This window comes from Erigeron canadensis, chromosome 7 (genome assembly GCF_010389155.1).
Source record: "Erigeron canadensis isolate Cc75 chromosome 7, C_canadensis_v1, whole genome shotgun sequence".
NCBI lineage: Eukaryota > Viridiplantae > Streptophyta > Magnoliopsida > Asterales > Asteraceae > Erigeron > Erigeron canadensis.
In genome coordinates this window covers 29,223,562-29,295,650 of record NC_057767.1, presented here as the reverse complement: position 1 = coordinate 29,295,650, position 72,089 = coordinate 29,223,562, and the positions used below count along the sequence as shown (strand labels likewise).

The following is a 72,089-nucleotide window of genomic DNA, read 5'->3' as shown; positions in this document are numbered from 1 at the left end:
ATCCTTTCAAGAATATATATACGCATATATATCTAATGAATATATTGGGCGAATCGACATTTAGTGGTAGAATATTTCCGGTTAACTTTTATTATGTACATGAATTGAATTAATATAAAGCAAGCAAAAAAGGAATAATTACAAAATTGCTAGCTTAATTACTTGTATCCACCAATACGAAATATTAGAAAAATAACATTAACTTTCATATTAAAAATTTCAAGAAACATATATATATGGATCATGAATAAGTCTTGCAAGTTATGAATTGATGAAAATTTCTCATTATCATCTTACATAAAAGGTCATATTACTACTATAGAAATAGAAATAGATATATAATCATACGAAAAGAATCGAACCTATTCCCCCATTTAGAGTGAAGCTCAACAATTCGGCATTCTTCTTGAGGAGTCATCTTGCCTCTTTTCAAACCAGGGTGTAGATAGTTTACCCATCTTAATCTACAACTCTTTCCACTTCTTTTTAAACCTGAATAATCAAAATTTCAAGAAAAATAATCCCCAAACATTTATATTTGGGTTGATTAGACTGAAGAAAATATACAAAAAAAAAAAAAAGGTAATATAATTGAACTATTTTAAAAAATTAATTTTTGGTGTTCCTTTAGTTATCATGTTAATTTGCTCAAAATTACCAAGGCCAAAAAATAGATCTTTAACCCTAGCTAGCTAATTAATATAGTAACCAATTTACTACCTAGATTTTCAATTTTGTATCTCCCGCCACCTTCAAACCTGAAACTTTTGCTATGAAATCCCATCGTCGGTCTCCAAACGTGTTAACGAAAGAAACCAAATGAACATCTTCTTGTTCTGTCCATGGTCCTTTCCTCATCATAATCATCATCTCATCTTCTTGCCCCATCTTAATTTCTTTTTTTCTTTTAGGAGTCTCAAGCTAGGATTTGATCTTTCTTTTTTGATATATATATTTTATATTCTTTGAGTAGTCACAATGAAACAATATTGGTGGACATTAGGGTTGATATATATACTAATGTTGTTATCATGTTTGTTATAGTAAGTGGAGAGTGAAATGTTGTGATAGGGTTTTGAATATGATTGAAGACTTAATCGTGACCGTACGCATGTTGGTGGAGTTATGATAAAAATTCTGATGATAAGGGAATGAACCCTACAAAAGTCACAATTTTATAACTTTGGTGATGTCAGGCCATTTATAAAGGTTATATTTTTTTCATGTAGGGTTGGGGGTGGTGGTATTTGATTTAATCCGTCCCTCATTCTCTTTCACCAAATGGTTTGATAAGTGGATGTAGTTTTCATCATGCTTCTACAATATTACAAAAGCACTAACCATTTGTCCCTTTAGTGCCTATAAACTTAGCTATCGTTGGGTTATTTGAAATCTATCTTGTAATAATACTAGCTAGTTTTAGATTTTAGTGAATAGATTTATTTATATGTGATCAAGATGATGATGAGATGTGAGAGTTAATTAAGTTATATATATAATAATTATTATTATATATGTAAATTCGATTAATGGCCCTTAACAAATGGATCAAATAATTCCTAAACATGAATCTTATCACTTCAATTCGAATGCGGAATGAAGCCAATCAATTGACAAGTTGGCCACAATGATATATTATCCTCCATTTTAGCCCTCGAACTCCATTACATTTGATAATGAAATAATATATTCTCCTAAAAAATCAATATAAGAATGTTCTTAATAACTTGATACATTGATAATATCAAATGATATATATGAAACTAAATACAATAAATAAATAAGTCAATAGGATTTGATAAAATGATATATTCCTAGTAGTACCACATATAGATGGTGTTGGTTATTGCAAGAAACTCCTAAGTAGTATTATATATATTTGATTTACTAATTTACAAAATGCTATAATTTTATTCACATAAATTTATATATGTAATTAAGCATGTACGTATAAATATTTATACATACACATAAAAAAAATCCCGGCGATTTAACCTTTAAAATAGATCGATTGCAACCCAAAAATAGATAATCTATGGATTCATTAATTAAGGCGTTAATATTTTACAATCAGTAGCCAAGTTAGAGTTTAAATGGTAGCCAAAGTTACATTTTCTTCATTAGTTTGATTTGTTTTTGTTGCTTCCACTCAAGATAGATTAAAAACAAATGTATGCGAAGAGTTTCATGGCCTACATTTTGTAAGATCTTAATTTCATGTATAGGATCCGAAATAAAAAAGAACTAAAAAACACCTAAAAAATTGCAAGCCATAAAAGAAATTCTAATTATGCATCAAGATGGGTTGAGACCAATGTTTTAAATACCGGTAAATACCGATTGGTATTACCAGTACTCGAGACAACGTCGGTATTTTAAGTCCGGTATTTTCACTATTTAATACCGGGCGGTATTCCCGGTACTTTCCGGTATTTCCAGTATTTTCAAAAAATAAATTTTGATTTTTTAAAAAAATTATTTTTATGATACTTTAATGTTATTTTTTTTTTTGTTTATGAACTTTAAAACTTATATTTTGTTATGAAATACATATTTAGTATTATTTTTTAGTGAAATATAATTGCATTTTAATTATTTTTGTTAAATTGTAACAATTTTTTTATGATTTTTACACAAAAAATATAATAAATTAAAAATGGTCGTTCGGCCGGAATTTCCGGTAATACCGATAATACCGGAAAATTTTTCCACATCAGTATGACTAAAATACCGGTTTTTAAATCATTGATTGAGCCACCCCGAGAGATGGAACTGCGGAAGGGTGTGTTTTAGAATGACTAGTTTATAAGACACGAGTAGGGGTGTTCATTCGGTCGGGTTTTGGGAGAATAGAGTTATTCACTTTTTGTTATTCGCTTTTTAAAAAATTAGTAAACCACCCAATATCCAATCCATATATATGACCACCCAATCCAAACCACCCAAATAAAGTTCGGATTATCTGGTCGGGTTTTAGATTACCCAAATAAAAAATGTAAACCAAAATTTTAATTTAATATATTTGAATAATTATGCAATCCAAATGTATATGTATACCATTTTATTTATTCATATGATGTTATTCAAAATAACTATGTACATTTTGATATTTAGGATTAACTTATTTTAATAAGTAGAGTTGTATTTATGTCATTTAAATAAAGTTATAGTTTTTATTACACATTAAATGCTCAATCGGGTTTTGGTTGGGGACCAATTGAAATTTTTTAAAACCAAAACCAAACCATTTACCGACTTCCTTATTCGGTTTTACCCAAACATCAAACCAAATCCGAATAACCCAATCCAAATAATACAAATGTCAAATGGATTGGGTGGATTATTCGGTGTATCCAAATAATGAACATCCCTAGACACGAGGATAAAGAACAGGTGTTTATGAAAAGAGAAGTTTTATTTATCTGGGCTTTTATAAATCAAATGTTTTACCCATGGGCCAGAACCAAATTGGGCCTTTCAGCTTGGGCTGAAAATTTGAGTTTTCGATAAGAATCAAGAATGTAAAAAAAAAAAAAAAAACAAATATTGCATATATAAGTATAAGTATACAAGTATATGTATCACGTATTTATGTTTACATGAGGCTAAACCACCGGGCTTAAATTCCTCACAGAGACGAAGTTTCAATTCATTATAACGGGATAGTTTAGTATCGGAGAAATTTCATTAGATTACCCTATGGTTTACTGTATTATCACTTTTACCTTGTCGTTTTTTTTATTATTACTTCACCTTGTGGTGACTTTTTGTATCACTAGAAACCCCTCACTTTAACAGCTGCTATATTGGATCCGTCAAGCCCCTCATTACATGAGGTTATTTTCGTCTTTTTACTATCTTTTTCCCCAAAACCATTTTTCCCTTCCATTTTCCATATCCAATTCATACAAGGTGAAGTAATGAAATATAAAATCCAACACACGACCATAAACAATAAGTATAAAAAAACCCAGGCAAGCATTTAAAAATTGTTAACATATTAAAACATCACTTTGAAGAATAATTAAAAGAATCAGATTAATTACAAAATTAATATAAAAAGAAATTGTTCATCATCCTCATCATCAAGAATTTAAACTTCACGACAAACAATACCACCGATTAGATCTTTATTGGAGTAAGAAAATAAAAGGCTTAGAGAAAGTGGTCGGTGTGATGGTGACCAGATCTGACTTTGTTGGTGTTATTGTTTCTGTTTGAAACCAAAGTATATCTTTCTTCATGACTGAGATTACGATGATGATGAAAACGATGTATATACGTGTGTCGAAAGAGATGTATATATGTATATGGGTTTCCAGATTTTTATTCAGATCTGTATATATACATATGGATATATACGCATATATTGATGTGGATTTGAGGTTTGATTTAAGCACCTAGAGCGCTTACACGGATCATGAATCGGGTGTGGTGTACGTATTTCTTATCTTAAGTTTTCCATTGTGTGTCAATATGGGTAATCGTTACTTTGACTAGTTCAATCTGAAATAGTATAGTGATTGGTTGTAGGAAATTAAATTAACAGTATTTATAAATAGTAGTGTGGTTTTTTGCTAGCAAAGAGAAATTTCGAACCCATAAACCTGATTATATATAGGACCACCCTTGTTGAATTGGATCTGGAAAATGGAAGGGAAAAAGGGTTTTGAGAAAGAAGATAGTAAAAAGACGAAAATACCTACATGAGGGGCTTAACGGATCCAATTTAGCGGCTGTTAAAGTGAGGGGTTTCTAATGATACAAAAACTCACCACAAGGTGAAGTAATAATAATAAAAAGGAAAAATTACACTTTTGGTCCCTGAACTTGGCGTGTTTTTCACTTTTAGTCACTAAACTTCAAAAATTACAAATTATACACTGAACTTGTCACTTATTTTCACTTTTGGTCATTGCGCCCAGTTTCATTAGTTTTGCTCCGTTAAGTTGCCCAGATTCGTTAATTTTTTTTTCCACTTTTCGTCCTTCCCATTATTCCATAACTAAAATTGATAAGCGACAAACTTCAGTGATGAAAAGTGTAATTTACCTAATTTTTTTTATATATACCTCATTCGTCCAATTTTAAATGTTATTATTTTGATTTTTTTTTAGTATTTTTACTTTTAATTTTGACTCTAAACATTTTTATTTGTAATATAGTAGTTGGTGTAAATTAAATCAATGAAAAGTATATTTAAAAGTTAGTTCATTATTATATGATTTATAACAAATTTATATAACACACACACAAATATTTATGATTAAATCATAAGGCGTTATAGATTATCAGAAAGATCTACAACACGTTACTTCAGATAAACATTACAATATCTTATTTTTATTTTCGTTTATTAATAGTTAATAAAATGAATTAAGAAAAACTATATAAGTTTATTTAACACAAAAAAAAAATTACGGTTAAAATAGACATAAGAATACTCAAAATTCAAACATAGTCACTAAATAAATCCATCTTTATAAATAAAAATTTCAATAACAATTATTTCAGTTGTTAAAAAAAACAATTATTTCATCTAATTTAACTACTGTATAACCGATAGATAGTAAACTGTAAACATAAAAAATTTGTTTCAAAACATAATAAATGAATATGTATTTTCACTAATCGGCCAAAACAATATATAAGACCTGAAGTTTGACCGATTATCGATTTTAGTTATAGAATAATGGGAAGGATGAAAAGTGGAAAAAAAATTAACGAATCTGGGCAAGTTAACGGAGAAAACTAACAAAGTTGACGCAGTGACCAAAAGTGAAAAAATGTGACAAGTTGAGTGTATAATTTGCAATTTTTGAAGTTTAGTGACTAAAAGTGAAAACAGTGTCAAGTTCAAGGACCAAAATTGTAACTTTCCCTAATAAAAAACAGCAGGGTAAAAAAATGATAATACAACAAACCACAGGGTGATCTAATGAAATTTTCTCTAAGGATTATTTAGTGTAATTTAGTGGTATAGTATTCTTGTCGTCAAAAAAAATCCCCTTATAGTTCACAAAAAAGATGTGCCAAAATTTATATATAAGCTTTAAATTTTATATACATATTGTGATAATAATTACTCCCTCCGTCCCACTAAAGTTGTTCACTTTTAAATTTTCAAAGTCAAACTCTACGAACTTTGACCATATATCTTTTTAGTTGTGTTATATAATAGTTGATGAAAGCTATACCAATGAAACACACATCTAAAACACAATCAATCCATATAATTTTCATCAAATATTACATAACACAAACAAAAATATTTATAGTCAAAGTTCGTAAAGTTTGACCTTGAAAATAATAAATTGGACAAGTTTAGTGGGATGGAGGGAGTAATATAAAATTCACTTTTACTAGAATAATAATTGCCACAAACCAATGGTAAACATCATCTTTTTTTGACTGTTGATTAGAAATTAGTACCCGAAACGTCAATTTGGAATAGGATAGGTTTCAGTTCGAAACCTAGGAAAGATATTTGAAAGAATTTCACAATAAAGTCCTCTAATAAAGCAGGTTTCAAACCTGTAAAGGGGGCAGAGTTTTATCTCAAATAAATGTCATGCCTTCGGGCGATTTAGTTGGGAGTTTCTCCTCCTACTAGGTATTGAGGGTGAGGGGCTCTCTAACACGGACCCGGTTAAGACAACGTAAGCTAGATCCACTGCTGCGAGTAAATGATCCACACCTTTTAAAAAAAAAATCCATCTATACTCCTTTATATGCCCCTCATCTTTTCTCAAATAATGTTATTTTTATCTTTTATTCACTAAGTAACTAGATTTAGACCCGTATCACATACACGGATTGTTTATGATAAAGTTAAATATATGTCATCCAAGAAAAGTTGTGAAACAACAAACCAGCGAATTTAATAATAAAACTAAAATCATGAATGAACAAACCGGCAATTTCAAATATAAATAATGTAAGAAAATACAAGTAGTGGAATATACTACGGAAACATTGACGAAAGGTTTAAGTTGTTCGTCTATCAATATCATGTAAAGGCTTGCTGTTGTAACGATTTTTTTAACAATACAAACCAAAAGATTTCTTGTAGTTTTTGTTGTGGTATTTGTTTTTTATGAAAGTTTTGGATTACATAATTATTATCGGTTAGATTTATATAGTCATTGATTATTTAATAAGTTATAATTATAAATAACTTGAATAAATTATAATTATAGTTGTATGAAGACTAATTGTAAACAAAGTTGGTTTTTTTATTTATCAAAAATATATTTTTTACTATTTAATTAATTGGATATTTGGGATTAACATGAGTTTTATATTTGATGTATTTTATTTTAAGAAAATTATTATTTTAAGAAAAAAGATTAAAAGTGTAAATTGATGATGGAAAACAAAAAAGTTTAAATTATATTTTGACATGTGTTAATTTAGTTAAATTATAGAAATTGAGAGTTATGATTGGTCAATTAGAGTTAGATCAGTTGTCTTTTATTATATATTAAGATAAGATTAAGATATCTCACATAATATATCTATAATATCCTTAATGAAATTATTTATAAAGTACACCTTCAATCCTTAAAATAACTACAAACCTCATTTTGAATCAACTACTTTTACATTAATAACAACACATCTACTTCCACTATCATCACTGCTACCACCGTCACAGCCACCATGCGTTGTGTGGTAGCCCTTTAGTAACTACACATGTATATAGACTTCATAAAAACACATACTTATATCTCACTAACACATATAACATATCTCATGATGTTTTCTCTATATAAGGCACGAAAACGGAACCATATATCTTTAAAATAAAAAATATTAATCACTTAATTCAATTTTATTAGTTAAAAAATGTTAATTTAAGATATGTGTAATTAAAAGATAACCGAATCAAAAAATAGTTTTTTTTGCCTTTAATTAATTTAAAACACACTTAACTCAAAAGTCAAAATAAAAGTAATAATAGATAACTTGAACTAACAAGTCACACTCAATACATAGGGTGATACGTTATTACCCATCAAGTAAAAAATAATTTTTAAAAATTAGTCACGTGGATAAACAAAACGAAACAAATGAAGTGCTGTTCTTTGATGAGTTTATAAACAAAGTTGTTTTTTAAGAGAATGTTGAGAATTGTTTTCTAGGAAGATTATTAAATTATTTTCTTAAATAATGTAAATAATCAATAAAATTTGTTTAACAATTTAATTGTATATATTTTGTGTGAAAAAAACACAGTTTGAAAAGAGAGAGTCATACACTCATACATATCCAAATTATCATTTCAATAATGCAAAATGTATATAACACTAAATTTTATACATTCCTAAAAAAACAACATCAAAAGTCTTATGGAATACTTTTCTTTGAATTGACAAGCACAAAAATGAATTACGGAGGCAAAGAGCACTACCAACGTTTAAGATAAGATATACATGAAGTGGAATTCGCTCCCTCCCTCTCTACAGAGAGGGTTATTACATCTCCCCTCAAACACACGTAATTAATTCATATCACATTCACTAAACATATGCATTTGATATACTAAACATTTATTTTTTAGAAAACTAAATTTGAGCTTAGCAGCATTTCTTTTTATATACTAATTTTATATCTAAAAGAATTTTCAATTTTTTGGAAAACTTCATCTCCATTTTTTTGAGCATTTTTGTTCACACCAAAATTTAAATACAATACTTTAATACCTTAAGATTTTAAATTCTCTCATATACCAATCTATCTATCTATTGCTTAGTGATAAGTTAAACAATTATATCCGTATCAATTTTTATCGGTTCTTATCCAACAAATAAAAATGATGATAAAAAGGCTTATCTTCAACAAAGATGTTTACATGTATGTTACTCTTTTTAAACTAACTAGCGCCCATGACACTTGTTCCGTTATGTATTTAAATAAATTATAATTTTCCCAAAATATAAAAATATACACTTTATGACCCGTTTAAAAAAAACTGTTATTAAATTAATGACCATTAAAATTATTATTTTCATATTGGAAATAAAACTTTCATTAAATGCATGGTAACTAGTAAACACACTAATTAAAAAACGTGTGTAATAGGAAACGAGTGAATTGCTCTCTCCCTATCTAGGAAACGAGCGGGTACTCAATTGATCTTTTTATTCACCTGAACAGAAAATTTTCAAGAAATTCGGTTGTATCTATCTCGCTGAAGTGGTCGTTTCATGACCCATAATCAGTATACAATAACAAGAATCTAATAGGCAATAGGCGCCAAAATAAAATACAAAAAGACACTCAAATATCTAAAGGATGACTTGACATATTCTTTACTGTTATAGAAAACACTTGATGGATGTGCAACATCATACATTAAATGTTCTTTTCAGGTTCTCACATAACATTAAATGTCAAAATATACAAACTAAGCAATGATTAACACATGGATTTCACTCAAGGATTAATGAGAACATTTGCCAATATTGAAAAGGCCATCCTCTAAAAGAAAATTGTGAAAGAGAGGGGAAAAACACAAAATCGAACTCAAATATATAAGTGCATATTTCTTTCCCAAGAGTTCACTTCAGCTGAAATGGTGGTAGTCATGAAGTTCGATTTCGCGAGAGCAGTTTGGCAAGAAATTGGACAGTTTAAAAAATACATATAGTTATAATTAATTATGAAAAGTAATAATAAGTTATTTTACTTAGGGTACTATACTATCATTTCCTTAAATACATGTTTGATTTAAAATTAATATCCTCACGAAACCTCAACGGCATATCGCGCAAGTACCTATAATTAATGTCCTCGAACGATACACATTTATATGTACACTATAACTAAAATTATACTAATTTGTATAAATTAAAAGTATCTTAAAAAAAACCCTTTATCATCCAAACCAAAACATATACACAAATGCTAATTACATTGTCAGAAAACAACTTTTCTATCCGTGTAGTTAAGTAGGTGACGTGGGTAAAACATAAGGCATGTGGGTAAAAGTCGGGGAAGTTTCATCACAGTCCCTAGATGTTGTTAGTTGATCTGTGTCTCATTAACAAATTATTTTAATCATAAACGATCCATAAATGTTAAGCAAACTACCTTTAACAATAATCTTTCTAATTTACTATGTATTCCAAATGATAATGAGAAAAGTAAATAAATAACTGCTTAGTGCCGTCTTCCACGGGTTTTGAGCTCCAATACCTTGACGGTGTATGGGGGAGGTTAAGATGTAGGCAGACCTTACTTCTACCTAAGTAGAGAGGCTGCTTCCAGTTTCTACCTAGATGGTAGAAAAGGCCCTCCAACCTTTGCATGGGATGAGGATCGAACCCATGACCTCTGTTTCCAAAGGCAATGGTGTTTACCACTGATCCAACCATGCTGCATGATAATGAGTTTATGATATTGTGATAAGATTAAGATATTTTTCAACATTGTTTACTTTCCTTCCTTTAATTAATAGCAGCTTGACAAGGATAGGCACAAGATAATCATAAAAATAAAGAATAAGTATCCTGTAATGTAATAAACTTTGGACGAATGTTTATAGTGGGAAATAACTAAAGTCGTGTGTATTTTATGTAAATCACTCGATATTGTTTATTGTATGTAAAAAGAATGTATCCGACCAATCAAAAACTAATAACGACAGCTATATATGGTGACCACGTATGTTTTCTTACATACAATAAACATAATTTCAAGTTGTTTACATATAATACACATGACTTTAGTTTTTTATTTATTTATTTATTTATCAAATTCCATTCAAATCTTTGAACCAAACAACCCTTAAAGGAAATTTTGTTTCACAATATGCGGCCAGAACATCTCATTACGATCTTAGGCAAGCCGAAAGGACGCCTAAGAATGATAGTCAACTCCTATGTATGGAAAGAGCAAGTACATTAGTCACTACAGAATATGTGTTCATCAAAATTATTGATGTAATGATGTGCTTATACAATCATTGAACAAAGGTCAAGAAAATAGCGCAAGTCTTTGACACAACAACGTCGAATAAAATCATTGAACAAAGAACAAAAAGCCAGTGCGCTCAGCAAAAGCTCCCATTGTTATCATTTTACTCGTATTTAATACCAAAATAGGTCATCGTTGAGATATTCCAGAAATTCTTGCGAACTATCTATACTATATTAAAAAAAAAAAAACAAAGCCTTAAGCAAATTATGCATTTTTTAAAATATTTTCAAAAATACCCCTGCTCATTCATAATACATCAAAGTGATCAAACACATATCGAACAAACAATCATGTCTTTTTCTCACACCTATCACATGTATATCAACGCCACCATCGACCACTGACCACCGCCACCATCATTGCATCGGCACCGCCACCATCATTTTGAGAACTCATAAAAAAACAACTCAAGAATCATTTTGGACCACACATTCTTTCTCTTTTTCTCTCTCTTCAATTAAATAATAAAATCCACCCAAAGCATTCAAAATGCTTTATCTTACAAACCGTAAATCGTTAGACGAAACAAAAAATATGGGTAGTCTTTCGTCCTCTTTTATTAGAGATCCAATTCGATATACCTTTGACGACTTTTTAATTTTCATTTTCTTTTTGGTACTTACACATAACTTACACATGTTTAGGTTGAACTTACACATGTGTAGGTTGAACAAAAATTATGATTCAGAACGGGCTTCGTCATTAAGGATATTCATAAACCAAAGCTAGTTGGGGTGATAGGTCATTGAGGGTAATAGATGATAGGGTGATAGGTTATAGAGGGTGATAGGTCATAGGGGGTGACCAGTGATGGGTGATCAACCTAAGGGGCTCCGCCCTTAGCTGCTATGGCTCCTCCAAGGACTGACGGGCTCCGCCCTTAGCTGCTATGGCTCCGCCCTTAACTGCTATGGATGCTAAGAAAAATACTTGGAGTTTGTGTTGATTATATATTGATAAAACACTATTATTGTAAATATTCTTATAAGACTACACCATTTTAGTAAACATTTTTTAAAATATACCATTTTGGTAATTAAGTTTTTCAAAACCTCATAATTTTTATAAAACTTGATTTTTTCTAGTATAATTTTGATATATTTATTTATCTTAAAGGTAATTAGTAACCCTAGATTAATATAAATTATTTTTGTAATTTAATTTTACGTTTATCTAGTATCATAAAAACTGTTCGACGATTCTAGACAGAAAATCCCGACTCGGCCTCTATTTATAGTCATGCATGTTAATAACTGAGCATGTAATCTAATTATGCATCTCATATTAACATGACGATAAGATGTCACTAAAATTGACTCCCAGACAAACCACAATATGATGACATGAGCGATATAAACATTGGCGGAGTGAGTGATGAAATATATTATCCATTTATCCTGCTTTTTTAAGAAGCAAAAATATATTATAACTACAACTTGTTAAATTAAATATTAATTAAATTAACTATATAGTGAAACTTATACTCGTATTTTTTATTATACTAAAGCACAGTTGGTTTAATAACTTATCGATAAATCATAACTTTTGATTTTTTAATGTTGACTTTTGTTTTCAATTTTGACTTTAATTTACACTTTTTACCAAATAATTTCAATATAATAAATAAATAATAACTAGAACAATACCCGTGCGTAGCCCGAGTTATGCTTTGATCGTATTGTAGCCGAGTGTAGCCACCGATAATAAACTAAGACTAAATCTTAATTAACTTAGGCGTATCAATCACCCATCACTACTATAATTCTACAAAGACCTTACATTGTACCGGTTAAAACGTGAAATGAACCCGCTTCATAGTCGTGTCCTATACCGTATTGACTTCATATAGTGACCGATATCAACGGGACAGGATCGGCTTCCAAGGATGCTTAATAATTCTAGTAATAACTTTAATTTTGTATTTATATGTTTATTCTGGTACGAGTCCTATTTGAGTTATAATAGAATCCGCTTTATCAACCGGATCCTTTTAAACAACAATCGGCTCATTTTAAACATAATAGAGCTTGTATTTTTCATTGGAGTCGAGTTTGTAATAGAACCCACCTCCTCTATACAACCCGTTTTTCTCCAAATAGAGCCTACCTACCCTACTTTTATCACAAACGGTTTGTATTATATATATATATCATCAACAACGAAAAATAAAGACAACAATAATAGTAATAATAATGCTTTGTTGCTCACTTATACTACCCAATCAATTAATCAGGTCACTAACTTAATAATTCAACTTGATTCAACTTCATAGATGAAATTGGACAATTTTGAACGGATTAAGATCTTCTAAAGTTGAATCAACTTCATAGATGAAGTTAGACAATTTTGAACCTTTGGATTGAAATAAAGGGTTAAGATTCAAATATATGTCATATATGAATCTTAACCCTTGATTTAAATTCAAAGATTGAGATCATACTAACTTCACCTATAAAGTTGTTCCAACTTTAGAGGATCTTGATCCCAAATCAACCCGGTAAAATCTATTATAATTGCATTACAATAACCTAATAATATAATACTTAAAAACACTTTTACCATCAAGTATATTTTGGCAAAAAATTATTATTCACTTGCAAAAATGAATTGTAACATGCATACGCCTAAAAAAGCAAACACAAACCTACCCAAAAATAAAACTAAAATAAAACCTTTAACCCAACAAAAAAAACAAAAATTTATGTATATCTTCTTCCTCAAATCCATATACATATATACACACGCTTTCTTTGTAGTCTATATCAACACACACATATGTATATCAACACACAGTATACATATATACTACATGTAAATCGAAATGCCAAATAATTAAGAAAAAAATAAGAAGAAAACATTAAAGTAAATCGAAGTGCCAAATATATACTACACAGTATAAATATATACATGTCAAATGGGTGTTATTTATTGCTTTCAAACGGTAATATTCGCTAGGTACGTGGGGAGCAACTTCACAGACCGAGTGAGTCGACCTGTGTCTGAACCGTGTTGGAGGCGGTGGTGTAGCTGCTAAATGATCAGATGCCCGGAACCACCTTGTCCCTCTTATGATATAGGAAACTAAGTAAGACAAATAAATGTGACATGTATGTATTTATATAGTGATTTTGTTAGTGAAATAGGTATAGTAAAAGTCTATACATACAAATTTAAATTTCCAAATTTTTCTGAATTAGTTTGTTGAAATATTCAAAACAAATATACATTCTGTAGGAACTTTATATTTCCAAACGGTCAATACATGGTTTTAAATAGCTTAACAAACTTTCAAAAAATTTGGTATTTAGAGGCCTAGTTAATTTGTACGTAAATGATAAGATATATTAGATTGGGGATAAAAACACATGGTTATAAATAAATTAACGAATTTTCAAAAAAATCCTAAATAAAAGGAATGATTAATACGGTAAGATTAAAAGCTCTAACATCCAATGGTATTTTTTTTTATCGTAAAATGCTTTGACGTGAAACTAATAGTAAATGCTTGAAAACCTTAAATGCCCAAATACGCTCACAAAGGAACGGGGCTTGAAAACCTTTTAATCTATCCTGTCAAACAAATAACTTAACGACATACAACTTTAAAGCGCGTAATAACGATGTTATAAATGTGAGTATTATAATCTCTTTAACTTTTTATTCCAAATTGTAAATATTTAACTTCTTTTATGGTTAATGGCTTTAAGTTTTGGGATTGGTCTTAATTTATGGTTTTCGTTTGAACTAATTCTTTATTTAACTTTTTTTGGAACTTAAGATTGTTGTAAATGATATACTTTGAATAAGTATTATGTTTCCACATTTCACGTCCTTTTTAGTTTAATTGGATAAGTTTAATTAATTGGTTTATCAACACATGGAGTAATGAAGAGAAACAACTTTTCAAAATGTTTGTGAATTAAAAGGAAGAATTAAGACGGTCAGGATTAATTATCATGAGGATCTTATGGCTGAAATTTGGAATCAAAAATTTTTTTTACTACTCATTAGTGGCAATATATATATATAATAGCTAATATATATCCAATAGAATAATAGCTAATATTTATCCAATAAGATAATAACTAATATATATCCAATAATATGTTCTATCATATATATATATAATTAATTAATTAACAATAAATTAAATTTAATGTAAGTATAACAAAATTTTAATAGTAATTGTACTATTTTAATATTAATTAATAGAGACAGTTGAACTTATGATTTATTAACCAATTGTATCGCTCGATTTCATCAAATTGACTCTCGATAATGTCACCATTTAATTTAACATAATTTTATTTAATTAATAGAAAGCAAATAACTAAAATAATTATTTTTACAATGTTATTAAAATTGGTTTCTATCTACAAAGTCCGACTTTCACACAAGAACAATTGTACATCGCAGTATCTCGAGTTAAGTCGAGAAGGGCTTTAAGGTGTTAATATGTGACAAAGATAAGAAAACAAAAGACATTACAACAAATTTCGTCTATAAAAAAGTCTTTCAACTGATGAAGGGGGGTATATACTTCCAATGTTTTTTTATTACATTAGTTTTCTTTCTATTAGCTTAACATTCTTGGCATTTAAATTAAACACATAATATCTACATATATCTTCAACTTTGAACTTATAAACGTTTATGAGTTACATGTATTAATATCCAATATTAATAATGTCGCGAGTCTCGTGTCCAGTGTTGGACGCGGGTCTAAAATCTAGTTTAACATACGAAAATTTAAAAAAGAAAAAAAAGAAAGAAAAAAGTTATTTTAAAATTTTTGGAAAACTAAAAAGTTATCAAAAGAAAATTAAAATAAAAACATCACCATCCAAATTACACGTGTACTATGCACATGTGTCTTCGATCGACGTTAAGAGCTCAACTTTCAGCCGACTAACATTGTCGATTTCGAACTTTTTTTTAACTCCGGTTTCCAGTATTTATTTTATTCATATGAGGGGATATTATATAAACCTCGATAAAATCTTTAGCCGGACAACTGAGGGGGTCACATCCCCAGCCCTCCTTATATCCGACCCAGATAATCAAGATTTGGTCTTTAAAACTGAAAATATTGATAGGTCTACTAAATAAAATTCTACAAATAATTATTTATGTTCTCTTTATGGGAATGAAGGTCAACCACCAACGACTCCAAGCTACCCATAAGACAAGTGGCCGCCCTGAAATTATTTGACTCGCAGAACAAGTAAACTTCATGAATTAGAAAATTTTGACTCCCCAGCCATTGATGATAGAAAGTCAAGTAACAATAAACAGAAACTAACACTTATAATAAAAGTAAAAAATACATCATGTAATCTACCAATATGAAACGTATGTTATACATCTCGTATGTTATACATCTCGATATTCGCAAGTAGTTTACACAAAAATCTACAATATGAAACGATATCGAATATATAGTGTTTGTACATCGAACCAGGGTCCTAGAACAAAGAGGATGGGAGGTTTATGATTGTATGTTGGCGATTCCCTTGCGGTAAGGCAGAGCCTCTTGTACGCCAACTATGTGTTGTATGTGTGTTGTGAGTGTAGAGAGAATGATCTCAATGTTGTAGGTTATGTCCCTTTTTATAGGGTGAATATGTCGTGTTTTCTAAGTAGGGTTTTCCCTTATTAGAGTAGATTTGTTGCCTACCTTTAAGGAGATTCGTAGCTATCCTGCTTCTAAGAGATAAGTATAAATCTCGCTATTGATAGAATGTGTATCCTTTCCTTAATAGTCGGATCTAGAGTAGTCTGCGTGTAGGCTCCGTAGTGAGGCTGAATGAGTAACACCAACATATAGTTTTATAATTAAGAATCAGATATCTATTTATCTATCTTTCTATGTATATTAATGAAGGTCAGAGTTCTTCTCAAATATCTTTAACTTAGACTAATCTATATATAAGGGTAATTGAGGGAACCTTAATCTCGAAATTACAATTGAATCCCCATCGACTTACCCCGTATGAGCTATATGATGCCAGTACAATACCTCCATCTTAATCTCCACATGATCTGAGCACCCCAAAGGACCAAACCCGCATATTTAAACTTTACATGTGGACCTAGGCTTCATTGGTAATGGAGATCGAACCTGAGACCTTAAGGTCACCAAGTGTTTTTCTTACCACTAGCTAATGTTTTGTTTGTTACTAATCTATATCTATACTATTTGATAAATCAAATATTGTTTTTTTATATAAACTTTTAAGCATTTAAAAAACTCATACTAATACCCATAGTTGTCGACTCGGTATTTTTGACTAGACTCGAAATCAGATTTTTCGACTCGTGAATTGATATGTGACTCGAATCGTAAGAGTCAGGATATTTGATAATATATAATTTTATAATTATTAATAAGTTTTTATTATTGAAATATAGGATTGTAAATATATAATTTTATAATTATTAATAAGTTTTTATTATTGAAATATAGGATTGTATTGATATATTATGCTAAAAATAATAAACATTATTAAAATAAAATCAATTTAAAAGCATATAAAAAAGTTATTTTTCTAAAAAAATAAAAATAAAAATAAATTAAAAATAAAAATATTATTTTGTAACTCGTGACTCGGAGCATGACTCGTACCGACTCGCAAAACAAAACGTGAGTCATGTTACGAGTCTGGAGCAAAACGAGTCCTCCACCGAGTCGGCTCGTTTTCACTTGATTTGACTCGACTCGTGACTCGTACGAGTTTGACAACTATGCTAATACCCTTACCTTTTAAAAAAAATTTCTTTTACAATTAACCTGTATACCTAAAATACTCGTAATTAAATAATTTACTAAATTTAACCTTCAACTCTTTTTTTTTAACAGCAGTGGTGATTGGACTCAGCGGCATTCCTTTTCATCGTCCGGTAGAGATCGACCATGTCACCAGCACAGTCAATCCGAGGGCATGACAGGCGGTGGAAGTCTCACTACCGTTCTGAAGAAAACTAGCTAATGCTAAAGAAAACCCCCAAGCTCCACCTCATTGGCAAAGACTTCTCAATGTGTCTTTCAAAGGTTTTGAACTCGTGACAAACATTTGGCTGAAAGACATAAGGGACACTAAATGTCCAGTTGGGCTAAATCCCAAAGACATTTATCTTTCAACTAACTGCACAGTCGTTTTTATATCAAATACATTTATATCAATAACCACACCGCCACCACCACCACCATCTGTCGCTAATACCACACCGCTATCACCACCATTGTTATCACCGTTCCTGCCACATCATGCGGACTTTCGTATAGTTTAGTTAAAAGAAAATGCTCAACGAATTTCAAAATTAAATATGTAATTGACATATCATTGAATTCAATTAAGTAGTACAAAGCATCATCTTTCCACATCATTGTCTTGCAGTATATTATTCCACATCTTGATTCTGCTTAATATAGATATAATTTTCACACCAACAATTATTATATAATAAAATTGGGATTTTTTAATATATGCTCTAATGGTACATGTAAAAAATATTTATTATGCTGAATATTCTTAATTTATCCTTTTATTATTCCCTTTTCTTTCGACTTTTTTCATCTACTCATGACTACTAATTGATTTTATTTTAATTCCCTCTAATTACTCTTAAACTCACTGCTAATTTCCCCCATTTGACAATAATATAGGTTAACAATTTAACAAATATATTATCATGTGTAAACTGTAAAAGTTTTGTTTGATTACTCAGTATGTTCAAAATGTCGAATAACATCAATAGAACGTTATGGCCACTGATATATGTATTTAGAAATGAGAAATTACTTGTAGTAAAGGTTGACGGAATGATACCGGGCAAAGAATTCAAATTAAAAAGATCGAATGTGGTTATAATAACGTGAATTAATGGTACATACAAAGACCATATGGAACGGGGTGTCGGCCACTCTTGCATATATATTGTAGTCAAATTGAGAGGCTTAATAACAATCAAGAACTAATAGATAATATCATCAATGGTTGTGGTAACCTTCTCCCACCACCCCACGAAGTCGATTTAAGATCGAGCATTCGATCCCATTCTAATGCTCGAATTAAAAGACACAATTGCCCCTTGAACATTGGAATTACTGTATTTCACGCTGTGTATTTTTTGTTATGATATATATATATAAAAGAGATCAAATAAGAAGGTGTCTTAAGGAGAGAAGGGAGATAAGGTCTTATGAACCAATCAGAACGCGACATCTGGATTTTAAATAAAAGAACGCGGTGGCATTTTTGTAAATAAATCAAACTTTTGTCAGTCTGGTTTTGGGTCAGCTTGGGTCTGGGTCAGCTTGAGTTATGATCATCTTGGTCTGTCAGCTTGGTTGGTCAGCTTGGTTGGGTCAGATTGGTCAGCCTGGGTTATGGGTCAGCTTGGTCAGTCTGGAATCTGGGTCAGCTTGGGATCTACATTTGTGTAGATTATGTGTAGTTTTGTGTCAAGCTGACCCAACCCACGCTAACCAAGTTGACCCAACCTAACCCAGACCCCAAGCTAACCCAACCCAACCCCAAGTTGACCCAACCTGACTCGAAGCTGACCCAAAACTTATAATCTACATTTGTGTAGATTGTGTCAAGCTAACCCAACCCAAGCTAACCAACCTGACCCAGACCCCAAGCTGACCCAACCCAACCCCAAGCTGACCCAACATTGCCCCAAGCTGACCCAAAATCCATAATCTACATCTGTGTAGATTGTGTCAAGCTGACCCAACCAAGCTGACCCAAGCTGACCCAGACCCCAAGCTGAACCAACCTGACCCAGACCCCAAGCTGACCCAACCCAACCCAAGCTGACCCAACCTGACCTAGACCCCAAGCTGACCCAACCCAGACCCCAAGCTGACCCAACCCAACCCCAACCTGACCCCAAGCTGACCCAACCCCAAGCTGACCCAATCTGACCCCAGGTTGACCCAATCAGACCGTGACCCAAATCTGACCAAACTGATCATGCCGATCAACCAAGCTGGTCAGAACCCAAGCTGACCACCCAACCTGACCCAGAACCCAAGCTGACCAAACCAAGCTGACATACCAAGCTAATCATAACCCAAGCTGACTCAAAATCAGGCTGACAAAAGTTTGATTTATTTACAAAAATGCCACAACATATTTTTTTTCATTTTGACACATGTCGCGTTCTAATTGGCCTATATGACCTTCTCTCCCTTCTCTCCTTAAGACACCTTCTTTCAAGATCTCTATCCTATATATATATATATACATATATATATATATGGGGGAAAGGAATATGAGGCTGTTAGGCACCTAAGTTGGGTGAAAAAACCTCACATACCTTTTTTTAAACCATAAAAATCATGGGAGGCAAACATTTATTCAAAATATTAAAATATTGGTATGTGAAGGGTTTTTCACCCAAATTGAGCGCATAATAGCCTTATGCTCACTTTTCCATAATTTAGTGATATGGTGAATCAATCGACATATAGCATTGTTTGGTGTCCTTTAATCAGCGTAAGACAATCGTGCATTATTAATTGGTCATCGCAATTTGTTTGACAAATTGTTAACACAATAACAAGTAATTAAATAGACACACAAAAGAGAATGTAACTGTATCATGTAAAAGTGATTAAGCTTTTGGATGAAATGAAAAAAAATTTAAAAAATAAAAATAAGTCGTATATGACAATATTATGCAACGACAGATTAGCATAATTGTGTCTCTAGAGTTTAAAATAGTCAATAACGAGTTACATTCTTCAAGAACTAGCATATATAGTTTATTTTAAATTTTCTAAATATATACATATTCCATCAATAGTTTATCTTAAAAAGGTGGATATATATTGTAATATTGATTGGTATTAATGTAATAAATTCGTTTGGAAAAATAAATAAAAATTGAAGTAAAATGGTGATACACATCCTACTATCGATTCCTACGTATAAACGATAAGGTGATTTGGGGATGTCTATTGTTTCTTCTTTTATCGCCGTTTTCCTTTTATCAAAGTTAAGCAAATATCCTTAAGTAACTGACGCAGGTAGAAAATATGGAAGGGATATTATCGGATCCCTCATGTACAAGAGATTTGGACGAATCCGAAGTAATTTGGGAGGGATTAACTTGATCAAGATATGAGATATCATGTCCACGATCGAAAAAATCTTAAAGGCCCGACTTCATGTACTAGTTGGCTAAATTTCACCAAGTGTTCATGGATAAAGACATGAAGGCTTTACACTTAAAAAGGTAAGGGTGTAGTGTCAATATTTTGGCAAATTGATAAGTTTTGAACTAATAGGAGTGTGTCATGTGTAATTGTAAACTTTTTGCCAATTCTTGCCAAATCTTGCCAAATTTGATAGTGTAGTTGCCAAAACAAACCAAATCTAGCCAAAAAATAGACAAACAATAAAAAACAAAAAAAGGAATCTTTGCTTTGTAATTTTCTTGCCAATACTTGCAACAATCGGCCAATTCTAGCCGATCCTACTTACCAAAACTTGTCAAAGTACTTTGCCAATGCACATGCAATAGCTTGCCAAATTGCCAAAACTTCCCAAAAGAACTTGCCGATGAAATTAGCTGATTACACCCTTGCTCCTAAGAGGTTTTATGCGAACGAAAGTAAGTCTTTGGTGTTCGGGGACGAAGGTCAAAACTTCATCTCAAAAGATAGGTATATCAACAAAAAAGATCACTAATTCTACTCCAATCTATGTTATATAGTTGAATACATTGTTAAGTACTCGTATATATTAATCTCACATTCTACTCCAAGCGTGGATAATGATTGATGAGATTTCATTATTTTGAGTGATTATTGATCAATATGAAAGGAAGTTTTATCCAGCAGTCTTCAGGCCCAGTTCATCTGGGCTCATCTGTATACAGGATAATAGACTCAACCTAGATTAGGTTCAAGTTGGGCTATATTAGAAAGGAAGCTGGGCTAGCAGGTTCAAGTTGGGTTACAGTGTCAGAATTTGAAGGTTGAAGAGTGAGAAGCTTGTTTTGTAAGTTTGTTTCCAAACCGAGTCTTTAAATTGATGACTCGGTTTGTATTTATTTTATCAACCTTAACAATGTTGGGCTAGCCTTCATGGTCTGTTATTGGGTGTCAAAGTGCATTGTGCATATATATATATAAATGTGATTATAATATACCTAAAGGAAAAATTCTTAAAAAGGTAATTTTTTTACACAAATTTTTTATTAGAGGAAACCTATTTAGTTTTTACCAATTTAAATAATTTTATTTCTAAAAAGTTTGCAATGAAGGGAACGTTGTTAGTTTTTAACGCCAGTCATCTGTTAAGTGTCACCTCACCACTTCCACGTCATCAAAATTGCTTACTTGGCCTTTGACTGACTGAATATATATATATATGGTAGCCTTATTTTGAGAACTAATTTTTTTGCAAGAACCTAGAGAACTCTTAAATTATGTATTAGATAACATGTTTTTTTGTTCATTCACATGTGAAACGTTATAAAAATACATGCTGTAGAAAAAAGTTTTTTTCAAAACCTTATATATACCCATTTGTTAATATGTGAACGAAAACGTGAACATATTCATTCACAAGTTCACAAAATGCTATTTTGAAGTTTTTTTAAATTTTTTTTCTACAACATACTTTTTTTATATCATTTCACATGTGAATGAACAAAAAAAAACATGTGAACAAATAAATTATTTAAGAGTTCTCATAGTTTTTATAAAAAAAATAGTTCTTAAAATAAGAAAATTATATATATGTATGTGTGTGTGCTTTTATACACAAATACACATTCAAATCCTGAAACTTTTAGTAAAAACTCCTTTTCTACACAAAACACATATATATGTATTTCAAAAAACACAAACACATTCAATAATTTTTTTACACACATACATATATATATATATGTAATTTAGTTAAAGTCAAAGGCTACATAAGCAATTTTGATGCCGTGACAATGATAACGTGACACTTAATGAATGGGTGACATTAAAAACCTAATGACGTTCTCGATCTTTATATCAATTTTAGACATCTTTTTTCTCTTGAACTGGACTACTGATTTATTAAACTTCCATGATAATGGTGACATATTGAGAATAAATAATAAAATATATTAGCCATAGTGTTATTCGGTTAGTATTTACCAACATCCAGAAAAGAGTTATGAAAGTACTGCGTTTAATAAAAATTATTTCCCATAATTATGCTCATATTTTTATATTAATAAATCTATATCTATCTACCAATGTATACGATCTTAAATCCTTTTTAGATAAAGTAGAACATTTGGATGAAGTTTTAGTATTAACTTTGGATTAGATGGATTATGTTATAGATTAAAATACAAAAATTATAAGATTTAGAAAGTACCCTTAGGGTATCTTATAACCTGTAAACAATTTAATTAAATCGTATCCAACGATCAGCAAAGCCGCATGTCGTCACTTTTTGTGGAGTGTCCTAACTAAAAGTTTCAAATATTTTAAAAATTAATTATTAATTTATAAACGCGAGTTATGCATGTACCATTTCTCGTAGAAACTAATTTGCTTTGAAGCTACTTTTTTTATAAAAAAAAAAGGAAAAAAAACAATCATAAGTTCTAGTTTATTTAAATCAAGTGTTTGTTTTAACAATAAATCAAACAGAACAAACTAGTTACAATATATGCCATTGAGATACCAAAAATCAAACTTCGGGCACGTTTGATAATATTAAAAAAAACACGGGTGTAACTCAAACATGACATTTTTTTACATTATACTCCGTATATCATAACACCAACCACACGCATAAATTTGCAAAAATTGATTTCACGAGGTATGAATGCAATACAACTATACGGACCGGTTGACTATTGGGTCAAATATATCCTTGAACTTTATACCAAGGAATAATTAATAACTCAATTAACTCCTTATAATAATGTTGTTGGTTTCACAAAACAAATAAGTTTCATCAAAATGTTTGGCATCCGTTTGAACTCATTTAATTATTGTACTTTTAATATCACAATCATTTTGTGTAACACAACAATTTGTAGCTATATTTCTTAAGATATTTCTTAAGATGGCCTAATAGTAAATTAAAGCATTATGAAAATCATAAAAACCTTTTTTAAAATCTCAGTAGACAGTAGGTATGTATTTTGCGAGACTACGAAAATAATAATGAACTAGTCACTTGAATTCCGTCCAAAATAATTTAGTCACTAACAAAATAGGTATGACTACCTGTAAGATTAAAACTGTAGTCAGGAATATTTTAACGGCACCGTCCTAGGTCAAAGTATTAGTTGGAGTGTGGAGACCCCAATATAATTGAAGTCAACTCGGTTTGACTACTGTGCATTGTGCACACTTGTTTTCCTAATCTTTTGGCATCGAGTAGCGTAATACCACCAGGTCAAAAGGGGTAACACTACCAGGAAGTATTAGCGGCGACGTCGCTGCTAATAGTGCGGGTCCCCATGCCTGTAATGATAAATCTGACAAAGAAATTAGCGGGCTCCCTGTCAGTGTCAGAGTATTAGCGACGACGTCGCCGCTAATACCCTGGTGAAGTTGACTTTTGTCTGGTGGTGTTACCCTGTGCCTTTGGCATACACCTTCACACGTTGTCACGATATTTGGACCTTAAATATTCTAAAAAAGGTTTATTCAACAATGATTCATAGGTTTAGTTGAGAATTTTTTAGGAACCCATAATCTGCTTATAAGACCCATAACATAATTTGTGATTAAGAAACCGATACAGAAATTAATATTTAATATAATGGAATATTTTATATGGTTCTATAAGCACCTACCTTAAATATTATTAAAACTACCATGATGTTTGTGCAATACGGTAGAGGTAGCAACAATGTAGTGGTGGCGGCAACACGATGATAACGATGACGAGTGATATAGGTTATTGATGTAAATATAATGGTTAGTGTAGTTATTTTAAGAGTTGAGAACCGATAGATTAACTATTTCATTAAGGGTATTTTAGATATTTATAAGTGAAGATAATCAAATTAGTGAATAAAAAATAAGGTGATTTAAAAATAGGGGGGTATTTCAGTCATATTGCATATAGTAACTTTTAACATTTTCAAAATCAAATAAGGCCATTTTTTATAATTAGGTATAGTTATAGATAACGTTTACGAATAAATTTATATTTTCGGTATTCACTTATTTTAAACACGTATACAATAATTCATTTATCTTTGGAGGGGGGGGGGGGTTTATAAATCTTAGCGACTAATTTTGTTGCACAAAGTCATTTGTTTAAGGGAAAATGATCCGTACTGCAAACTTTACCTAAGCTTAGATATTGCCACATTAAAAAAAGTTACATATTAAACCTTTGAATTTAATAAACATATATACATACCCCCCCCCTGAATTTTACATAAACTCCCCCTAAATTTTACATAATCACCCCCTGTTTTACCTAAGATAGGTACTGCATGCTTTACCTAACATTTTTCCCTTTTTTTAAAGGCAAAAAGATAACTAGTTAAAATCCTTAACTTTGGTACGCTCACTTTAGGATTGAATCTTGGCTACGTGTTAAAAGGTTTGTTTTCCCGGGCTAAATGAGTATAACATAGTTAAGGCTCCATCATCAAGTTTGTTTTGGCAAGATCCGAATTTTCACCAATTAATCTAAGAAAAAACCATGAGTGAAGAACCCCTTGACGACTAGACTAAGACCAAATTCTAGTAAATGATCTTGTTATATAACACCCATAATCCCTATCAAATTTATCATCTTTAATCTTTAACTATTAACTTCAAGGAGTAGCTAAAACTTAGTATGCTTAAAGAGGTGTATTAAATTTTTTCTAATTAAGGTCCAATCGAAATATACAATCATTGATTGTGATTAAGATATTTATGTATGCTTTTCCAACAACTTAGAAACAGTATTTTAGGTTTTTTCAAGCATCAGAATCTTCTTATTCAATAAAATGTCGAATGTTCAAAAAAAAAAACATATATTACATGAAGATAATCAACAATGTACAAGATGGAGAACAATATACATGATTGACGTAATTCTGTATGATTCCAAATCAAGTGTCTATGTAATCTGCGTATTCATTCGAATAAAAAGGCTAAGATCGAAAGGCTAATCAGATTTTCATTTCTATTCGGTAACCTTAACAATTATTTAATTAACTTAACAAGTTTTCATTTATATTTTTACAAGTGTCATCATGTTTTTGCTTTTGTCTTTGCTTTCTATGTTTAGAGCTGGATAGATATTAAAAGGTTAACTTTTCATTTTAGTATCAGAGGATCAGTGTATGTCTGTATGACTTCTTGTATTCTTTTTTCCTTTTTCTTAATTTATCTTTTTGGTCAAGTAGATGAAAGTTAGATTTCAAAGTTCGAAGCTAATAATTGAAGTAGTCAAAGATTTCAGGAACCTTTTCTTGTATTCGAAATGTCGAAATTGAAAGACTGAAAAAGAAATGATATATTTAAAAATTTAATAAATTGTAAGTGTTATGAAATTGAATATAAGTTATCTTTAATAATAAAAAAAAAATTAATAGAAGAAAATATTATGAGAAAAAATTACAGAATACTAAAAAACTATAAAAACCGAACTGAAAAAACCGAAAAATGTGTCAAACCAAAAGCTGAAAGAGGAACTTCATGAAAACTTTATATATAGTCTATTGTATCCGTTTATTATTGTTGAATCTGTTTATTATAGTATATGTTTTTTATTTGTTGGACTTTTAGTCGTGAGTTGAAAACTAGTTTTTTATGGGGGAAGTGATAATTGTACCATATAAGTTGATTAATCTACCACAACTGTGCATTAACTGTTTGTGCAATATGTTATAATACTTGTATAGTATAGACGTATGGTAGATTAATCAACCTATGTCATACGATTATCAGTTACCTTTTTATGGTCTTTGTGGAAAAATGAGTCCTTGTTACCCATTATAAGTATATCTTCATTTGCATTAATGTCTTGCCGTAGCAAAGTGATAACCAAAACATCGTTGTTTAAAATATCACACATGCATGAACGCAGTTACACGTCATTATTGTGTCCATACCGGAGAACTGCGCACTCACTACGTTGGTCGGTATTCTTTAACACCCAACGACTGACATGGTTGGCTTACCATAGGCTCCTGGTGCTTATGCCCACTCTAACTGTTTTTTTTCTTTTATGACAACTTCAGGGGTCGTTTTGTTATCGTAACGTATGTGATTTTAGTGGAATGAAATAACCGGGAGAATGACCCCTTCTTCTATGTTATCTACTCTGTTGCTTCTCGGTTCCTACATGGTCCAGCCGTTCACTGTAATAGCTTGCTTTTCGGGTGGCTCGCGCCTTGGGCGGTGTGGCTTAGTCAACGTGGATCTAATTTTATGTTTAATTAACATGAAAAAAAAAATTACATTCAAATTCAACTATAGCAAATTATTGTACATTTTGAAAACCAAACAACTATTTTCTTACTACATATACTTGTCATTGAATAATGATGTATATTCTTAATTCGTATGCCTAAAAATAAGGCGATTTCATACCGTACATGTTATATGGTTTCCACTAATTGTTTTTCATCGTTTCTACTTTTGATTTTATCACATGATTTGATCTATTTTTTAGTCCTATCTTTAAACATGCAAATTAGTTAGATAAATCATCTTCCCTTGTAGTTATATGCAATATCTATATTGTCTTACTTTTATCAAACCGAGACAACACGAATTACCTAATGAACCAAATAAAGTACCCCAGATTAAGTGAAACCAATTTTAGCCAAACCTCTTCGATAGACCCAAAACAAACTAACCACAATATCACTTAAAGTTTTCAAACCCAAAATTCAACTATTTTAAGCATAAACTAGTCTAAATCTATACATCATATCTATATCAATATCTATATATATATTTCTTTTTTAAAAAATAGAACAACTTGCACTACACCATAGTGTACCTATCCAAGTCTTTATCAAGTCTCCCTTTTTTTATATGTTTGGTAGTCCATCATCTATCTACCGTCTTATTTTGAATTAATCACACTCCATTCCCTCCTTTCACACACTCATATATACACGCAACCACACACACATCTTATTCTCTCTCATTTCTTATTTTCCATTCACAAAAAAAAAAAAAAAAATGGATTCATTTTCAAGGGGGTCCTCTGGTAGAGCAACAACAGAGCTACACCATATGTCTAAAAAATGGAAAGACCCAAGAAGTGCCGAACGTAGCCCTGAACATACTATAGTTTGGACCGAACCACATTCTAACAATAACGTTAATAAACAACCTCGTAAAGTTCCGGTTGTTTACTATCTTTCACGTAATGGCAACCTTGAACATCCTCATTTTATTGAAGTTCCTCTTTCTTCTCATGATGGCCGCCTCTATCTTCAAGGTAATATAAACTTAATTCTTTTTGTTACTTCAATAATTATTAATTTTTTAGTAGATACTTGATGTGTCACTCGTAATTAAGTCAACTTTTCGTCTTTTTGCACAAAAAGTAACAACCGTATCCAATCTGATCTTTATGCACACATAAAAGATGGAAATGGTTATATTTATCTTTTTTTTTCATCTCGTCTTTATGCACACATAAAAGATGGAAATTGTTATATTAATCATTTTATTTGTTTTTTATTTTGTTTGTGTAGATGTAATTGAACGTCTTAATTCTCTTAGAGGAAAAGGAATGGCAACCTTATACTCATGGTCTTCAAAACGGTTAGTCTATACACATACACACACATATATATATATATATAATGTACAAATTATTTATGTGTTATGTGTAATGGTATAAGTATTTGTTATTAAAAAAATTAATCATTGTTCTAGATTGTTGATTTGATTTTTTTTTTTTTTTTGTGATATAGGAGTTATAAGAATGGATTTGTGTGGCATGATTTAGCGGAAAATGATTGTATATACCCTGCACACGGGCAAGAGTATGTATTAAAAGGTTCGGAGCTCGTTGTTTCGTCTACAGGACAACAACAAGCTCCAAAAGATTTACCGTCGCCAGATTTCAGAAAGTCTGGCGGCGATGATGACTTTCCAGTAGTCAGGCGTAGGAGAAACCAATCATGGAGTGCAGTTGATCTGCACGAATACAAAGTCTACACCAGCAGCGGCGGCGAGTGTTCATCGCTCGCCGCTGCTGACGCGTCGACCCAGACCGACGACAGACGTCGTCGGCACAGATCGACGTCCATCAAAGAAGAGGAGGAAGATGAAAGGATTAATGAAACCGAAAGTTCGGAACTAAGTAGAGGTGAGATCTCACCTCCACCGTCCGATTCAAGCCCTGAAACACTAGAGTCACTAATGAAAGCAGATGGAATAGTTGTAGTGACACAACAAGAACATAATTTATTAAAACATAATTTACCGACTAATAATAACAATATTAATAATAATAACAACAAAATGAAAGCATCATCGGTCTTAATGCAACTAATATCATGTGGGTCAATATCATGTGGGCCAGGGGGTTATGGAAAAGATAACCCGGGTTTTTCGTTGATTTCACATTACAAGTCAAGGATGTTGCCACGTGGAGGGGGAGAAAGGAATGTGAATGTTACTGGGGATGAAAATGTGGTTGAAAACGCTGTCGTTTTGAGGAAGAACCGGAAGGTTAAAAAACAACAACAGCATCAGCAAATGGTTGTGACAGAGGATAAAGAATATTTCAGTGGGAGTTTAATTGAGACTAATAAAAAAGAGGTGTTTCCAGCTATCAAACGATCTAATTCTTATACTGGAAATCGGTAATTTTTTTCTTTTACAGTAGTAAAAAAAGGTTAAATTTAGATTATATACTACTACTAGGCTTTTACTTCTCCTTTTTAGTTGTAAGTTGTGATTTATTTGATGTAATGTTAATGATGATGAAGTAAAGTGAAGTCAATTCATGTATTTGGGGGTTGACTTTATATTCTTTATGATTATGAATGTATGTTAGAGATTTGTGTATTCCATACCAAATTCGAAGCTATATGGCTATATGCCTATATGCAAATGCAGCTAATGTATAGTACTCTAGACTTTGGTTATTTAACCGGGTTATAATAATGTTACATGAGTAGAACTATAGTATTGAGTTCGTCGAACTTACGGTTGCGACAAAAGATGTACGTAGCAGCCAAAAGTTTGTCGAGGCTTCGACGATTAACTAAAAGGTTATAAATTCCACTTTTGGTTCACATGGGTATTAGTGTATTACATATGGGGAAATGATAAATCTTACAATAATAATAGCCTAAAAATCTTTTAATTATTAGATTGATACATGTGATAAAATGAGATTATAAAAGAGAATTAGTGATAATACTTGTTATGTTTTAAGATTTTTAAGAAGATTTGTAGGTTAATCTTTAGAGGGATTAATAATTTCCTTACACATGATATAATTGTGTATATATTTCAAGTTGACGACGTGTCGAGATTTAACAACCCTAAATAGGTTTTTTCAGGTCGGTTTCAAGTTGAGGCTTGGGTTAAGTTGAATATTCACAGCTTTAATATGGTTTTGTGATCTTTGCTTGTGGTATAGAAGGGGAAAACATACTTAATATGGTAATGACTTTGATTAAGTATATCCATCTATATTAGTACGTATTGACACAACATCGATAAAGTATGGTGGGTAAAACTACTTAAATGGAACCATTAATTTACAGTGGACAAACAAGGAGAGTGACTTTAGTATCTCGAGACATGCAAAGCAAAGTCAAAGGTTAAAAAAATGAATTTGTCTTGTCTAATGTCTTTCACCTTTATGAATCCAAAAGCTTTAAACTCAAAATATTAACTATATGTGTGTTGTTATACGATCAAAGTGGGTCCAGTCTATTAAGGGAATCCATGTGAGAAACAGAAGTAGGCTGTGAAGAGTGAACAGAAAAGCTATGACAATACTCACCACCGGACTCTTGCTAGCTCTCATTTTTTGTTGTGTGTATTGTCATAGAGATATGGTGGTAGGGGTTTTGGCTTGTTCACTCAAAGACAGGTCATGTGTGTAATAACTAATGTTTTTTTATGTATCATATGTTCATATCACTATATCAGTATATATGTAAATTTACAGTGTAGATCGAGATTAAAGATGCACATTTCTTCTTACTAAATAAATATATATTTGAGGTGTATCTTAATAATTAGTACAATGACTATTAGTTAATTATACATCAGTGTGTCAAGATTCAAATTCATAATTTTCAGAATGACAAAACTTTCTACCGCTCACTTATACCACAAAACATACTTACAAAATAAAAACCAATTTAGGCTTTATATTAAAAGAAAGTGGATTGTTTATACTGAATCTGTTATATCTTATAAATTTTAAAATACTAAATTGACGTAATTTTTATACTTAAGTCTTTCCTAATTATGGTTAAAGAAAAAAAGGGTCAACAACTTATAACTAATGGAAATGCCGGGATATTGTGATATAATGTTGCCAATTGTGAATGCTCATCAAATTTTTACGATCCTTAAAATGTCTAGACATGAGCTTGCTAGTGATATTGGTGTCTAATTTTTAGTTTCATCCATTTCTTTTCATTAACTTACACAATAAGGCAACTAGTATTTTTAAACTTCCATTCTTTGGAATCTTTTATGATACAACATTTGATTACATTTTTTGGCAAAGAGAATGGAAGAAGAAACATACTTACAAGGATTTTCGCTTTTATGAGAATTTAATACTTGGTCTTTAAAAAAAAACAAATGACATCAATCCTTTGCCATATTGTGGGGCTATATGTTTGTTAATCACATGTCCTGTATACTAAAGTATGAAGTATACATACAAATACAACTTACGTATTACTTTATTTAAGAAAAATAATAGTATAATTTGCTGCAAAAATATATGACAATGGACTTAGGCCATGAATCCAAATTTCCAATATGTCCAAAGTCGAATACAAAAATGAATGGAGTGTACAACTTTTGATACTATGATTGTAGTATCACGAAGATGAGAAAGAAGAGACAAAAGCAACCTAATATAAAAAAAGAAAAAAAAAACCGTAATAGTCAACATATCATGTCACAACACTTTGTAAGTTTGCTAAAGTTAATTATGTGCAAACTTTCAGTATAAATGTAGCAGTTTTCTATATAAACGAAAATAAATATATAGGTCACCAAACTTCATAAAATTGTTATTATATATGGTACCAAACATCGATTGAACCAAAGCTTAGAATAGATGTTTGCAAATAAGGAAAAACATGTAAAGGGTTTGTGGGAATCGGTGACAAACACCCCCTTTTTAAGATACACAAATGATTATTAAAAAAGTGAATGTTAATTCATATATATGATCCTTTCTACTACATATATATATATGGTGGAAATTTGAAAAAAAAAAAAAAGCATATGTTAATCAAAGAAGAGTGTTTAGTATGCATGTAAATTATATTAGGGAAAGGTTAGGTAAAACATGCAGTACATATCTTAGATAAAACAGAAGGGATTATGTAAAAGTTATGGGGAGGTTATGTAAAATTCAGAGGGGGGCTATGTATGTTTATCAAATTTAAAGGTTTAATTTGTAACTTTTTTTAAAGTGACGGTACCTAAGTTTAGGTAAAGTCTGCAGTACAGACCATTTTCCCATTATATTATGTGTATTTTTCTAACGGTTAATTTAGGCTTGGTAATATATATTGGCTCTTCGTATATTCGACTCTAATTGATAAAAAAAAGATCGCATTTTTTTTTATGAAAACTCGTGTATCCAATCCAAAGAGCATTCTTCTACACATCCGATCAAGTTTTTTCAAGTACAAATTATTTATTGATCGCTGGTATTATATAATATCTTTAATAAACAAAACTCAATTAATTAGTAGTTTTCTATTACTTTCGATACAACCAAAAACATACTTAAGAAACATTATACTATAATACAGTAACTATTTTAACGAAGAAAAAAGGGGTGAAATAAATAGAGATCGAGTATACGTGTAAAGTTGAAGTATGGCCTATGGGACATGATACGGTAAAAGAAGGTTTTTGTTTATGTTGGGACCAGGGACCTACAATTTTTTGGAGTACTACTATTATGTATGTTTAGGCATTGACTACTTCACATGCGTTTTCAACCCATCCTACTTGTGTTTTAACTCCTACTATTTTGGCTAATAGAATAAAGGATTAAATGCATGGAAATGTAATTAACTATAGTCAAAAAGTTATTGTATACATAAACTTATAGAAACTCTGTTATATTTATGAACTTTATAAAAATGTTCAAGTCATGTAACATATGTATATGTTAGTGTGTCACTTCATATTAGTTGCCACATGTAAATTTTTAATTGGTCAATCATATTTAGTTACATAACTCAAAAATTTTAACAAAGTTCATGCATAGAACAGAGGTTTTGTAAGTTCATGCACACAATAACTTTTTGGTCATAGTTAATTACATTTCCATGCACTTAATACCTTAGAATAAACAAAAATACATGATAAGTAAAAGAAACAAACAACTTTATTCAATCCTTCATGAGGTAAGAGAGGTAAGATAGTCGTCATTTACAGGGAAGGGAATGAGGATTGAATCCTAAAACTCTGTCATCAATAATGTACGAAAACAAAAATCTATATGAATATGAAGAATAATATGCTTACATCCAAATCGAAGAACAAGAGTTATTATTACAGATTGATTATTGACTAATATTCTAAACAATATGTTTAGAATTTATATTGAATAAAACTGAACAAAACTAAAGGATCAAGATGATCAACAAATAGATATAGATATTGATATATTTCAAATAGATATAGATATTGATATATTTAGGAGTTGGATGGATGAATCTTGTATCTCTCGAAATAGGGTTCCATCGTATTGCTTATATAGCCATCCAAACTTCTTCTTTAGACCTCTTTCTTTAATTCCATACAACTTCAGCCCTTGAGCTCTTAACTATGACACCTTCAGTCCTTTTAGTTCAGCAAGTATCTTTTACATCCTGAAACATACTTATGCAACATAATAAGTGTTTATAAACATCATATAAACCAACATCCCCCCTCAAACTAAGATTGAAATAAATCTTTCAATCTCAGTTTGGAACACAAATAATGATGAGCAACAATATTAAGACCTTTGGTAAGCAAATCTGTTGGCTGCTCATCAGACACAATTTTAACAAGATTAATAACACCATTAGAAACCTTTTCTCTTACAAGATGTAAATTTATTTCAAAGTGTTTGGTCCTTTCATGGAAAACTGGATTGTTACCAATTTGAATAGCTGGTTTACAATCACAAAAAATGTTTATAGGAAGAGTATACTGAACATTTAAATCCTTCAAAATTTTCAGAATACAAACAATTTCACAAGTTGTAGCAAGACACCTATATTCAGATTCAGCAGAAGACCTTGAAACAGTAGCTTGTTTCTTACTTTTCCAAGAAACAAGACTACCATTCAAATAAACAAGATATCCAGAAACAGACCTTCTTGAAGACAAACACTTACCCCAATCAGCATCAGAATAAGCACATAAGCCAAATTCTTTTGACTTATCAATAACAATTCCTTTACCAGGACTTCCTTTTAAGTACCTTAGAACTCTAAATGCAACTTTGAGATGAGATTGTAATGGAGCATGCATGTATTGGCTTAAACATTGTACAGAATATGCAATGTCAGGTCTAGTAATAGTTAAGTAAATCAACTTTCCTATTAATTTTTGATATTCTGTTACATTGGTTAACAACTTGTCATTCTGAGATTCCTTAGAAGCAAGAACAACATTAGCTTCTAAAGGAGACTTCATTGGTTTACATCCCAGCAAACCAAAATCTTTAAGAAGATCTAAACAATATTTCCTTTGTGACAAGCATACACCATTTTTATCTTTAAGTATCTCTATTCCTAAAAAATACTTCAACTCACCCAAATCTTTTATCAAGAATTTCTCAGTTAAAACACTCTTAAATTTTTCAATTTCATGAGCATTATTTCCAGTGATAATCAACATAGACAAGTAAGGCAAGAAAAACAGATTCACTAGTCTTTGTGAACAAAGAAAAATCATTCTTACTTTGTACAAAACCCATATCAATTAAAGAAAGTGTCAACTTCTCATTCCATTAACTTGGGGCTTGTTTTAACCCATATAATGTACTTAACTAATTTGCAAACCTTATTATCAGATTTATCATAATATCCTTCAGGTAAGGTCATATAAACATCTTCATGAAGATCACTATATAGAAAAGCATTATTTATATCAAGTTGATACAATTTCCAATCATTTTGAATAGCAATGTTAATCAAACACCTAACAGTTACCATCTTAACAACAGGAGCAAATGTTTCCTCATAATCCAATCCTATTCTTTGATTGTAACCCTTTGCTACTAACCTAGCTTTGTATCTATCTATCTCTCCTGTTGACTTGTATTTGATTTTATATATCCACTTACACCCAATGGGCTCCCTATTTTTAGGTAGATCAGTTACAATCCATGTATTATTCCTATATAAAGCATTCATCTCATCATTCATGGCTTGAATCCAATTAGGATCTTTACTTGCTTCTGGAAACGTTTTTGGTTCACTACTCTTATTTAAATTTGTAACAAAACAGAAATTTTCTTCACTTAAATAAGAATAATTCACCACTCTTTCAATGCCATACTTAACTTTACCTTCTACAACATAGTCAGCATATTTATGTGGCATATAAGAAGATCTTTTTCCTTCAATTTGTGTAGCAGGATTAACAGAAGGGTTTAAAAGATTTTCAGACTCAAAACTTCCCTCAGGGATAGTATGCTCAAGCATAAAATCTTCATTATTCTCATCAACACAAAAGTCATCACTACTGGTAGCTTTATTTAAAGTACTGCCAAGTAGGACATCTTCTTGGTCATTGAGATCAGACTGAACTCTTCCTTCATCATTGGGAGATTTTCCAACTTTGGTTGTATTTTCAGAATCAAAAGAATCAAAAAAATTGATATGATTTGCATTTTCAGATTCTTTCATAAAACAAGAATCATTTTTAATCTTTAAAGGAAAAATTTCCTCATAAAACTTTACATCTCTTGAATAAAAGATACTTTTATCTTTCAAACTTAAAAGTTTGTAAGCTTTTTTAAAACTAGAAAAACCAATAAGAATGCACTTTTCAGACCTTTCAGAAAACTTATCACTTATATTTAAATTTGTAGAAAAACATAGACAACCAAAGTTTCTAAGGTAGAAGAGTTTGGGTTTAAAACCATGAATGGCCTCATATGGGGACTTTCCTGCTAACACTTTTGAAGGAATCCTGTTAATAATGTAAACAGTAGTTAACACACATTCAGTCCACAAATTTAGAGGAATTCCCCCCTGAAACATAAAAGATCTAGCAGTATTGAGAAGATGTCTATGTTTCCTCTCAACAATGCCATTTTGCTGAGGAGTATGGACACAAGTAGTCTGATGAATGATACCAGTTTTAGAGCAGAAATCACTCATTTTATGATTAACAAACTTAGTTCCATTATCACTTCTAATGACTTTTACAGATTTATTAAATTGATTTTTAATCAAACTTACAAAATTATCAACCTTTTCAAAAACCTCTTCTTTGGATTTTAAAAGATATAACCAGACAGCTCTAGAAAAATCATCAACAATGGTTAAGAAAAATTTATAACCATCTCTACTTGTGATTCTATATGGACCCCACACATATAAATGAACAAGTTCACCAACCATTTTAGACTTATGTTCACTAAGTGGAAAAGATTCTCTGGTTTGCTTTGCCTTATGACAAATATCACAAGGTAAATGATCAGGATAAACTTTAATTTTCAAATCATGTTTTAAAACTTGTAGAACTTGGTCAGATGGATGCCCAAATCTAGAATGCCATAAAGTTTGAGACTGATAACACACAATATCACAATTAGACATATAGGAATTACCTATCAGATTATCATCAAACAAGTATAAACCATCTTTCACACTACCAGTCCCCAGAACTTCCTTTGTATTCAAATCCTGGACATAACACTTACTTTCAGAAAAACCAATATACATTTTACTATCTCTAGCCAGCTTATTAATGGACAAACAGATTAACACAATAACCAGGTATGACAACAACATCAAATAAGACAATCTTAGGAGACAATCTCATATTCCCAACTTTAACTATTTTAGCTTTAGTCCCATTAGGGTGAGCAACAGTTAAGTTCAAATCAGATATGTCAATAACATCAAACAGATTCTCATCACTACCAGTCATATGTTGATTTGCCCCGCTGTCCATAATCCAACCAAGAATTATCTTAATTATACTATTGAAATTAACAAATTTGTCAAAATTTTCATTAAAAAACACATTAGCATTTATTATAGTACCTGCCATATTGGCAATAGAAGGTGGAGAGATAGGTGCAGATGCAGAAGTAGATGGTTTATCATTAATCAAATCCATAAGTTTCATCATCTGCTCATGAGTGAAAGACATAGGAACAGAAGAAGAAGTACTAGCAGAATGATGGTTAGACACAGTGTTGTAAGAAGAAACATTTTTTGCAGACTGAAAATTATTTTTCTTTTTTATACCAGGAGGATAACCAACAAGCTCATAACATCTATCAACAGTATGACCCATAAAATGACAGTGAGTACATTTCAGATTAGGATTAGGTCCTCTTAGATTGGAATTATTTCTTCTTTTAGGATCAAATACTTTAGACACAAAAGCAACAGATTGATTTCTTTGAACAACAGTATTACTTCCTATAAATCTCTGTGATTCTTCTCTTGACAATAGAGCAAAAGCAGTTTTTACACTTGGCAATGGTTCAGTGTTAGAATTAAACTTCTTTGACTAGCAAAACTATCATCTAATCCCATTAAGAATTGCATAAGTTTCATTAGGTCATTATGTTTCTGAAATTCCTTATTAGCCTTACAAGTACAAACAGGAAGTTTAATCAAAGCATCATACTGTTTCCACAAAGAATTTAGCTTATGATAGTACTCAGATAAAGGTGAACAATTCTGTCTTAGTGAGTTAATCTTTAAATGCAGATTAAATGTAACAGCACCATTAATTTTATCATATGTTTCCTTTAATCTTTCCATACAACAGTTGGATCAGTTGAAAATATTTGACCAAGATATAACTCCTCAGATATAGATCCTAACAACCAAGACAGAACAACAGCCCTACATCTAGTCCACTGATTTGCAAGTACATCATCATCATCAGGTTGATCAAGAGAACCATCAATAAAACAAGTCTTATTTTTAGTGTCTAAAGCAAGTTTTATAGCACAACTCCAGATATTGTAATTTTCAGTCCCTTTTAACTTGAAATTAATCAAAGGTACATTAGTAGTGTCACTAGGATGCAAATAGAGAGGATCACTAAAATCAAGCTTACTTATCAATGTTTCACCAGAGCCAACAGGAGGCACAGTAGCATCAGGCATGATTTCAGAATTTAAGAACACAAATAAGCAATAAACAAACAGATAAAGAAACAAATAATATCACACAAACTTAACTCTACTCAAATAAGCAGATAATATCAAACAAACAAGAAGAACACAAACTTAAACACACCAGAAATAAACACAAGAACAAAAAATAAAAAAACTATATATGTATATATATATATATATTTTTGAAAATATGAATCTATTCTCGTATAAACGCCAGTGACAGGATTCCGTACCTCTCAAGGAAGCAAGTCAAGTATTAACGCAAATACTTTTGTGAGAAATAGATTTAAAAAACAATTTTAAGACAAGTAAAAACAAATATTAAATCACAGAAATAAGAACAGAAAATTAAAAGAGGTGTTACAGTGTTATCGGATGAATGGAATATGAACCCTAACTCTACTCTTGATTCACTTAGTCAAGAATAGAATCAGGATCTGAAGAACTGCAGCGGAAGAATAGAAAATAGAATTTTAGGGTTTCGAATTAATATCCGCCCCAAAAATATGATTACAATAGATTTAGGGTTTCTAAGTGAAATTCGCCCTAAACTATGAATCAACAACAGGATCGATCGTCAAACAGAGGCTAACCTGTCTCTGATACCATGTACGAAAACAGAAATCTATATGAATATGAAGAATAATCTGCTTACATCCAAATCGAAGAACAAGAGTCGAATTGATTATTGACTAATATTCTAAACAATATGTTTAGAATTTATATTGAATAAAACTAAACAAAACTAAACGATCAAGATGATCAACAGATAGATATAGATATTGATATATTTAGGAGTCGGATGGATGAATCTTGTATCTCTCGAAATAGGGTTCCATCGTATTGCTTATATAGCCATCCAAACTTCTTCTTCAGACCTCTTTCTTTAATTCCATACAACTTCAGCCCTTGAGCTCTTAACTATGACACCTTCAGTCCTTTTAGTTCAGCAAGTATCTTTTACATCCTGAAACATACTTATGCAACATAATAAGTGTTTATAAACATCATATAAACCAACAAATAACAAAGGATTTTCTAGTTAATTTGATCCTACTTGTTAATAATGATAAGTAAATTAAAGTTATACACACAATTACTGGTTACTTCATTACAATTGTTGTTATATTCTTAGTACATTCAGACGGAAAAGTACTTAAGTACAATTGGTGTTTATATATTGGTCTAAGAATTCATATTAATTAATGGGGTCACAAAATAATTACCTTAAGTTCGTTACAGTGGAATTCTAAGTAATAGATGCAGAAAGTTGAAATAACTTTGGTCAAATTTACGTATTTAGCAATGTCTTATAAAACTTTTATTTTTTAAAAACCATGCATCTTTAGAAACCATTTCTATTTTATTCATATTAATGGTAACATAGACCGGTCATATGTTACTTTTTTTTTTTTGAATAAATAGAAAATGGTTTTAAAAAGTAAAATGTTTATTGGACATTGCTAAGTATGTGAATGAATAGAAGATGGTTCTAAAGAGAAAAAAAATGTATATAACATTGTTAATTTGATTAAATTTGATTTTTATTTCTTCAATTAACCCTAATTTCAAGTTTGTTGTAATGGGCCAGCAAAATTATTGTAACCAAACAACAATGGACGTCTCTATTGTAGTATTTGTCTCGTGAATATCATACTTGTAATTGTAATTTTTTATTTTATCTATTGTCCTTTAAAAATTTGTAACCAAACAATAGAGGTGATATGCTATGAAATTTCTCGGTTGATTTCTTGGTTACTACTAAACAATAACGGAATTTTATTTTTTTTTATACGGTAAATTTGGGATCAACGACATGTCTCCTCATCAAGGTTGCGGAACTCGGGACTCGGGATCGGATCGGCGAAGGGGGGAGTCAGGATTTTTTAAAAATCGGATCGGAATGGGAATCGGTGAATAGTTACTTTTTTATATATAAAATAATAAATTTTGAAATTATATGTAAGAAAAGATTTAAATTAGAGTTAATGACACAAATCGTCCCTGTGGTTTAGCTAAATAGTCACCTTTCGTCTTTTAAAATCAAAAACCTCAAAGACAGTCCTTTATAGGAGCATAAGGTTCACGTTTGGTCCTTTGATTATTTGACCGTCAACTTCTCTCCGTTAAACCCCTCATGTGCCTCCCACGTGCGGGGTATTTTAGTCATTTCCACTCTAAAGGACAATACGTGACTATTTAGGTAAACCACATGGACGATATATGTCATTAACTCTTTACAAAAACTAAAAGGTGTAATTAATTCTTTTAATATTTAAAAAAAAATCATTCTCTTTCTTCCAGAATCCCTTTAAACCTTTATAACACATCTTCTTATACATATACATAAAAATATCCATACATCTGTCACCCTCTATCTCTTTCTTGAGTTTAAATCTATACATATATCTTTAAATTTTTCATATATCTCATTCTGTCACCCTTTCTTTCTATCATTTTCTCTCTCTCTTTAAGTTACAGTTTGTACCTTTTTCAGAAACTGTTTTTGGAGTCCCTGGCTACCTCACCGGAAAATCACACGTTGCACATCAACATCAACAATACCTACCCCACACCTCCATCACCCTATCGGAAAACTACCTACCATATCAGACCCACACTACCGGCACCGCTAATCACCACACCACCAAAAACCGACCACCACACCCTACCCTAGATCGATATTTATATCCAGATCTATACCTAAATCTATAAAAGCCGATCACCATAACGTCGGCCTCCCCATCTCCGTCGTCACCATTTAGATATATATAGCAGATGGCCTGAAAGATTCGACAGTCTGATGGCCTGAAAAAGCCCAGTGGTGGTTGGCAAGAAAATGGTGGTATCCGCATCTTCATTCATTTTTTTTGTTGTGTTCTATTCCTTTTATTAATGACAACCACTTCATTTGAATGGATGAATGAAATTGGATAGATTGATCTTCAAATAAAGATATATGTATTAATATGTTTATGTATGTGTATATATGTATTTAATTGTAGAATATCCAGGCTTTAAGTAAATGAAACAAAAAGATGAAAAAAATATCAGGTTTTTGTAAATAGTTAATGACATAATTCGTCCCTGTGGTTTACCTAAATAGTCACGTATCGTCCTTTAGAGTGGAAATGACTAGAATACCCCTCACATGAGAGGCACGTGAAGGGTTTAACAGAGAGAAGTTGACGGTCAAATAATCAAAGGACCAAACGTGAACCTTATCCTCCTATAAAGGACTGTCTTTAAGGTTTTTGATTTTAAAGAATGAAAGGTGGCTATTTAGGTAAACCACAGGACGATTTGTGTCATTAACTCTTTAAATTATTAACACAATACTTCAAATCTCAAAATTAAACGTAATATTGGTTAATATATGTGTTAAAAACATCTTTAATATGCAAGTTCACCATAATAAAAGTTGGAAGAATGTTATTTAATTAAAAGTAAAGAAATTTAAATAAAAAAGTAAATTTAAGGTAAAAAAGTAAACAAAATTATTAATTGAAAAATGTGACCCATTCAACAAATAAAAAGTAAATTTAGGGTACCACAAAGCATACTACAGCAGTCGTGTATCTTCTTTCTCTTTCTATTGTCTCTTGGTTTCTCTTCATCTTCAAAAACGGCCCCAATCCCCCTTTTTTGCCATATTTTACTACTAAAACTACCATCTTTTTGTCCATAAACTTCATATCTAGCAACTATTTGGTCGGATTTTGACTGATTTGGTCAGAGTTTAACCATGTTAGCCGGAAGTTGGTCGTTGATCGCCGTTGACCGTCGCTGGCCGATTTTTGAGGCCGATCTAGCTTGAATCGACTCGTTGAGGTGCCGATCCACGATCCGATTCTTGGAAATCGGCTGGATCGGCCGAGTTTTACAACCATGCTCCTTATATATCCAATTCTAATTCCAAAGAAAACTCATAATGTGAATTTTAATTGGTTTATACCAGGATTTGAATCCAAGACCTCTCAGACTCATTTCTCTACTTCATTCTATTTCATTAAAATTTTCCCTATTAATAAGGCATTTAGATATGATATAAACTTTAAAATTTTTAAAACATAAAAACCACTAATATTGTACGTCATTTGGCTTAATGATAGACAATGGGTTAAAAACCCCTGTGGCATTCCAAAGTCTTGCAATGATACTTGGATCCTGGAAGACTAGGGTTCGAGTCTGAGCAGGCGAGGTTTTACTTCCAATTTGACGTTGTGTCTTCTGTAGCGGTTAAATTGGTGGGTTTTCCCTCCCCTGTGGTCTCTGACTTCGTGGATCGGTCGCTAGTGACTGCTCGCCCGTATGGATGTAACGGCTAGCCGTCCCGTGACACGAACGTTAAAATAAAAAATTCAATATTAATGATCGAATTCGTTGACAATAAAAGCACAGTTATTGTCAGAAGTAGCTAGTCATACTTTTAGTTAGATATCATTCTTACAATACTCTCCGACTCGGTGACCCTTAGACCATCCCCATCGGGAAATATTTTGTTTAGTCGTTCACAAGATAAAATGTAAAATAATAAGAGATGCTTTAAAACCCCACCAACTTATTCGGTAGACCAACGATACGTCGGAGGATTTTTTAATATGTATATGAGATTGCATTTCAAATCTTTCAATATCCAATGCTACAGATTAGTACACGTATATATTATGAATATGCATTTTCTTTATTTTTTTTTCCTTTTGCCTTTTCAATTAATTATTAAACTCACATATAATAGAATTTCCAGTATAATGTTTATAGTTAAAATTATGTTATTTATTTTGTAAAATATGTATGATGAATACAAAATAGATCTAACTAATTTATATGATAATAATAACTTGAAATTTTAAGATAAAAAGAGTATTCCTAATTATCTAAAACTACTTTTAACTTAAAAAAACCTAATTAGAAAACATTATTATTTATTATTGAAAAATGTTTGATTGAGTTGTTAATGGGAGTGTAAAAGTTGGATTTAGTTTGTTTGGGTAAGAATAAGAAAGAGAAATGAGTTTTTTAATGAATAGTACAGTTGGGTTGAGTTGTGAATGAGAATGGTTTTAATCATGTCTCTACGTTGAAGTCATTTAGACATTTACCCACACGTATTGTGCGGGTATAATTTTGTTTTATTTACAAAGCCACTTAAAAAGCTTAATTATCTGTGTCACTAAAAAACTACAACCGTATATAATCTCATTTTGCTTAAAATATGGCGAGATAGATGCGAAGTAATATTGGCATGTGTGATACTAATTGGTCTTTTGGAGGGAAAGTATTACCGAATTAGGAAAGTATATATCGAGTCATTGTGGAAGTTTTTCCAAAGGAATATAGTTGTTATTTCAATGGACAGGTCCCGTGCTTGTTACGGCACGTTAACAATTTTCATTTTCTCGGAATCAGTTCTTTTTCAATTTCTTTATTTCTTGTCAAGTAATGATTCATCATAAATACACTTACATGACATCATAAAATTTGTTAAACTAGCTCTTTATATAACTGAAAAATATTGAAAAGGATTATTTCTTATGAACGGCCTTAGTGATATTTTAATGTGAATTTGTGATTTTAAAGAAGTTACTTTGTAAAAGAAAGTTTCAGGTTTAATTTATTCGCTCAGGATGATCTATAGAGTATAGACAACAAAAGTTCATTTAACATATACAAGTCTACTTTTGGTTCCTAAAACCAATCTATCTGTTATGCGTTATTTTTTCAATCATATTATGCATATCATCAAAGTAACGAAACATTATTGGTAAAAGCAAATACTTGGGTTTGGAATATGCGCTGATTGACTGGTTGACTAATCTATCAACAAGACTAATCAACGTACGGATTATTTTAATTTAGAATTTTCAAATAGTCAAATATTAAACCGACACTTTGGCTGATTCATGATGACGTTGTCAATTGCTCGTCAATTTTATACAATTGTACCTTCAGGATGTTTAAACTGATATGTTCTTGTCAACAATACTTCATCAATTTTAAACAATTTATTTACACAAACATATGATTTATAAAGGAGCCCAACCAAAACTGACGTGGCAAAGTGATTTTTTCGGTTAGGCAATACAATGAAGCTAACAAGGAAACCGAAAAAAGCAGTGTCAAGAGTGTTACATTTGTGACACAACCAAAAAACGAAACGACGAGACCGTTCGAACGAAATACATATTTTTCAAAAGAGTATAAAATAGGCTATTTTCATTCTAAGTTTTAATATATGAACTTACACATTTTTCTTTCTTAATGAACCATTTTTTTTATTTTTAAACATATTTCTCATTCTTCCTATTATACACATTTTTAAGCCTATTTAGACGCACCAAAACACTTACTTGGGCAAAACTCAAAACCAAAAAGAAGTCATTCATTGTCGATATATTGGCACTATATATTTGTAGCATGATGATGATTGAGTATGAACTAAGGGACACATCCCACGTGCCACGTGTGGCAGAAAACATTTAGCAATGGGATGTTTTATGGGGTTTAAATAAATATGTCATACGTGGCATGAGACACTAGGGGAAAAAAAATTTTCCGTGTCAAATCAAAAGGGGATTCTTTCAATTTTAGGACCAGGGAATGTTGAATGTTCATATATAAAAGTACATGTTTTAAGATTTTTAAGTAAATGTAACGAAAGTCTAAAATGTTTCCCACGTTTATATATTATATTATATGTATATATTATAAAGTAAGTATCGGAGCTTTTGTTATATAATTTCAAAACTTTTAGTAAGCTTTAAAAGACCTCCGTCTTAAACATTAAACTATGAACATTTCTCATTCCGATTTTTGGTACACATCATAGGCGGCTCTATAGTTGTACGGGAAATAACCGTTTTATGTATCAAAAATTTAAGGCCTCAAATTTTTGTATAGTAAGTTTAGTGTTTGGACTTTGTGACAATATCATTATACAATATGCATGTATTACAATAACACTTTAATTGGTTTTGCATCAACCTCTACACTCTTTTTACCAGTAATGGAGCTATTTTTTTTTTTGTTTTATTTGTTTACTTTAATTAGTATGTTAATGAATTAGGCTCTAAAATTGATCTTGTTTATAACCACCAAAAACCTTAAGCCGACGCTGGTACAAATATATATATATATATTGACCTTTTTATACGTATATATATATATATATATATATATATATATATATATATAGTTAAATGAATTGAAAGTCTTAAATTGTTAAATAATACTTTACATATTTGATTAAATAAACGAACCTAATTGATACAGATGATTTTTGGCTTGTTTGTGTTATATATAGCGTATAAGATGTGGCTAAAATTTGAGTTCTATAGCTTTACATTAAAGCAAAATAATACTTATACAATGCATAATGTTAGCTTTTAAAGATACTTAACTTTCAGTGTAAATCAAATTTGAAGATAAAATTCATAACTTCAGTTTAATACATACAGTTAAGGTTGATGATGACCAGCAGCTGGTAAATACATATGTGTACATTCTGTCTGTGTATATTTAATTCTTAATGGATTAAACATAAATGTCCAAAATAATTTCATTTTTAAAGATAGAAGTATCACAGTTCTTAAAAATTCAAAAATCTAAGACTCCTTAGGCTAATCGGAGCAAGGCGCTCCTTTTCCACTTTTTAGCTCCGGAACGCCCGGAACATTGCCCCGAGGGGCGTTCTGGAGAGAGAAAATGGATGGGGGGGTGAGAAAATGGACGGGTGAAATGAAAGAGAGGAAGGAATCTTTCATGAGGCCCACATGCAAAAAACATCTCCTTTTGTCTACTTTTTCTTGTCCTTTTTATATATAATATTAATACTCGTATTAAGTTAAATTATGGGTCTCTATGAGAAGCCCTAAAGGAAAGCCTTACTCCCATAAAAAGTATGGAACACCCCTTGATGACTAGGCTGACACATGTCGCAAGACGCCCCTATGAGAAACCCTAAAAGAAAACCTTGCTTCTCATAGTCTTACATGCGTTGTAGGTGTGTATGTGCAATGTACGACTACCGAAATGTATTTCAGGTTGTTGATTATAGAGACACGGCTAAAAGTGATATTTGTAGAGATGGGGTTATAATGATTTCTGGTTTTGAGAATTTCACATTTTTATATGTTGAGAATTTCAAATTGTTTGTATCAATTTGAATCTGAGTTGACTAATTCATTTAACATTAGATTTTGTTAGAAATATTCAATACAAGTGTAAGATAATAAAATTCATGAATCTTGAGTCACTGATCAAATACTTTATTACTCGTACGTAGTATAATATAGATAAGGAAAATTAGTAATTGTTAGGCTTTTTTTATTTAAAAAAAAAATAGATAACGGCATATAAATATCAATCACTCTAAGGTCAGATAAATATTATAAGATTGTTTTCAACATCATACTATATTTTGTAGTTGTCAATCACTCTCGATCTAAGTCATCATGTTGCGCTGATCACGCTTTTTATACATAACTAGATTATGAATACATATTAACACATATACTAATAAGATAATTATTGTGTCTGTGATAATTTGTCAGATGTTGTACACTTGTACTAAACGATGATCAGCTTTTAAAAAGTTTTGATTACAAAAAGAAGTTAATTCGATTATCCTCAATCTTATAAGGCTTGACTAAGCTTAATGGATGTCTTTGCGGCATCATTTTCTTAGCGTCTAATTGTTGTGGGTCTAGAAAGGAAGCCTTTCCTAGATACGTTCGTGTCTGATGTTCGAACATGGCCTTTCACAAACGTGTTCATTGGTCCTTAGTAAACAGTTGCTCATTTCAAAGAGATGTTAAGAGTAGTTCGACGGAACCAAACATTTTTGCTAGTAACTCATCACACGCGAACGAACCTGTCAACATGATTGTCACCCAAAAAAATAACTTATAGACCAGTGACAGTTGATTTGATTGTATTGCATATGTGCTTGTAATACACATGGGTCATCAATGTATAACAAATACAGCAATATGCATAATAGTATACAATAATACGTTATGCTGACTTGGTTATATTTATTGTTAATATCACTTTTTTTAACAGGAATAGTTCAAAGACCCCACAGTGACATTCAATTAGACAATATGCGAAACTCGAATCACGATTCATGACCCTCGATACCATTCCTAAGGGAACCCCTTAGGGATATTATTCTGAATTGGTATTATGATATTATCTATACTTCTATATTATATAATAAAAGAAATAGTCTCCCATGTTAAAAGTTACATGGGGCGAAATGTCTAAACTACCCTCCCCATGAAAAACAACCTTAAATCCAAAACATGACAAACCATCAAAACTCTTTTCTTTGCACACACGGGCTCCCTTACATGATTTCACACACACCATTCACACACAAGCCTGATATCCGCTGCAACGCGCGGGTACCATGCTAGTAAATTATAAAATAGACATTAGAAGGCTAGAACTAATACAATATGTAATATCTAGCATCTAATACATCACCACTAATCCTAAGATTCCTTCTTCTCTAAGTGGAAAGATCAAGTAAAAAGGGATCAATTAAGTTTCTTTTAAGAATTGACCATAGAAAAGCAATTAAATGAGTAGGTAAGTTAAGCTTTATTCTAAAGTTAACCATCCACATTTGACGTTAAAAATCAGATGTAACATGTCAATTTAACACACACTACTGTACAAGTACAACATCATCTATGGATTCACTCTAAACTGCAACCCACCACGAATTTAGCAGCAGATTCAAGCCTTAGCATCACAAATCAACACAAAAAACAAGGATCAGTTCACTGCGTCAATTGAAGCCATAAAGGGCGAAAGTCACCATGGATTCAACACTTAAAACTATATATACTTAATTCAACAGTAAAACTAAAGGTGGCACTTTAAATCTATATACATGGAAATGTGTTGATTCATGTACTTTAATTATAACGGGCCATACATTTCAAATGTAAAAAAATCAACTAGAAATGAAATGGGTCGAAATGGGTTGAAAAGGTTGAACAGGTTAAAGTCGCCCAACGAGTACTCATATGCATATAACGTCACGTATTAACTTATAGTCATACAGAGTATTCAATTATTCAAATAATAACGATTTTGTAATCACATTTATTACATAAATAATTTACAGAACACAAAAGTTGTTGGAATCTGTTTCAACCTGCACATTATATTGACCCATTTAGGCCCATACCCTTATGACATGTTAGCTAACCTGCCTGAACCGCCCACTCTGCCATCTCTAAGTAAAATATCTATTTCTGGGAATAATTTGTTTTTTTATGACCTTTGAATTCCAGCCAGAGTTTTCCCATTGATGAAAGAAATCCAAATAGTTGCTTTTAATGTTTAATCATATTATATAATGATGATGACGTAGATGACAATGATATCAAGGAAACAATCTCATGTGCTTTCCACATAAAGATATGACAAAGCTAAGTAAACATGCGACAAATTGAATCAAAGGAAGCATAACACCTGCCCGATTGAAAAGCCTAGATGAAGAGCACAGGACTTACCTGTCAACACAAGAGAATCCATTCGGAAGATATTATACGTAACATAGTCTCAGCTTCAGAACCAAACCTGAAATGCAAGACATATGATCAACATTTGAGGACAGTGATTATTTTCAAACATGTTTTCTTGAATAAATAAAACATGGAAAGCAGTTCAGATAAGATGAACATGAGAAAAACTTCCAACCACTGACCACGTTAGTTTCACAATTAGTAAAATAACCCTTGTGCGGCCACATATCCTTTTGGGAGAGGCTTACCCGGTTTGAGTTTGTACAGCAGTGGACTGACCTTGCGGTTTAGTTGGCCAGAGGTCAAACACAATACTAACCAAACAAAGGAAATAATAGAGGTGGCAGCATGGATGGTTCGATCAGGTTAGATAAACTTCTCAGTGTCGGTCGGTTGGGATGATTAGAAACACTTTCTGTTCAAATTTTTTGATGTTTTTTTGTGAATAATTAGTGTTTCAAATATAATTCAAAAATGTTATATCAGCTCTATAATACGGTAAATTTAGGAGTTCTTAATCATGAAAAATCCTTCAGGCCACTTTCAACCCATCTGACAAGTATTGAATCTACCTATTGTAAGTAGATGGGTCAAAAATGGTGACATGCTCGCAAGAGTCAAATACCTTGTTACCCAGAAAGTGGAGTAATATTTTTGGTGTTGATGGCCATCATAAATGCGTTTCTCCATTGTTGCTTCACAGAATCTACAACTAACGTCTCATCCGCAAAAGCATTCCAAGTGTCTGCTCTACCAGCTATAACCCAATTGACTCTGTCTGGAGGACTGGCACTCGTTGACGATTTCTCTTTTCTAGACAAGTTTGTCTTCCATGAATTGTATGAGCCGCAATTCTAAGATAAGACAAGATAGCAATAGTCAGCAGATCTGGCAAAGATAGCAAGTCTGTGGCTAGGTGACGGGCCAATATGAGTAAGTTATTATAATGGTCAGAATGTCAGATGGCTCAGATCGAGTTGACCGCAAGCACTTTTTATTGAAACTTTATTACATAATTTGAAAACGGTTGGTGAGTTGAATATGATGAATAATAACAGCATTTTCAATAATTAAGGATATTTTAACATATGCAGTGAAATACACATCAGATGACTTTTTAGTGTTAACCCATTTGAGCCATTTCTTTATTAGCTATCTTTCTTTTTAATTTTACTCATCTAACACTATAAAGATAAAGCATCACCCGGATAGAACCGTTCATAAATAAACGGATAAAAATTAACTTCTATAGCAGTAAAGCAACGGTAAAATACAAGATAATAACATAAGTTAATTGAACTCGACCTTTATACAACTGCTCAATTTGAAAGCCTTGGAAAGAGGTAGATTGTTTTCTTTGATTTCTTCTAGTACGACTGATAATGGTGAATTATCTTCCAGGTATGCTAGGTATCTCTGAACTGCTAGCAAGGATCGGAACTTCTGTCCAGTCCCAGGCTCATGGTAAATCTGCACAACATGTGGTAAAAGTCTGGCCATTTTGGTTGTGAATTTAACAACAAAAAACGAAAATTACAACGCATGTGAATAAATCCTCATCAAATTTAAATCAACATAATTGTGAAAAGAACTGTTCGATTTCCCCTACTGACCCTAACAGATACCAAAAACTGATAGATGGAAAACTTGAAAATATTTAACACAAGAAATTTTTAGTTTTTGTCTGTATATATATGAATAAATGCTACCCTTATTACTTTATTAAAACTTGTGATGGATAGCTGACCAGTCCCATGACCAACATGAGAATAGGTAAACCGCATACTGCAATGGTTAAAGAAACATGGGACTAGGATTTAACCCCTGACCTCTAGTTTTAGGCTACTGACTACATGGGTTTACATTATTTATTAAGCCTAGACAGCAGGTTTTGTACATGATGAAATCAGGGCCATATAGTTTTATCTTTTAATTATTAAATGTTGCAATTTTCAGTTTGTTACTATTACTTGGGTTTAGTTTATTTATTTTTTCATCCCAAACAACAGAATTTCTTATTGCATTGGGTGTTAAGACTTAAGACATGAATCTATGAGCCAACAGGTTAAAACAGGGGCACAATTAACTTACGTTTTATTTCTTTTCTTTATTTATTGTTACATGCATACAGATTTATAGTAGAGTCAGATATCGAGAATTTGAGACTCATTCTAGCAACGAAGGTGTACGGGAACCCAAAAGAAAGAATTCTACCATATAATTCGACCTTCTCTGTCTGTCTTGTACATCAACCTATTTCTTTTCCTTTGATGACTACATTGAGATTGGTATTCGGTTGGCTTTATGATGTTAGAAAATGAATAAACTATTTTGAGTTGATGAAGAACGAAGACTACATTAGACCATAAGAAGCTAATGAAAAACAAAAAAATCTGTAAGCAGAAAGATATTAAAAAAAAGGGCATCAATTTGAATAACTGAATATGATTTCAGGAAACATCTGACTCTTTTTTTGGGGGATATAAGAAAATTTGGATATACAAAAGCTGCAGTTTTTCTTTCATTTCCTTCTTTTCTGTATGTACGAAGGTGAGAGACGTTTAGGATATAACTAGGCAAATTTCAAAACTTATTCCATAATTTGGTAATCACTAATAAGTTACAAAACATACTCCATACATATTATAAAATTACAGGCAATTTTCAGCTGGTTTTTTAATGTGTAAAAGATTATGTTTGATATAATATGATTAGAGGATATGGTATATGGCCAATAAAATTCAGAAAAAAACAAAGATTTATAAGATATGTTTGTTATGGAAATAGAATGCTACCTTATCAACATAGTTTCCAGATCTACGAGGTGCCTCCTCCACAACCCAACCTTCAGGAAGTTTGAAGGACGATCGAGACGAAACACTAGTAGGAGACACAATAGCCAACTGATTTTGACTATCTTTATCCTCTTCCAAATCTAATCTCTGTGATGATAATACCATGCACAATAGCCTCACATTAGATTTTATATCCAAAATATTGTAGAGAATGTATGTGTATTGGAGGTGGCCAATCGGGAATGTCTAGTGTAGGAAAGAATAAGCAACAGAAATATGAGGTGGCAAAATGATTGGGGCGGGGGTACATAATGGGTCAAAACAGGTTTAGATAATTCAGGTAGTTTTTTGTACATCACAAAAAGGAATGTGTCGCAATGACCCGAAAAACTGTGTCCAAAAAATTAAAATTTTGATATATAACTTAGTCAAATATGGTTACTGAAATTATACAACCACAATAGTAATCTATTCTCCGAATAAACTGATCAGAAGATTTTATGCTTCAACTCAAGAATACACTTTGGGGGGCTTTCAAGCCAATCAACCCATTTGGTCCCTTTCCTCTTAAGTTATTATGAATATCCATTTGACTTGTTAGAGTTGCAACAAAACCAAATTAACCCATCTATAATATGGCTAGAAATTGCAACCTCTAAAAGAAACCAAAAGACATGTTAGTTTTGTAAGAATGAAACAGATAGGACCGCCCCATTTCCATTCAACTCAAAATAATGAAAAGGTAAGGAGCAGACACACGTTGAACATTGATACAAGAAAAGAAAAAGTAAGAAAATATGCATGTTATCAGAAGTTATTTCACTCAAGATTAGCCAATAGTTGCAAAGACTGAAGGTTTCAAGCTAACCTTATCACTGGCTACAATCATATCCTGACTGCCTGAATTCTGCAAAATGAAAATGATGATTATTAACATAAGTTCTTGTACACAAGTTTAAGAATCTACAAGACATCCTGATACAAACATCACCGTACAAACAAATCATCTATGGAGCTCACCTTCACAAGATGACGATAATTTAGCCTCTTGGCCCTTGCTTTTCTGGGTGTTACTTCTTCAGTATTGTTGCTATCAACCTTTTCATCACACTGACGGTTTAGCCTTTTGGCCCTTGCTTTTCTAGGTGTAATTTCTTCAATAATGCCTCCCTCAATATTTTTACGATAATCCCTGATGTCTAGAGGTATAGTTCCTAAGGTAATGTATCTCTCAACAGCTCTAAGGGATCGGAAATATCGTCCTGTTACTGGATCACGGTAATACTGCACGACAGTATTAAAACTATTTAGCGCTCGCTATAATACAAATTGAACTACTTCTATGATTCTACATGGGGGATTTTTCTAATTTAAAGGATTATGTATAAATAAGAAAAAAGAGGGGGGAGAAGTACTAATACTGAAGGGAAAAATGGCACATGGCAGATGGTATATCTAAAACAATTATTCGTGAGCAGCGTCCCCAGCATGCAAGGAACAGAGCAGATCATGATACTATAAACTAATGATCTGATATAACCCATTTTCCATTTGAAAAGGTCGTGATATAGTACAGTTTCACTGATTGTGATTAAACCCAAGATCCAACTAATTTAAGTAGATGCATTAGCCTTTTTAAGTTGCACAAGATGATCAATTAAAATACTTAATACAATGAGCGATCAAAATAAAATATGTTTATAATTGCAGAATACATGTTACAGAATATTTTGTATTCAAACTTCTTGTTTATAGACTACTAAACTATGTAAATGTATTTTTGTGTATACTTTTACAAAACTTATTCTTAGAAGGCTATTTATGTTTTTACTTTTTAGTTTAACTTAGCCTAATGGGTAATTCATTTGTATCAATACAATGAATAATTTTTCAATTCTCTCTCTAGATTTTGTTATGGTAACAGAACTAAATTGGTTCTTTCTTCTTCCTTCTCATTTTCAAGCCTCATTTCAATCCACGTCTTTCAATATTTTCAACTTTCGTAATTCATTTCCCATTCCAATTCTATATTACTCGAATTCTGTTTCAATTCAAGTTCCATTTTTTTTATTTTGTGATTCTGGTTCATTGATTCATGGGAATGGTTCACGATGGTTTATTGATCCGATTTCAAGTTTGATTTTTGCATGTTGTTACAAAGATTCCAGAATTTTGGGAGATGGATACGACAGTTCTGGCATGCTAGTTCGCTAGTATTCATGGTTTGCTAGTTCGGTACTTGTTCTCAACTTTACTAATTCGCTATTTCCATTTCGTACATGGTTCTGCACTGTATCAATCTGTCAAGTTCCACTGTTTACTCTGTCATATATTCGAGTTCAGTACTTTGTCCCATACGCGAGTTTGGTACTTTGTTATATATACGAGTTCGGTACTCTAGCATCTTCCTGTTCGCTAACTTAATTTCCTGTTCGGTACTATTCTTGTGTTCGGTAGTAGTTCGGGTTTCTAGCGAGTTCGTTACTTATCATCAATACTTTTAAAAAAAGTCAAACATAAATACGGAGTACTTCTTTTAACTCAAACCCTAACATATTTTCATTGTTTTCTTAGTTTTTTTTATAGGAAAGTGGTACCATAATAGTATGTATATTTTTCCTAGCTATCTCAGGACGACTGGATGATAAAAGAATGTGATTGCGTATTTGTGTGATGTTAGGCTCGAAGTTGAAGCTTTTAACAATGTATATTGGAAATGATTTTTGGATATTAACCTCTTTTTTTATTAGATGAATGTTTAATATTAGAATCATAACTAGGAATTAGGTGATGGATATTTGTAATAATGTATCTGAATTCTGATACTTATAATTATATGTTTGTTCATTTGTGTTTGTTCGTTTGTATTCATTTATTTATGTTCATGAAAATTGGTCATGAACACAAACAAACGTACATGAGTAGGCCGATCTTCTTAATGAACAAACATGAACACAACTTTATGTCCGTTTATCCATTCGTGAACCGTTCGATAAGTTAAACAAACGAACATGAACGAAGTCTTGTTCGTTCGGTTTGTTTACTGGCCTAATTCTAAGCATCGGCACTTTAGATTGAGATATATAAAAAACTATCTATTGCATCCTAGAATGTATAGCATTGTTTCAACTACAACAAATTAACAACTTTCACTATCTTGTGACACTATATTAAATAAAGTTAAAAAACAATTTAAATTACCTTGTCAGCCATAATTCCAGACGTAGTATTCTTACGAGGTACCGTTTTCACATACCAACCTTCGGGCAGAGTAAACTTTGATACGCTTAGTGTATTTGTGGGAGACGCCTGCAATAACCCTTAGCATTATCATTTGTAGACCTTGTAGTATTTCCCTTTTCTTTTGTAAGAGCAAGGTATTATAATACAGATAATGGGGCAAAAAATTTTGTTGACAAAGTTTGGCAAATGCAGTTTTCTAGATAGCATATAGAAAAACCCCATATTGCATATAACTAAATGCTAAATAATCTAAAGGCATATGGTTGATCAGTCTCAAGTGTAGCCTTTATTGTTGGTCCAAAATTTTACCATATTTCTAACTCAAAACAACACAACACCATATGACAATAAATTAACAAAGAACTTACTTGCAACCCATTTAGAGGATTCGTGAAAAGACAGAGAATACTAACACTATGAAATGATACAAGTTCATGAAAATACAAAAAACAATGCGTAGTAGCTTTTCTTATGGGCAACCACGGTGGCCGGTGTACGGCTGACTAATCCACAAGGTTTGAGTCCGCCGCCACACAAACTAGAACTGGGTAAAACTCTCACGAAGAGAGACTGGCGTGGCCAATTGGACTCAAAAGTCTAGGTTCAAGTGTTCAACCCCTTCTAAAACCTTTTTATTAATGCATATTGTAGTATCTTCTTATATGTTAATCATATTTGCTCATTCTATCATTATATATGCACCTAAAAGTGGCTAAAACCAAGATTATAAACAAATAAGTGAGAAAAGACAGTTTGTTACTCTAATCACAATATGCTAATTATAACAATAAGTTTTCAGAAAGTGAGCATAGAATATATTAGCATTATTTTGGCCTATAAAGTCAAAATTCCAATACCTAGAATGTATAACGTGCAAACAGAATACATCTTTTATCACTAGATTCACCATATATCATGTTTCTTACAAGTTGTTATTTGCTATTCGTAAATACACAGTGGTACACATAGATAAATTTGGTAGTTTACCAGAATGTCAAAAAACTTGCTACAGAGTTCAAAGGAGGAAATGACAATAAAGTTAAAAATTTTATTTGCAAAGTTTGGTCCCATATCTTTTACGTTAGGATCCATGCCTAATCTATATCAAAAAAAAAAAAAAAACTTGTGTTTTTAGTTTTTTTAGTTTTTACCGTATCTACTTGTGGAGGTTGAACTTTTTTTTTTTTTTTGAACAGCAATTTATTAAATAAAATTAGTAACAGGTTGAAAATCATTCAACCGTTAGCAAAAGAAATTCAAAGTTACATGACTAGGAGTGGATTTTGAAGCCACTCGTTCCATGATATACTACATTTTACAACGACTCGAATACCAAATATAAGAATAAGAAACTATAGAATCAAAAAGGGAACCTTTCCTAAACTTTCCTGGTGACCATATGTGGGATTTGTTCAAATCTGCTTGTTGAGAACCATTATCAACTTGAGAAAGGAATATAAAACCACCAAAAAACTTTGCATTCAATATATACTATTTAAATGTCAAATTGGGTTAACGCAATTAAAAAAAAACATTTTCAACATATTCTGGTTTCTCTCGAGTTAATGCAATCAAGAAAATATCTAATACGGTGGTCAGATCAGTTTAAACTACAAACAGTTATGCAGTACACAATATAAAACTGGAATTTCATGACACTCAAGACTTAACATTTTTCTGCATGTATCTAGGGACACAAATGCTTTTCTTCATTAAACCAATTTTTCAAGATAGAATGAGAAGCAAATAGAAAAAAGTGTTAACCATGTCAAAAGTATCTAACTTTACCCAAAAATCTATTTCATACTTCAAAACCCAGTATCTTCATCACTCCAACTTCCAACTTCCAACTATTTCTAATTTATGCATCATGCTTCTTAATTTCTTATAACTGATGACACGGAACCATTTTTAACACCACGTCAACAAAGCAATGGCACCCGACGCTTATAAGAGCCTCAAAATTCAAAATGTGACAAGTTGTTACCGCTTAAACACCATTTGCAATGCCCAAAAGCCCGAAGTAATAGACTTTAGAACTTATTTTTATGTCTCAAACTTCTTACACTTAAACTAAGTCACAAAATACATACAATTCCAATCATTCAAATTCCAGAACATGCAATCAAATTTATCAAACTAAATAACATACATTACATTTTCGCGTAAAACTTAACTTTTGTTATATAAAAAAAAACCCAAATTTAAAAAAAAAAAAATTTGAAACTTGAAACAAAAAATAATTAGTCTTTAAACCTAAATCAAACACTAAAAACACACAATGTATTCCAAATAATCAATAAATTTACACAATTTAGTCATAATAATAATGTTTTGGTGAAATGCATTGAACAATTAGGCCATATGTATAGAGATAAAATAAAAAAGAATATGTATGTATATATGTATATATACTGTGTTGACGCCATGAGAGCCAAATGAAGATGAAGGAGGAATGGAATGAGAAATTGGGGTGACGTCAGCGATGAAGGGAACAATTTGACGGTGGCGGGCGTAATCATCGGCGTCGGTGACCGGATCTTCCATTTTCTATTTGGCACCACCGTCGTTATTTGCCGGTAGTTGTAGTCAAATACCTTTATTTTTGGGTTTGTCAAACATATGGAACGTCTCGGTAACAATTTTCTTAATTTTTTTTATAATTTTTTGGTTTATACAACTAATTCTTTTATAAATTTTATAAATTTTTTGGTTTATACAACTAATTCTTTTATAATTTTTCTTTAACTTTTTTGATTATTTTTCTAAACTATTTGTCTTATTTAACCATCATATTTTAGAAATTTTATTTTTTTAACTATTGTATTACTGGGAATTAAGAAAAAGAAAACAAAATCTTGTCAATAAAATATAACTCGACATTTTTTTAGATTATGTTGGTGAGTTGACACAATTATAATTTAAAACACGTATTCATTTCTAGCCATCATGTACACCTGGATTGGAAAACAAGAATAAAATTTTGTCGACCAAGATATGATATGATACTTTTAACTTGTGAGGAACATTCAATTAAAGCAATGGGTTCACATAAGTATGCTTTGGAAAATGTAAGGCTCGAGTTTAAATCTAGTTATCGATTTTTATTGGACTTTTTTATGCCAGATGTAGGGATGGGCATTTGGACCGAAACTCATGACCCGGCCCAGAACCGGCCCGAACCGACCCGCCCTAAACACTAATGAGCCGGGTCGCAGGTGACGTTTTTAGTGCATTCGCGGGTCACAAGTTGGAAGGGTCTGGTGAAGCCAAATACCGAAAAATTGTGAAGGAAACCCATGACCCTAACCGACCCGATCCGGCCTTCACGGGTCGGGTCACGGTTCCATTTTTCATGCTTTCGTTGGTCGCGGGTCAGGTCGGGTTTTGTCGGGTCGGGTTTCAGCCCGTGCACATCCCTAGCCAGATGTGTCGCATAGAGTCATCTTTGAGAAAACAAAGTGTAACATTCGTAAATTTTGACCTTAATTGACTTGTAATTAAACGTAATTAAGTGAGAACGACTTTGTGAATGTATATGAATTATTGAACGTTTTGACATGTTTTAACATAACGTTGGGTTTAAATGTGTTTACAAGTTTGTTTTGGCGTTTAAATGATTAACGAATAGCTATTTGTCGAAATTAGCGGAGCGGGGCCTCAAAAATGAGACCCCATGACCGACCTCTCTCTTCCCTCAACACACACTCTTCTCTTCTCTTTTCCTTATCCTTTTTTTTATCCTCCCTCTCTCCCCCATATCATTCATTCTCCTTCTTCTTCATTTACCAAAATGCTCCACCATAAATTGATCATGAATCCTTGCAAATATTGTGTTGTTAGTGTTAAATTAACTAAACTTCTTAGCAATAATAACCTACATCATCAAAGTCCAAGATTTTCCCAAGTTTCAAGTGTTCATCCAAGGTTTTAAAACCCTAAATTTCGGATTTGAGGTTCTAGGCCAAATTGGTAAGTGATTCATAACTCAAAACGTTCCTTTTACATTGTAGGTTACTTCCTTATTGTCAATCTAAACGTTTGGTGGTCCATATTGGTGAAATTTATGCGTTTTAGCTTAAAAACGTGTTTTTAATCAAATCGTTAGAAATTGGAAGTGGGTTTGTGAATTGGTGTGTTTTTATGTCATGGTTATACTTGAATTTGGTTATGTTAAAGTCTGATAACCGGATTTGGCTTCTAAGGTTGTCGATTTTTAGGTCAAAACCCGTTTTCTTGTTTTTCGTAATCTGCGGACGATGTTGATGAATTGACGGATGATCCGTTTTCAGCACATCATCCGGCGGATCATCTGCCAGATCGTCCGCCAATCCTCTGTCCTCCCTTAGCGTTTTCGTTCGGTTATCGGTCAACTTTCAATGATCCAAAGCTTGTTTATTAGTCTTATATCATCATTTTAAGGTCAACAAAATTGTTAAAACACATTTCTAAAAGCTTTGATTTTCAAGTCAAATTTTGGTGCTAAGTCATCGAACCGAATTTAACTAAAACCTTTCCCCTTGTCGCTTAAACGTTCTTGAATCACTTTTAAAGTATCTTTGGGGGATTGTGGCATAGTTTAGCTAGCTAGACTTTATCGATTGAGGATACCTTGCGATGATAAATTGTTGATTTAATAGGTTGTGATCGTTGTGCTCCCCGCTCACCCGTTTAAGCTCATTCTAGTGACTTCTAAAGGCCAAGGTGAGTTTCGTAAACCCCCCTACTCAATTGAGATTCGGGCTGAAAAGTGTACGTGCTTGTTATTGTCGCTTAATCGATTGATTGATTGTTTGATTAACGTATTGACTTGTTGCTCGGTTACTTATGCTTCCGTTTATGAATACTTGTTGTGGTTTGGGTAGTTGTACATACATGGAAGACGGTTATACTTTCAATGAATAGGAGATGTGGTGGGAAGGCTGCGGGTGACCCTATATATAAGCATCAATGATTCCTTGAAATTAGAATCGTAAGAAGTGTATGTGCATTGTGTTGTTGATTGATGGAAAACGTTTTGATAAGGATCCGGACATAGGATCTCGCATGATAACATTTTCCCCCTTAACGTATTATAGATTTGTGATGGTGATAACGATTAAGTCCATGTTGATGGCATAACGATAAGCCCATGAATTGTGGCATAACTTTGTTGTTAACGATATTGTTTAACATGTATATTGAATATGAATGCTTAGTTGTAACGTAACGTTTATATTACGCATTTGAAATATATGTAAGTCGTGCCGTGGTATTACGCATTTGAAATATATGTAAGTCGTGCCTGGGACGTATCTTACTCATTTGAAATATATGTAAGTCGTGCCTGGAACGTAGTTTACGCATTTGAAATATATGTAAGTCGTGCCTGAAACGTATTATACGCATTGTTTATCATGTAAGTCGTGCCGATTTATCGCGCATTATATATTATGTAAGTCGTGCCATTATAACTATAATTGAACGTAAACGTTGACTTGTATTGATTTGTGATAACGTGAAACCTTTTAGGGTTTCCTTGGAACGTGATTAAGTACTCTAATCCTCGTATATCATTAACGGTTATTATCCCGACACACTTATTTCCTGTTACTTGTCCCTACGAACTCACCAACTTTATGTTGACGCGTGTTAGTACACTTTTCAGGTGACAGGTTAGCTCAAAGATGTATTGGATGATTGATTGCCTGATTTTGCTAGAATTGGATTTGGACTTCTTGGATCCGTGATTCATTATTCCCGATTAGGGTTTATGCTTAGATGTGATCCGGTTGCTTGCACTACTAAATGATTCGTATGGATTTACTTGATCCTTTTATGCATTTAGTTTACTCTACAAAATTTCCATGTCGTGTTGTGCTTTTCTTGTGATACCCCATGATTCCGCCTTGTTGGGGTGTTACACAAAGTGAAATAGTAACGTTGAAGATATAGAAAAAACATAGAACAACGATCACAACCAAACTATTAAACCTTTATAAATTTAAACAGCTTTTCAGTCCTATGGCTCTTGATTTAAACGGGTGGTATGTAACTTTTCACATCAAACTTTCAGCATGACAAATTGTATAAATACATTTAAAAAAAAAATTCAATTATGGAATTAAACTAATAAAATTTAAAAATAGTAAACTATTATAAATTTATATCGTAATATTTTATGTTTTTTTTGAAATAATATATGCTGTATTTTTGAGTTTTTGATTTTATAACAGATTAAAGAAATTATGAAATTCAGACAAAAAGATGTTGTCTTCTTACGTTTTATAAAAATAACTAAAATAATATACATTAATTTCTTTTGTTTCTTAATATTTTTCACATCTAAAATGTTTGTATACGAAATATAATTTAAATTAATATACTTTTACCTTTTTCTAAAAGTTAATTTTTATTAATGCAAAAAAACACCTACCAAAATCGGTTAGGGAATTTGTCTTTAAAATGATGGGAGTGTCCATCATGAATGAAAGATACAAATGTATAATCTTTTTGGAATTAACTAGAGTGAAGACTTGTGCGTTGCACAACGAGGTAAGCGGTCGGGATTCACATCCATGGTCGGGTGTCGTGACATGTTCGCAAGAAAGCTCGATACTGGGCCAAGTAGGGGTTCCTTCATTTCTGGACCAGATTTGCAGATAGAGATGGGTTTTTATGTTTGGGTTAGATGGGCTAATGTTGTTTGGAAGATGGGCTATGTTTTAGGGGCATCTATTACAACCAGTTTAATATATATTTGTTAGACGATCATTTTCTTGTGGGTAATACGATTAATCCTATTAATAGTTATCTGAGCTAATTTTGTTATATTAATAGGTTTATGTGGTAATGTTGTTTTTATTTGCAACAATATGTAACAGTTTTATGAACCTGTTGAGTTACACACACATATATAAGTCAGATTGGTTATAAAGTTGTAACCTATCCTTTTATTCTATCAATATTTTAAAGTTACTTAAATGGATTATGGTTTTAAATAACCATGTTTGGTTTTAATCTTACCTTCTGTGTGGTTGATACTATATCAGTTTAAGAAGTATAAGGTATGATTGTCTAAGCAAGACAACCTTGAATGTGTTATATTTAGACATAAGTTCGATAGATAGAAAAAGTGTTTTGTGTTGTACTTTGCTATAAATGCATAATAAGAAGCTACAAAGAAAGGGAAAAGAGATTGTAGGATATACTGATTGATTTGAGAAGTCGTAAGGCACACTGTTTAATGTCTTGTATATACAAATGTATAATTAATCATAAGAAGTTTTCATTTTGTTTTATCAAATTATGTAGATGGCCAATTGCGATTGATTGGCGTGTTTATAAACTAACTTTATATAAATGTTTATGTATTGTTATTATTATATGAATCGAATGCAACAATGAATAGGTAGAATTGAAATGGCGTGAAACTCCTAAGAAATATAAAAACTCATCCATCCATGTATCATGTAAACCCCTAATAATGCATGACATAAATACATAAACATTAAAATTCATCAATCCATCTATACACATCACAACAATAGACAAACTTGAAAACCCCTAATAACATCAGATTAACACTCCCTTCATATTAAGAAATTTAATATCATCATAATTAAGCACTTAAGAAACTTAAGTGCATCCAACTTTAGATTATATATAGATATAGATATAGTGTTGGATATTTTAGTGTAATTAGGTTAACTTGTTTGATCAGTATTGTCATAATAATACATCATATAGGATTGGTGGTGCGGAGTGCACACCTATTTGAATTTATTATGACCTTAGGGCCCCTAAGGTACGGGGGTCAGGGGGCAGCGCCCCTAGGAGCGGGGTCCAAGGGGCGGCAGCCCCTGGCTGGGGTCCGACATATTGCTATATTGAAAATCCCTCCAAAAATTTAATTTTCGGAACTTGAGGGACCAAATGTGGCAACTCGAAATTCCTAGCAATAACTGCCCTTTTGTTGATAAAAGGATATCTCGTAACAAGATTTCTGATCATTCTCTTTTCTTTTTTCTTTCTTTTTGGTTCTTTTCTCTCAAATAAAAAACACACAGAACGTTCTTAATTCTCTGAATTGTATCCGATTGAATAGTTTGGGTGAACCACCAAATTGATTCAATCTGAAAGTGATTACACGCCTTTCAGAGTTTGATTATATCCGGTTATCTGTTCGTTATTCACGAATTTCCCCAACAAAGATTGAATCAATTTACTGAAGATGACGAACAACGATTCTGGCAAGGATATGATGAAACCCTTTGAGAAGTTGAAGCACTTTACTAGGCAGGAATTTCGTCGATGGCAGAAAAAGATGCACTTCTATCTGACGAATTTAAAAGTGGTATATGTTCTGAGTACCCCATGCCCTGAGGCCGTTGAGAATGAAACCCTGGAACAAACTCGCGCTCGTTCGAAGTGGGAAAATTCTGACTACATCTGTCGCGGTCATATTCTTAACGGTATGTCTGATTCCTTGTTTGATGTCTATCAAAACGTAGAGTCTGCAAAAGAATTATGGGATTCCCTTGAAGCCAAATACATGGCAGAAGATGTGTCTAGTAAGAAATTTATTGTCAGTAATTTTATTAATTATAAGATGGTAGATACTAGGCCTGTCATGGAACAATATCATGAATTGCAAAGGATGCTAGGACAGTTGGCACTATATGGTATGAAAATGGATGAATCTATTTCTGTTTGTAGTGTGATTGACAAACTGCCCCCCTCTTGGAAAGATTTTAAAAATAATCTGAAACATAAGAAAGAGGATATGAATATGGTTCAACTTGGAAGTTGTCTCCAAATTGAACAATCCATACGTGATATGGAAAAGGCATCTAATGGTGGTACTAAAGCCATGGCTGGTTCTTCTGTGAACATGATGGAGGAGGGTGAAACCTCCAAGGCTGGTAAAGGGAAATGAAAATCTCAAGGCAATAACAATAAAGGGTCTGATAAGAAACCAAAGTTGGCCTGTTGGAAGTGTGGGAAACTTGGACACTTGAAACGTGAATGCAGGTCTGGTAAGGGTAAAGGAAAAGGCAAAAACGAGGCTGGTTCTAATGGATCCAAGGATCCTGAAAAACAAGCAGGTTCGTTTTTGGTGCCATGTGTTGATGTACGTTGATGTGACAACAGCAACTTAGATTTGATATGTCGTTTAGATTGAGACATTATGTTAATTTAGGTCGTATCTATATATGTAATTGATAGATTATGGACTTTATGTTACGGTAATGATCGATTACATGTTTTGGTGTTATATATATGTGTGTTATGTATGATGTTTGTTGTGTGATATACAAGTACAAACATAATATGTGTTAGGATTCCTTAAGATGAAATACTTAGGAATATAACTAAGTCTTGTATCTAACGAAGATAAGGTATATCTTCGTTAGAGGCAAACGAAGATAAAATTCGTTTGGTACAAACGAAGATTAACTTCGTTACATGGGCTGGGCAGCTAAGTTCGTAAGAACAAAGCCCAGCAAGCCCAGTTCGAATCAAAACATATATATACGAATGAATACTCTAAAATAATCATCACGTTCGACATACAAGTACACCAGACACCTAAGTTTGTTCTATATCTTATAGAAACGAAGATAGCATAATACGGCTGATTATTTACTTGATAATTAGCGATATACCAGTTTACTAATCAAACTAGTTATCTCGTGAGGATTCCGCACTCACGACATAATCATAGACGATCTCGAGAGCGATCTATAGCTATCGAGGGACTCACAAGTGGTATCAGAGCCAATCGATTTCTTATCGAAGGTTCGAGATCGTTTTGTTTGATTCTTTTCTCTGAAAATCAACCTCCCGATACCCTTACTGTCGCTAACTTCGTTTTCTCAAACGAATTTAGCAAACGAACTTAACCTCATCTTCGTTTCGAGTTCTTCCAACGTTTTTAGCTTTATTTTCGTTAAGTTCCTTCCAACGAATTTCAAGTTATCTTCGTTACTCTCACCTTACGGATTTTGCTTTATCTTCGTTTCTTTCCTTCAAACGAAGATAATTCTATCTTCGTTTCCTTCCTGCAAACGAAGTTAATCCTATCTTCGTTTCTCTCATTCAAACGAATTTAAGATCTATCTTCGTTCAGTGCAGAAATTTACGAAATGGCTTCCTCGTCAACCAACACTGCTGTTGCTTAATACCTGAATTCTCTTGTCTATCATGATCATCTTGTTGGACGTACTAATTCTCCACCGAAGTTAGTTTCATTGGCTGACTTTTGGGCATGGAGAGGTCGATTTGAAGATTATATTCAACGGGAAGATTTGAACATGTGGATTATGATCACTGAAGGATATGAATGGCCAACTCTTACTGTAAACGGTGTTACAACTAATTACAAGGTAGGAGAGTTAAAAGGTGAAGAAAAATCCTTGTATGCTGTTGAAGTTAAGGCTCTTTCTACTCTTAGGATGTGCATTCCTCAAGAATTAGTGCACTTGTTTCCTAAACAGGAGTACAAGACTTCAAAGCAACTGTTCGATGCTATTGAAGCTCACTGTGAAGGTGATCCATTATTGAAGCAAAATCGAGTTAAGATGCTTAAGAAACAATTTGATTGCTTTAATGCTACCAAGAACGAACTAGTTGAGGATCTTATCTTGAGATTTCAACATCTTCTTGCTGAGTTAGCCTATTTTGATCTTAAGTATACTCCTACTGAGATAGTGGATAAATTCTTGGATGGTCTGCCGAAAGCTTATAAAGAATTTCGTCATGGATTGCAAGAAAGAGCTGATTATGCATCTCTTCGTATAGATGGTGTTATATCCACATTAAGAAACAGAGAAATGAAGGATAAGGCAAAGGATCTCCAAGACAACTTCACACAAGATCCATCTCTTTATCATGCCACTATGAAGAATCCTACAGCTGATATTAATGCATTCTTTTCTGGGGTTGGTTCTTCTGGCACGAAAGAGGGTCCTAATTGTGTTATGGATGGAGATGATTCTGCAGGTTTCATGGCTTCTGATGCTGGTTTCAAGGCTCGAAAGACAAATGAGAATGCCAAGCCTGGAAATATGTCGTTTGGTAATATTTCATCTACTTCTGCTGGTTACAAGTCTATGCCTATGGATATGAAATCTGCTGAGGGAAGGATGAATGTCTTTGCCGCAATGTGTGCTGCACATGAAGCTTTTGTTGCTGGGAGGATCACGGATCCAGCACTCATTGATGAAGATTATGACCAAATAGATCCAGATGATGTTGAAGAAATGGATCTGAAATGGAATTTGGCGATGATCACCAGGAGAGTGCAAAGGTTTATGCAGCGAACAGGTCGACAGCTTATTGGGGTACTCAGGGCTTTGACAAGTCAAAGGTTAAGTGCTATAATTGCGATGGCTTTGGACATTTTGCCAAAGAATGTCAACGACCAAGAGAGATGTCAACATTACCCCTACCCGTCAAGATAGAGGTGGTAATCGTCCTTTTAATCAGAATGCAAGTAGAGCTCTCTTGTTGACTGAAGATACTACTGGAAATAGCAATGACAAGGCTATCGTAGCTGCTCAACCTGATGGTTCTTATGTCTGGAATCTTCCACAGGATGAGACTAATAATGCTTATTTGGCCGAAATAGTTGATGATATGGCTCAAATAGCAGATTCTGTTGAGGATTTCTTGGACACCTCAGTTTACCACAGTGATGAGCATCTGTATGAAAATGCTCAAAGCTCGAACTTGGAATCTTTTACTCAGGTATATGACACTGATTCTGAGTCGGATGAAGAGGTTGAGGTTGCTGATACGAAAGATTCTGGAGAGGTGAACGCTGCTGAGAACAAAGATGATTCTGCTACTGAAAAGGTTGAAAAGACGATTGAAGAGCAGATGAAGGAGTATGAAATTCCAGCAGGCATGAGTGTGGATGACTTTGTCGCGTACATGGCAGACTGCAAAGAAGCAGATCAACAGGTATCTTATTCTCTTCGTACTATTGTTCATGTTTGCAAAATTGTTAATCGAATGTTTGATGAAATTGAACAAAAGAATGAACGAATTAAGCATTTAGAATCTGTTGTTAATGCTGCTCATGAAGAAAGAGATAAATTGATTAAAAAAGATTTAACTGTCACTGATAGAGAAATATTTTTAAAGGATAGGATTAAATCTTTAGAGTCTGACATTAATGCTATGAAAGACAAAGTTAAACATGCTGTGGCTGTAGAAAGAGTAGGTGGTGAAGCTTATGCATTATTAGCTAAAAAGTGTGCTACTATTGAGAAAGAACTGGCTGATGCTAGAATAGAAATAGTGGACTTACAAGCTAAGGTTGATTCAGCTAGACATGATGAGCTTTTGATGCATATGCAAAAATTTGGGGACTCTCCATCTACGAGTTCTGACTCTGCTAAGGTTTCTTACAATAGCATGCCTCCTCCTTTCAACAATAATTATACTCCTGTAGAACCTAATATCCCGGAAGTCCTACTTCAACCTAGTGTTGATGTTGGTAAATCTCAAGACTCGTCTCCTAAGCCTACTTTGACTGAGGAGACAGCAGCATCTAAAGGAGTTTCTTCTCAACCTACCAAGGAAGAGAAATTGAAAGGTGTCGTCCTAGATTCGTCCACTTCTTATGGTCAAAAAGACAGTATTACTCACTTTACACTTCGTAAGAGTAGTAGGGTCTACACTGAGTTAGAATTTCCGTTATCATCAATTGACCCTAAGAGGATTGATAAAGTCTGGGATGTTGATATTAAGGATATGAAGCGATTAAGTCAGTTGCGTCAAACTCCTTTACCTAAGCAGTCTAGGGATAGTCAATCTGAAGATGAATTAGTTGTTAATGTCGAAGCAACTAAGGCTTTGAAGCATATCTTAATGCCTGCTCGAAAGAAGTCCCCAAGTAAGTCTAGGATATCACCGACCAAACGAGACCATAAGGATCCTAGTAAACAAGTAAATCAGTGGACAATAGTGAATCTGTAAGTACCAATAATAAGGTAGATACAAAGAAAAAACTAAGGTCCTCTCTTGCTTTGCTTGTCATGAAAAAGGTCATGTTTACAGTGTATGTCCTAATCGACCTCGGAGATTGGGTTCTCCTTCAAAGGTTTCCACCTCGAAAGGAAAAAGGGGGTTGGGTAATGATAAACAGGTTTATAAGGCTAAAGAAGTTCAATCTTCCACAAAACCGTTTACTATACCTCAACGACGTGAATCTCCACCAAAAGGTTCTTCTCCTATGGGACAAAGATTCACTACCCTCAGTGGGAGTTCGAGTCGGTCACAAACATCTCCAAGTCGTAATTCAATTTATAACCGACTTCACTCGAGTGTTAGACCCTCTTTTGGCCTTCATTCCCCAAGACCTTCTCCAACGAGCGGTCAGACGTCTTCTCCAGTGAGAAGACAAGTTGAGAATCAAGTCACACCCACGGCTTCTAGCAATGGATATTGGACTGAACTGATTCTCAAGGATGAGAAGGGACGACCCAAACCTATGAAGGTTTGGGTCCCCAATGATAACTAATATTTCTCATTTTATGTGCAGGGAGTTCCTAGGAAACCTATTCATTTGTGGTACCTTGACAGTGGATGCTCCAGGCACATGACAGGGGACAAGAAGCTCTTGTCCAATTATACTGGTATAAATGGGTCATATGTTAGTTTTGCTGGCTCCAAGGGCGGCAACATCACCGGTCAAGGAGATGTCGTCAATGGACAACTAACTCTAGAAAGAGTTAACTATGTGGAACAACTTACTCACAATCTAATGAGTGTCTCACAGATCTGTGATAAGGGCAACAATGTTCATTTCACAGAAAAGGAGGCATACATCTTGAAGCCGGGTTTTGTTATTCCAGAAGAATGGATTATGCTCAAAGCTCCTAGGAAGAGAGACATCTATGGTTTAATTTTAGGTGTTGATAATCCAAAGGAGCCCCTTTGTTTGTTGAGCAAGGAAAATGAGTCTGAATCTCTCCTATGGCATCGTAGAATGGGACATATCAACTTTCGGAAGATGAATGAACTTATCAGTCTTGGGTTAGTTGATGGTGTGCTTGTTAAGAAGTTTGGGATGGAAGATAAGTGTGTACCGTGTTTGAAAGGGAAGCAACATAAGAATCCGCATAAATCCAAAGTACTCAACTCTATTTCCAAACCATTCGAATTACTTCATATGGATCTCTTTGGTCCTGTGAACAAACGAAGCATTGGAGGGATGTCTTACTGTTTAGTATCACTGATGATTACTCGAGGTACTCATGGGTATTTTTTCTGAAGACCAAGGATGAGACTGCCGAACGATTTATGGATTTTGTCAAGCAAGTTGAAAATGTCCATGGAGTCAAAGTTAAGAGAATCAGGAGTGACAATGGTACTGAGTTCAAGAATAATACTATTACTGTATTTTGCTTGACCAAAGGAATTCAACATCAGTACAGTGCACCATATGAGCCACAACAGAATGGAGTGGCTGAACGGAAGAACAGGACGTTAATTGAGACAGCCAGGACGATGCTTGCTGATTCAGGGCTTCCTATTACTTTCTGGGGAGAGGCAGTGAATACAGCTTGTCACATTCTGAATCGGGTTTTGACAGTTAAACGGTTTAAGAAGACTAGTTATGAACTATTGCACAACAAAAAGCCCAATTTACAGAATGTTGAGCCTTTCGTGTTCCGTGCACTTTTCTTAAAACTCTTCCTCAAGGGAAATTTGAACCTAAATCTGAGGAGGTTTCTTTTTGGGCTATGTTCCAAGTACACCGATTAGGCGAGTGTACAATCAGAAGACTGGCAAAGTAGATCTTGGTACAAATGTCGTAATTGTCAGTCACAAACCTGCTGTACACCTTGGTCCTGCTAATCATTTTGATTATGATGGTGTCTTCACTTCTTTTCGTGGTCCTGTTTCTTTTGCAGGTGTTCCAACAGTGGAGGATGTCGTTACTCTTCATGATCCTCTGGATGGTGGACCGGTTTCTGGTTCTTCTTCTGGTTCCTCACCAATAGTTGAGCCTACCTCTGAATCTGGAGAATCTAGTGGGACAAAAGTAGCAGATTCAACCTTAGAGCCTGCTCCTATAGTTCCTACTGATCCTTTGCATGTACCTCTACCTGATTCTCCTTTCTATGATACTGATGACACGGAAGGTGAAACTCAGGAGGAGCCTAACACTCTAGATTACAAAACTCCAGAGCAACATGTGCAGACGAATTTGGGAGATGATCTTTCTGTCGATAAGGTTCCTCAAACCAGAGTCCACAAGGATCATCCAGTCAAGCAAATCATTGGTGATGCTTCTGCCTCTGTTCGCACGAGGAATCAATCTAAGAAACCGTCGTGTATGTTTGCTGAAGTTAAGGATACTGGGGCAATTACTTGGTACTTGTATTACTGCTTTATCTCTCAGGTTGAGCCTAAGAATGTTGGAATGGCTCTTAAGGAACCGTCATGGGTTGAGGCGATGCAAGAAGAATTGGCTCAGTTTCGGAAGCTTGAGGTATGGAAGTTAGTTGACTTACCTCCGGGTGAATCTCCTTTAACAACGCGTTGGGTTTTTCGTTGTAAACGCGATGACAGAGGTGTAGTCACTCGAAATAAGGCTCGATTGGTGGTTAGAGGATTTGAGCAACAAGAAGGTTTTGATTACGATGAGACATTTGCACTTGTAGCTAGACTTGAAGCTATTCGATTATTTCTGGCATATGCTAGTTATAAGGGTATTAAGGTGTATCAGCTTGATGTAAAGAGTGCCTTCTTGTATGGTGATATTAAAGAAGAAGTGTATGTCGAACAACCTGCCGGGTTTGAGGATCCAGACTTTCCTAATAAAGTATATCGTCTCGATAAGGCTTTATATGGTTTACATCAGGCTCCTCGATCGTGGTATGAAAAATTGTCAACACATTTGAAGGAAAGTGTTTTACCAGAGGTTCTATAGACAGCACGTTGTTTATTAAATGGAAAGGGAAGGACTACTTGCTTGTACAGGTCTATGTCGATGACATCATTTTTGGTTCATCTGATGACAAAATGTGCAAGGAATTTGAACAGAGCATGAAGGCTCAGTTTGAGATGAGTGCTATGGGGGAATTGGATCAACTAAAAGATGGTTTCTTTATACATCAGACCAAGTATGTTAAAGATTTGCTTACTCGGTTTCGCATGTCTGATGCTAAGGATGCTGTTACTCCCATTAAGACTAATCATGGGTTGTGTCCTGATAAGCCTAATGATCCATCTGTCGATGCCACTCAATATCGAGCTATCATTGGATCCTTGATGTATCTGACAGCCTCACGTCCAGATATTACCTTTGCTGTTTCTATGTGTGCTAGATATCAGGCTAATCCGAAAGAGTCTCACTTGAAAGCTGCAAAAAGAATCCTTCGTTATGTGAAAGCCAAGCCTCGTCTAGGTCTTTGGTATCCCATGTATGGTTCTTTTGACTTTGTAGCTTATACTGATTCGGATTATGGTGGTGACAACTCGGATAGGAAATCAACGTCAGGTGGATGTCAGCTTTTAGGGGGGAGAATTGTATCGTGGCAGTGCAAAAAGCAGACATCTGTTGCACAGTCATCCTGTGAAGCAGAGTACATTGCTGCTGGATATTGCTGTTCTCAGGTGCTTTGGATACAACAACAACTGCGCGATTATGGTATGAATATCTCTAATACTCCTATTTGTATTGATAATAAGTCTGCCATAGATATTACCAAGAATCCGAAAAACTTTAAAGTCCCCAAGCATATAGATATAAAGTATCATTTCATACGTGACTGTTTTGAGAAAAAGCTTATTCATTTAGAAAAGGTTATTACTGATGATAATCTTGCTGATTTATACACTAAAGCTTTTGATGGACCTCGTCTTGAGTTGTTATTTCAACTCAATGGTATGAAGAATGCCGAGTAGTTTCTCTCAAAGAACTTAAATGTATTTTTCGTGTCTTTGTAGTATAAGTTGTACATAGATAGTGTCATAAATACAAAAAGAGTTGTCTTAGTATA

General features: G+C 32.7%; 4 protein-coding genes across 7 annotated transcripts in view; 1 reads left to right on the top strand and 3 right to left on the bottom strand.

Annotated features, from left to right (window-relative positions):
• Positions 1-969, bottom strand: part of LOC122607019 (transcription factor MYB59-like) — a 2,661-nt gene extending 1,692 nt beyond the window's left edge. Inside the window, exons 1-2 of one of the 2 annotated variants that reach the window (XM_043779937.1) lie at positions 759-969; positions 363-492 (exon numbers count right to left, since the gene is read on the bottom strand). In XM_043779937.1, coding sequence (XP_043635872.1) covers positions 363-492; positions 759-888 — 260 coding nt within the window. In that variant the 5' untranslated portion in view covers positions 889-969. Of the gene's footprint in view, positions 1-362; positions 493-720 lie in introns of both variants that reach the window. The other variant, XM_043779938.1, reaches the window with a different exon arrangement.
• Positions 970-28,039: 27,070 nt separating this feature from the next.
• On the top strand, positions 28,040-29,934 carry LOC122607701 (protein SOSEKI 5-like). The gene is made up of 3 exons (XM_043780725.1): positions 28,040-28,406; positions 28,666-28,735; positions 28,888-29,934. The coding sequence occupies exons 1-3, from the start codon at positions 28,145-28,147 to the stop codon at positions 29,786-29,788; spliced, it is 1,233 nt and encodes a 410-aa protein (XP_043636660.1). The 5' UTR covers positions 28,040-28,144; the 3' UTR covers positions 29,789-29,934.
• Positions 29,935-34,084: 4,150 nt separating this feature from the next.
• LOC122609244 (uncharacterized mitochondrial protein AtMg00810-like) lies at positions 34,085-35,092 on the bottom strand. The gene has a single exon (XM_043782302.1). It carries the CDS (start codon positions 35,090-35,092, stop codon positions 34,085-34,087), a length of 1,008 nt encoding a protein of 335 aa, XP_043638237.1.
• An 11,862-nt stretch (positions 35,093-46,954) lies between these two features.
• On the bottom strand, positions 46,955-57,693 carry LOC122608733 (methyl-CpG-binding domain-containing protein 7-like). Of its 3 annotated transcripts, none has more exons than XR_006325312.1 (9): positions 57,505-57,693; positions 55,048-55,155; positions 52,867-53,130; positions 52,715-52,753; positions 51,847-51,993; positions 50,357-50,521; positions 49,677-49,905; positions 49,040-49,106; positions 46,955-47,382 (listed from the first exon to the last, which is right to left on the bottom strand). XR_006325312.1 is itself a non-coding variant. In XM_043781828.1 (8 exons), the coding sequence occupies exons 1-7, from the start codon at positions 57,634-57,636 to the stop codon at positions 49,681-49,683; spliced, it is 1,080 nt and encodes a 359-aa protein (XP_043637763.1). In that variant the 5' UTR covers positions 57,637-57,693; the 3' UTR covers positions 48,854-49,106; positions 49,677-49,680. The 3 variants fall into 3 exon arrangements, 1 of the variants encoding a protein (XP_043637763.1); XR_006325311.1 differs by lacking the exon at positions 46,955-47,382 and adding an exon at positions 48,098-48,260; XM_043781828.1 differs by lacking the exon at positions 46,955-47,382 and having other exon boundaries at positions 48,854-49,106.
• Between the last annotated feature and the right edge of the window lie 14,396 nt (positions 57,694-72,089).

Coding starts and splice junctions, on each gene's coding strand:
- LOC122607701 (XM_043780725.1), top strand. CDS start 28,145: ATGGATTCATTTTCAAGGGGGTCCTCTGGTAGAGCAACAACAGAGCTA. Junction 28,407..28,665: donor TGGCCGCCTCTATCTTCAAG/GTAATATAAACT, acceptor TTGTTTGTGTAG/ATGTAATTGAACGTCTTAAT. Junction 28,736..28,887: donor TACTCATGGTCTTCAAAACG/GTTAGTCTATAC, acceptor TTTGTGATATAG/GAGTTATAAGAATGGATTTG.
- LOC122609244 (XM_043782302.1), bottom strand. CDS start 35,092: ATGATTTTTCTTTGTTCACAAAGACTAGTGAATCTGTTTTTCTTGCCT.
- LOC122608733 (XM_043781828.1), bottom strand. CDS start 57,636: ATGGAAGATCCGGTCACCGACGCCGATGATTACGCCCGCCACCGTCAA. Junction 55,156..57,504: donor GCTCTCATGGCGTCAACACA/GTATATATACAT, acceptor GGGTTATTGCAG/GCGTCTCCCACAAATACACT. Junction 50,522..51,846: donor CTGGAAACTATGTTGATAAG/GTAGCATTCTAT, acceptor CATGTTGTGCAG/ATTTACCATGAGCCTGGGAC.